The sequence below is a fragment of the Lolium rigidum genome, chromosome 4 (genome assembly GCF_022539505.1).
Source record: "Lolium rigidum isolate FL_2022 chromosome 4, APGP_CSIRO_Lrig_0.1, whole genome shotgun sequence".
NCBI lineage: Eukaryota > Viridiplantae > Streptophyta > Magnoliopsida > Poales > Poaceae > Lolium > Lolium rigidum.
Genome location: NC_061511.1, coordinates 197726021 through 197798109, shown reverse-complemented (window position 1 = coordinate 197798109; position 72089 = coordinate 197726021).

Sequence of the window (72089 nt, the reverse complement as noted above, 5' to 3'; positions counted from 1 at the left end):
GCATATGCGTATCTGGAGGAGCCAATGGAGATGACGTTCGGGAGTTTCCACTTCCGCGTCGGGAAAGAGGGGTCGCATCGTCTCGCGGTACCGAATCCTTCGGGTCCGTCAGCGGTCGATTCCGATTTCTCGGGATCGTCATCATCGTTCGATTCAGGCGACGAAGAGATCTCGCTGCCAAGCTTCATCAAGCCCGCTTCAAGTGGAAAACTCGCCGACATCTTCGGCAGCATGTCCTTCGGGTTGTATGCAGACTCAGATCTAAGCAGCGACTCGGAGAGCATCGACAACTTCGACTTCATCGACAGATCTACTTCGGGTCTATGTTGATGGAGAATCAATCCATAGGTCACGTTGTCAACCATGTTGAATAGTAGTAGTACAAGGACACCATTTATCAGCTTAATCTCCTATTTGAGCTGTTTTGTTTTTCTCTTTTTACTATACCTCCTTTTGTGTTTTCAGATAGCAGAATCTGAGCTAATTGTCCTGAAAGGGTGTATTTTTCAACAAACGATATCTTTACCTAGCTTACTCAAGATTCAAGAGAAAGAACAGATGATTTTACCCATTTGCGGATGCCTGAACATCGAGTCTAGGACTGCTGTTTCCATCCTTTGCCATTTGAAGCAGAGCCTATCTTTAGGCACCGTCACGATCGGCAAAAAAGCAAATGGATGGGGATAGTGAAAGTGAAACGCATTGTTTGCTTTATTTGACATTTGAGGCAGGAGAGTTGACAGTTACACTCATCGACCATGTGCGATGTGGATAGCAATCGCAGTCGCTTTGAGGGGTCTTTCCATTTTTAAACGCCGATGTTGATTTTTGGAGGGACCTCCTTTTGGCTTTAGATTTTTTCCCTTTAGGTTGTTCCCTTTCTCTTTCAGGTTCAAACAGTGGCTGTGGAATTTGAAGCTCGGGCTGTCTGACCTGATCGCTGAGGGTTCATAGCTACGGTTTTGAGATCTAGCGGTTTCGGGCGAAACTATTTAAGAGATATTAGAGCATCTCCAGTCACGATCCCTCAAACGGTCTTCTAAAGGGATTTGAGGTGCGCTGGATAAAAAAACGTTCCAAGCCGCATCCTCCAAAGTCGTTTTTTGTCCGGTACGGTCCGATACGGTGTCCGGCGCCCCGAACCCGTTCTCGCCCCACAGGGGACGCTCCAGGGATATCGGACACACCGAAAAGCGAGGCGGGGAGTGGCGGGACCAGCGGCACATTGAATTTTAACCTAACCGTCGTCTACCTCACGACGGAAGTTATTGGCGCGCAGCGATGGTGCAGTTCAGCAGAGACGCAGCGAATCGTCTCGTCGCGCCTAGCTAAACGTGCCGACGTTAATGAGCGCCCCCGCTCCACCGCCGCCCTCCAGCCTATAAAAGAACTGCCTCTCATCGTCCCTCTCACACACAAACCCTAGCGCCTCTCTCCCCCAACCCTAGCCGCCACCATCTCAAGAATCGACGCCATGACTGGTAGAGGCGCAGGCTGAGCTCGCGGCCGTGGTTGTGGTCGTGGCCGCGGCAGAGCTGCACGCTCGCTGTCGCTTGCGACGCCGTTGTCTTCATTGTCGGACATGCAGGACGAGGAGGGGCCCGTGCTGATCGAGTTCGTCATCGTCCTCAAGGGCGACCCACACGCCATCCAGAGGCTGCCGGACACCTTCGCCGACCTCGTCGCCAGCAACGGGCGCTCGGGCTCGCTGCATCTACGGGAGGCTGCATGCGGCTACTACCGGTGGATCGTCAACGTGATCTAGGACGCGCGTGGTAAGATGTACCTCCACATCGGCTGGAAGAAGTTCACGCGCTGCCACCGCCTCCAAGCCGGCTTCGTGCTCGTGTTCTCCTACTTTGGCGAGAGGGACATGGGCGTCAAGATGTTCGACGAGACGCGTTGCCGCCGGCACTACCACGGCGACAACGCCGAGGAGGACGACGACTGACGAGTGTTGTTTCTTTGCAGCGAAAATATGCACGGAGGTTTCTGGTTATTCTTCCTCGGAAGAACCAACATGGGCACCCTCACCAGCTGGATTTTCCAGTTTGGGTGACTGGGTGTGCCCTCGAGTGTTCTTTCTTGGTAGCAAACACACGAAACCTTCAATGCCCGGCCTAGTTAGGTTTAGTTATTTTGCAATATTTTATATTTGTGTCAACCATGGTTCAAACTATGTATTAGTTTGTTGAAAACCATGTTCCAAATTATGTCTTCGTGTAAACCATGTTTCCAATTATGTATTAGTTTGTGGAATGTTTCTTCTCTTTATTGAAATACAAATGCAAAAAAAAGAGTATTTTAATGTTTGGGGGTGGCGTTTGGGGGACACGGCTGGGGAGCAATGTCCCCCAAACGCGGCACGAATAAAACACGTCCCCAAACGCTCGATTCGGCGCCGTTTGGGGGACGATTTGGAGACGCGGTTGGAGAGATGCTCTCAAGATTGGAAATAAATTTCATCAAGAGTGCAATGCTGAAAATTTACTTTGTTCCTTGTTACCTTGAGACAACCCTTGATAAATTCTGGACGTCCAAGAACTCATGTTGCATTTGAAAACTTGCTGCAGTAGGAACGCACCAACATCTGAACATGAAAGGGGGACTATATGTATTATGTTGCAAATACAAACAGCAGAATTTGAAAAGGATTATGTTGATCTCTTTTCCCTGGTGTCAAAGATGCTGTACTGCTGTAGGAGAGGAGAGGAACCAAAAGAGGGAAAAAAAAATTCGAGAATGTAGAGGGAAAATTTATACAGTTGAGAATTCAGGAACTTGCAGGCTGACAGGCTCGCCGAGAAGATAACCGCGCCATTTAGGCCTAAGCCACAAGAGCTCTACCTTCTGGCTATTGTTCACTTGTTCTGTATTATTCCCTTGTGGGAAAGAGATTGAGAATCGGGTTAACTTTGACTTACCCAGGCAGGAAACCCTCAAATTTCTGGAAAGAAAACGTTCAGACACTGTCTTTTTCACCGTCAGAAACAGAAGGATGCCTGCCTATGGGCAAGAAGAGACCAGGAACTGGCAACTCAGTTCAAGTCTGAACTCTGAAGTTTGTTTTAGTGTTTACAGCTATATGGCATATTTTCTTGAGTTTCTCCACCGAGTGGAAAAGAGGCTAGAAGTTTTACCTGATCCCCGCAGGAAGTGGAAGAATGGCAATGCACAAAAACGGCGGGACTTTTGTTCAAGCGTTCCAACAAAGCAAAGGAAAACAGAGGCATGAACAGGTCGGAAAGCAAAAGCACACAGCAGCAAGCCAACCTTCCTTTGTTTCAGCTCACATCCTTTCACCTATGGGAGCATCGACCCACTTTCTCCTCTGCTTTGTCTCCTTCCTTTGCTCCCCTTAGCATTTGACACTGTTGATTTAAGGCAGAGATGGAGATAGATGGCAGAAGAAAGTACAAAAGAGAAGCACAAGTGTGGAGTTGATTACTGAATGGAATTGTCGAATCATGAGCGTGTGTGTGTACCTGAATCTTATGGGGCCTATGAATTCTGAACTTTCGTGGCTCCCTGCCGCCAGGGGCTTTCGAAAACCCTCGCTGCATGCATGCAGATATAGGCTTCTTCAGAAGTTCAGATCACGCCTGTCTTCCTGTCTCCCCGTTAGCCCCTACTCATCGTGCCGGCTTTGTTCCTCGCCGCACTCTCCCATGTTGCCACGGCTTTAAATTGCCCTCGTCTCCGTCGCGGCGAGCAGAGCATACACACATTGACAGCACCTCATTCCACAGGGTGACACGAGTAGTGGTAGCTAGCGAGAAGCCATGAGGTGGGGAAGCAGGAAGCAGCAGCCCGGAACGCCACCATGTGCACCGGAGCGAGTGACCGAGACCCCCGGGCGCAAGGGCAATGGCAAGGGGAGCAAGGCGTTCTCCTTCTCATTCTCGCCGCTCTCGTGGTTCGCCAAGCTCGGTGCGAAGCATAAGGCTGACACCAAGCGCACGCCGGCGTCCACGAACGAGGACGGCGGTGCCACCCCGGCCTTCCCGTCGCGCGTCCCCGAGCGCGCTTGCCGGGCAACGGAGGTGATCGCGCCGGCGGGGCGGCCAGGCTCGCCGCGTCGCTCTCCCGTCAAGTTCGTCGCGCGGCGGCTCTCCGTTGGCAACGACAATGCCGATGCCGTCGCCACACGCGGGAGTCATCGCTCTCCTGCTGACGCCGTTGAACATGTCGTCCAGCGCCGGGTGTCTGTCAGCAACGACAGTGCCGACGCCGTCGCCGCGCGCCGGCACTGCAGGCTCCGGCGCCACCACTCCATCGGCGGCGACCGCGACATCCTGGCGCCGCTCGGCAAACTCATTCCATTCTCCCTCGCCGGCTCCCCTGCCCCGCCTCCCCCGCCGCAGACGGCACCGTCGGACACGGACGCCGGGAGCGCACGGCTGAGGCGTCGCAGCCGTGGCCGCCGGCACCGCCGCAGCCTCAGCGGCGGACGGCGGTTGTCGTTCTCCGGGAGGACGATGCTTAGGGTGAAGGTGCGGTCGTCGCGGCGGGCCGGGGCGGACCTGGAGAGCCTCGCCATTGTGCGGCGAACGCGGGACCCGCAGCGGGCGTTCCGGGAGTCCATGTCGGAGATGATCGCGAGCAGCGGCGGGCGGCCGGAGGAGCTGGAGCGGCTGCTGGCGTGTTATCTCGCGCTTAACGCCGACGAGCACCACGGTTGCATCGTCAAGGTCTTCCGCCAGGTCTGGTTCGACTTCGACCACGTCAACGGTCGACCTGCCGCGGCCGACCCGGCCGGAACACTCAGGCCGACACGAGCGGGGGCGGCGGTGAATTAGGAACCACACTGTTTGTGTTATGTCAGTTGCTGTATATGTAAATAACGTTTCCCGTCAGAATTCGTAATATTTGGTACTGAAATCCTGCAATATTCAGAATCTTGAACTCCAGAAATTTCAGGCCTGACTGGGTAGCGGTAGAATAGAAAAAAAAAACAGGATTGAGATGCCATGTTTACAGGATTTCATAACACAAGAATTTTGTAACATCTGCTTCTGGGATGGTGCAGAGCACAGAGGCACATGAATTTTACAGGATTGAGAACAGAGAATAGAGAGATTGAGTGAGATGCCTTGGGCTTCTCAAATGAAAAGTAAAATGAGGTTTGAGCACATTTTGAGCTTGGCACCGATCTTCGTGTGGGTGCTCGTGGCCCTTGACTTGTGGGCTTTGTTGGCGGTCGCTTGTGGTGAAGTATGAGTTGCTTTTGTGGGAAGTGAGCCTAGCTCAACTGGTTGAGGAGTGGATGTACAAACCCAACACCTGAGTTTAAATCCTCACGGACGCGAATTAAGGTTCCTATTTATACTTAAATCCTAGGCTAGTCTTGGTACTTATGCAATTTATCTTGAGGACTATGCTTTAATCTTAACCAAGATTAAAAATCTTAGTACTTATACCTAAGGATGGCAATAGGCAGGGTATGGGCAGGGTAGAGCAATACCATACCCATACCCGTATAGTCAATGGGTACAAACTTCAACCCATACCCGTACCCACGGGTATGAAACTTTACCCATACCCATACTCGGCGGGTACCCGTACCCATTGGGTACCCGGTGGGTAGGTTAAACTGTACACAAGTCAATCACAATTTTACATTTATCGATAACAAATTCGATTAAAAAATTAATTATCTCAACTCAATAACAAGTTGTTGAGTACATAATAATTAACATAATATAAAAATCACATTCTCATATTATAACTCATAAGTCAACAAAAATAGATGTGTTACGTATGAATTTGACAATAAATGAGCAGGGTATGGGTATACCCGCGGGTACGAGGCTATACCCGTGCCCTGCCCATGACTTAACGGGCAGGGTATGGGTACTACCCATGGGCATAAACGTGTACCCATACCCTGCCCATGCGGGTACGGTACCCACGGGTACCCGTGGGTAAAATTGCCATCCTTACTTATGCCAAATGGCTGGGCCTGAGGCTCTCCGTCGGTAGCCATTGAGGATTCGGTGGAGCGGTGGCGGCCTCCGCCCCCGGTAACGGTTCGGCGGCGGTACGCATGATCCGCGTCGTTGTCCTCTTCCTTGGTGATCCGACAGGAGGGATTGGCGGCGTGGGGCTGCTGATCTTGCTTTGTTTTTGGTGGAGGTCCTCGGGTTTCTCACATGCGAGGATGAAGATCTTCCGGAGATTAGTTTGCTTTGATCTGGCTGGAGAGATGAGTTCCAGAAAGCTCCGCTGGCGAATGGAACAATGCATCTTATGCCTGCAGTTTGCTGGATCAGGTGGTATTCGGTCGCGTGCACCCACGTTTTTATTCCGACCGTTTGGTTCCGGAGGGAGCAGCGTGAAGCTATATTCTGTGTTGACATCAGGTGACTTTTTGGTCCATGGTGAAGTCAGAAGAAGGAATATCATGAAGGCCGGATTGGTGGACTGGCTAAAGGAGGGTCGAGTCTCCGTGATGCTGAGGGATCTGCTTGGCGTTCCAGACTCTACAGCAGTGGTATGCATGTGGGGGCGGCAACACAGGGGAAGTTCAGATTCTTATCTCTCAGGGTGAAAACCCAAGGTCTGGCCTTAACTGGTTGTGCCTGACAATGTTCTTGTTGGAGGCATTGTTTTGAGAGTGGGGACTATCTTCAGGGTAAAAATCTAAGACCTTTGGTCGGGCGACGACGGCGGTGGTGCACTGTTCCCTTCTTGGAGGCGTCGCTTTTGGAGAGTCTGTACTTCAGGTGTTGTCATGGTGGTGGTTGTATTGCTGTTGCTAGGTCTAGAAGGCTGTAGCGGGACTTTTATTTCTTAGTTTTCTTTACACTTTTTTTGGCTGTGTGCATCCGTATTACCATTAGGGTGGAGCGTTGTTGTAGAGGTTGGGTGTAATCGATATCTTTTGATATTAATATATTCCCTTTATCGAAAAATGAGTTGCTTTGATCAGCAAGAACTGGTGACAACAGCAGCAACGTGCAATCTCATGATGTATTTTTTGTTTTGTTTCAAAAAAAATCAATAGATCAACGGTTACACACAGGCCATCAACAAAATATCAATTTTAATTTGATTTAGGTCTATGCATCATCGTGCACTGATTTTCCTTTTTCTCTAAAAGAAAGTTGATATTTACATTTTGTTGCAGTTGATACTTATGATGAGGGAGGTATTGCAATAGAACACGATAAAAAAGTTCTACCGTATTTTATGTTTTCACATACACCTCTATTACGATGTATTGCTAGGAAAGGAAATAAAAGGAACATTTTAGACCATTTCTCTCATGTGTCCAAAAAGGAGAAGGTGCTGAAGACAAGAATGACGGAACCCAACACGTACATAGCATTGCGACGGGTGATGAAACCTATGACCCGGAACAAGAACCAAAACACACACTATGAGCATCGCCGTCCTCCGAAGCCGGCCAGCCCTCCGTGCGCACAAAATAATCCTGCATATACATTGAATTTGCGCCCGGCGAGAGATATCTCCAAAATGGCCGTGGCGAGAGTTTCCACCAGCGGCTCGGCGGTGCCCGCGCTGCTTGTGGTGCTCTTGGTCTGCGCCGCGGCCGTCGCCGCCGGTGAGTTCTACCTCCGGCCTCTGTGCCTCCCTTGCAAGCTCAAGTCACACGGCCGGTGAGGCGGTTGCTGCACAGTGGTTTACGTTGTGGTCGGCTCTTGCAGGAGGCACGGCGTGCGACGGGGTGAGCTGCGGCGTCGGCACGTGCAGGGAGCTGCCGGCGACCCCGGTCCCGGTACCCCAAAGCATGGCGTACGTGTGCGACTGCGAAGCCGGCTGGGCACGGATCGTTCCCGCCCTGCTGTTCACTCCCTGCTTCATCCCCACCTGTAAGCTAGCTATGGATCACACCGTGCATTTTATGCTTCTTCTGCAGACCGATGTAGTATGGGATGCGTTTGATTAGCCTCTGCATGATGCGCGTGGAAAAACTGCTTTAATCTCCGCTCAATGGATTGTCTCGTTTCTTGAATTGAAGGCAAGTCGGATCTCAGCTGCTACAGCCCTAACTTCAAGCTGCCGCCATTTGGCAGCAATGTAACACTCCACCGTAAGCTCTCTGAACCTGCATGATCAGTGTTCGACTTGTTTATCTGGCAATGGCGCGCAATGGCCTGATTTCTCTCATGTTATTTTCTCCGTCTCAGCCTGCTTAGTCATGGACTGTGGCCGGGAAGGGACCTGCGTGGAGGAACAGGGCAAACCTTTTCATTGCCAGTGCAACCCGGGCGCAACCAATATGCTCAATAACCCTTCCCTCCCTTGCACCAAGAACTGTAAGATCCGCACCTGAAGAAATCCTTGTTGTATGGCTTTTAACCTGACACCTGCTGCTCCTGCGTCTAGGTGCCATCGGCAAGGACGGCTGCCCGGTTCCGAACCCTCCACCGCCACCACCGCCACCGCCGCCGCCGGTGTCGTTAACGGCTCCACCTGATAATGGCACAGATTCTTCTACTTCCTCCAGCTCCAAAGGGAGTCCAACGGTTCCAGCCTCACCAGGTTTTGCCCTGTTCCTGTCTCTCCCGTCGAGATCAACATTGCATATATACATACAGCTTTTACTTGCACCTTTCTTCCATCTCGAGCCAGCATAAACAAGCGTGGAACTAACTGCGATGTACATCTGCAGGCTCAGCTTGCTTGCAGAGTCTGCTGCTGCTGCTGGCCTCGCTCGCCGCGCTCTACATCGTGTGATGGCGTGACAGCTCGCTTTGATACGTGCACAGACCAACACTCGGTTTAATGGTTGTAAAACTGAGGGTTCTGCACCGTCCGTATTGTGTTCACTGCCTATGCTTATGCAGCGGCTGCTTCCGGTGTTCTATGCATGTATTCCTACGCACTGAAATACAGAGAACCTACACCAAATTTGTGGCACGACGTACAGATTGCCGACATATAGCCTAACTAACTGCTTTTTTAGAGTGTCCGTCTTTATTAATAAGCAATAACACTCGGAATACATAAATTCTCAGGCGGAGCTAAAAGCCAGATTTGGCGGCCAGGATCATCTACAACTACGCTCCTCGCTAAGCGCTGAGCTTACTTATTGGAGCTCCATCGTTCATGGCAGAAAACGACAGCTTGATGTTAGGTTGATCTCCACCACGTACGAGCCCAACGGCTCGACGTGACCTTTAACCGCGTCCTGATCGGGGGCGCCCAACCGTTCACTAGTTGGTGGGCCCCTGTCGCATGTGCTATATATAGAGTGGTGGGGGCGGTGGCACAGATCACGAGGTTGACTGGAGTGCCACTCGTCCTACCGACAGACCTACCGATCTAGGTTTTGCACAATGTCGACGGGAAGCTCCGCCGCCACACCACTCCCTCACCTACCCGCGCGCGCGGGCGGGAGGTGAAGCCTCCGCGCCGCCGCCGGATACAGAGAGGAAAGGATGGAGCTCGTAGGGTGGTTGTGGAAGTGGGGGAACCGGCCGTGGTGCGCTCGGCGTCGCCGGTGGGAGGCGCCGGCCGCTCTTCTCCAGCCGCCGGACACAGACAGAGAAGGGGCTCGGGGGGGGGGAAGTGGCTAGGGTTAGGGTTTGGGCCGTTGACCACGGTTTTATACCAAACGAAATAGAAGGCGGACCATCGGATTAAATCCGACGGCCAGAAAGATCCGCCGCGTGGAGGCAGTGGCCGGGCCGCGTCGGCAGCGCCAGCTGGGCCGCGTGGGCGTCGTGTCTGGGCCGCGTCTGCGGGCCGCGAGCAGGACGCAGCGTGTGCGCCGTGTTGCTGCATGCCGCACGTGGGCGCAGCCCTGGCCGAACAGCCCCCGTGGGCCGTGGGCCACGTGAGCACAGTAACAACAGTTTATTCCCTAGACCAAAGTTGCATTTTAATTTTGAAAAAAATGCAAAAGAGATAATCAAAATTTTAAAGAAATGATTAAAGTGATTATTGTGACAATTATGGTTATGTTATTTTTGGACCAACGTTATTAATGACATGATCATGTTTTGTTGCAATAAGGTGTGCATTTATCTCTATTTCTGCCTAACGGTGATATAGTTTTAATTGCACAAACAGTTGTATGTTCTAATTTTGACCAACGTTAGATTATTGCATGCAATTGTTGTTATGATCTCATTTTATTGTGGTTCAAAGGAGGGTACTACTTGATGAGCTACATCAAGGATGTTCCAACCCTCAGAGGTGACAACTACACTGAATGTAGAAATAAGATCGATTTGTGTTGAGGTGGACTGGGTTCCCACAGCCGGTCAGACCAAAAGATCCAGTCAGAAATGACAAGAAAGATGATGGTGCATGACAAATAAAAAGTGGCTAAGTGACATTTATAAAGAATACAATTGAGAACGGTATTGTGGGCTCAATTGCAGAGTGTACTTCCGTAGGGGAGTATCTTGAAAGAATAAAGAGCCAGTTCACTCGTTCTTGAAAGATATGTACGACCTAACTGTCTTAGCAACTGGTGATAGAAAAGTACACATGGATAGGAAGGACATGGCAAGTGTGCCATATGGTGTAATAATTCTTGTGTGGGTGTTGTCCGTGTGTAATGTGAGTGAAAAAGTGTTGTCTGCATCGGACAAAGAACAAAAAGAAATGAAAAGAACTAATGAATCATCGAAATTATGGCACTGTCGCTTAGGCCATATTTCGAGGGGGAGAATCGAAATACTTGTTAAAATGATATTCTTCCGCCATTAGAATTCTCAGACATAGAACAGTGCATCGATTGCATTAAAGAAAAATTTGTAAAGCAAATTAGAAAGGGTGCAAATCGAAGCACATCAACACTAGAAATAATTCACACCGATATATGTGGACCATTTCCTGTGGAAAGTGTTGATGGCTATGATTCGTTCATAACATTCACGGATGATTACTCCCGATATGGTTATATTTATCCAATCAAAGAAAGAACATAAGCGTTGGATAAATTTAAAATATTCAAAGCTGAAGTTGAAAATCAACATGATAAAAGAATAAAGATAGTCAGATCTGATCGTGGAGGGGAATACTACGGTCGACATACTCCATATGGCCAAGTCCCTGGACCTTTTGCAAGGTTCTTACAGGAGACTGGAATAGTTTCCTAGTACTCGATGTAGGGTGAACCTCAATAGAATGGGTGCTTGTGACGGTAAAGCACACGTCCGTTGGGAACCCCAAGAGGAAGGTATGATGAGTACAGCAACGAGTTTTTCCTCAGTAAGAAACCAAGGTTATCGAACCAGTAGGAGATGAAGATCACGTGAAGGTTGTTGGTGAAGGAGTGTAGTGCGGCGCAACACCAGGGATTCCAGTGCCAACGTGGAACCTGCACAACACAATCAAACTACTTTGCCCCAACTTAACAGTGAGGTTGTCAATCTCACCGGCTTGCTGAAAACAAAGGATTAAACGTATGGTGTGGAAAATGATGTTTGCTTGCAGAAAATAAAAGAGAACAATGATTGCAGTAGGTTGTATTTCAGATGTAAAAGAATGGACCGGGGTCCACAGTTCACTAGTGGTGTCTCTCCAATAAGATAAATAACATGTTGGGTAAACAAATTACAGTTGGGCAATTGACAAATGGAGAGGGCATAACAATGCACATACATATCATGATGGCTACTATGAGATTTACTTAGGGCATTACGACAAAGAACATAGACCGCCATCCAGCATGCATCTATGCCTAAAAAGTCCACCTTCGGGTTAGCATCCGCACCCCTTCCAGTATTAAGTTGCAAGCAACATACAATTGCATTAAGTACTGTGTGTAATGTAAACAATACAAATATCCTTAGACAAAGCATTGATGTTTTATCTCTAGTGGCAACAGCACATCCACAACCTTAGGGGTTGCTGTCACTCCCCCACATTCAATGGAGACATGAACCCACTATCTAGCATAAATACCCTCTCTTGGAGTTACAAGTATCAACTTGGCCAGAGCCTCTACTAGCAATGGAGAGCATGCAAGATCATAAACAACACATATATGATAGATCAATAATCAACTTGACATAATATTCCATATTCATCGGATCCCAACAAACACAACATGTAGCATTACAAATAGATGATCTTGATCATGATAGGCAGCTCACAAGATCTAAACATGATGGCACAAAAGGAGAAGACAACCATCTAGCTACTGATATGGACCCGTAGTCCAAGGATGAACTACTCACGCATCAGTCCGGAGGCGGGCATGGTGATGTAGAGCCCTCCGGTGATGATTCCCCTCTCCGCAGGGTGCCAGAGGAGATCTTCTGAACCCCCCCCCCCCGGAGTTAGGGTTGACGGCGGCGGCGTCTCTGGAACTGTTCTGGTATTTTGGCTCCCGGCACTAGGGTTTTTGGGAACGAAGGAATAAATAGGTGAAGGGGCAGCGTCGGGGGAGCCAGGGGCTCCCTCCCCACGTCACGGCGCGGCTGTGCCCCCCCCCCCCCGCGCCGCCATATGGGGAGGGCCCCTTGCTGGCCTTCCTCGACTCCTCTTCGGTCTTCTGGAACACTCCGTGGAAAATAGGGCCGTGGGCTTTTGTTTCGTCCAATTCCGAGAATATTTGTAAAACAACTTTTCTGAAATCAAAAACAGCAGAAAACAGGAACTGACACTATGGCATCTTGTTAATAGGTTAATCCCAGAAAATGCATAAAAACATTATAATGTGTGAATAAAACATGTAGGTATTGTCATAAAACTAGCATGGAACATAAGAAATTATAGATACGTTGGAGACGTATCAAGCATCCCCAAGCTTAGTTCCTACTCGCCCTCGAGTAGGTAAACGATAAAAAGAATAATTTCTGAAGTGACATGCTACCAATATAATCTTGATCAATACTATTGTAAAGCATATGAGATGAATGAAGTGACTCAAAGCAATGGTCTATAGTTTGCTAACAAAAAGATAATGACTAAACAACTGAATCATATAACAAAAACTTTTCATGAATAGTAATTTCAAGACAAGCATCAAAAAGTCTTGCATAAGAGTTAACTCATAAAGCAATAGATTCTTAATACAAGGTTTTGAAGCAACACAAAGGAAGATTTAAGTTTTAGCAATTGCTTTCAACTTTCAACATGCATATCTCATGGATAATTGTCAACACAAAGTAATATAATAAGTGCAATAAGCAAGCATGTAAGAATCAATGCACATAGTTGACACAAGTGTTTGCTTCTAAGATAGAAAGAAGTAGGTAAACTGACTCAACATAAAGTAAAAGAAATGCCCTTCGCAGAGGGAAGCAGGGATTAAATCATGTGCTAGAGCTTTTGAAGTTTTGAAATCATAAAGAGAGCATAAAATAAAGTTTTGAGAGGTGTTTGTTGTTGTCAACGAATGGTAGTGGGCACTCTAACCCCCTTGTCAAACAGACTTTCAAAGATCGGCTCCCATGAAGTACGTTATCTCTACCAGCAAGGTAGATCATCCCTCTTCTCGTTTGTTTACACATGTATTTTAGTTTTATTTATAGATGACACTCCACCCAACCTTTTGCTTTCACAAGCCATGACTAACCGAATCCTCGGGTGCCTTCCAACATTTCACATACCATGGAGGAGTGTCTATTGCAAAATTAAGTTGCTTACTCGATAAATCGGGGCAAAACATGTGAAGAGAATTATTAATGAAAGTTAATTAATTGGGGCTGGGCACCCCGTTGCCGACTCTTTTTGCAAAATTATTGGATAAGCGGATGTATATGCCACTAGTCCATTGGTGAAAGTCTGCCCAACAAGATTGAAAGATAAAACACCACATACTTCCTCATGAGCTATAAAACATTGACACAAATAAGGAGTAATAAAGTTTTGAATTGTTTAAAGATAGCACATGAAATATTTACTTGGAATGGCAGAAAAATACCACATAGTAGGTAGTTATGGTGGACACAAATGGCATAGGTTTTGGCTCAAGGTTTTGGATGCACGAGAAGCATTCCCTCTCAGTACAAGGCTTTGGCTAGCAAGGTTGTTTGAAACAAACACAAGTATAAACCGGTACAGCAAAAATTACATAAGAACATATTGCAAGCATTATAAGAATATACACTGTCTTCCTTGTTGCTCAAACACTTTTACGAGAAAATATCTAGACCTTAGAGAGACCAATCATGCAAACCAAATTTCAACAAGCTCTACGGTAGTTCTCCACTAATAGGTTTAAACTACATGATGCAAGAGCTTAAACATGATCTACTTAAGAGCTCAAAACAATTGCCAAGTATCAAATTATTCAAGACAATATACCAATTACCACATGAAGCATTTTACTGTTTCCAACCAAATAACAATAAGTGTCTGCGGCTTTCGACTTTCGCCACAAACATGAAAAATAAAACGAAGAACACAAGTGTTCAAATGAAAAAGCGGAGCGTGTCTCTCTCCCACACAAGCATGTTAGGATCCGATTTATTCAGAAAACTAAAATAACAAACAAGAATAAAAGCACACGGACGCTCCAAATAAGCACATAAGATGTGACAGAATTAAAATATAGTTTCACTAGAGGTGACCTGATAAGTTTGATGAAGAAGGGGATGCCTTGGGCATCCCCAAGCTTAGACGCTTGAGTCTTCTTGAAATATGCAGGGATGAACCACGGGGCATCCCCAAGCTTAGACTTTTCACTCTTCTTGATCATATTATATCATCCTCCTCTCTTGATCCTTGAAAACTTCCTTCACACCAAACTCAAAGCAATCTCATTAGAGGGTTAGTGCATAATCAAAAATTCACATGTTCAGTAAGGACACAATCATTCCCAACACTTCTGGACATTACCCAAGGCTACTAAAATTTAATGGAGCAAAGAAATCCACTCAAACACAGTAAAAGAGGCGATACGAAATAAAAGGCAGAATCTGTCAAAAACAGAACAGTCCGTAAAGACGAATTTTTTCGAGGCACTTAACATCCTCAGATGGAAAAGCTCCAGTTGAATTAAAGTTGCGTACATATCTGAGGATTACTCATGATTTTTTTCAGAATTTTACGATTTTTCTACAGAGAGAAAAGCTCAAATTCGTGACAGCTAAAAATCTGTTTCTGCGCAGAAATCCAAATCTAGTATCAACTTTCTATCAAAGACTTTACTTGGCACAACAATGCAAGAAAATAAATATACAGAGGTATTGCTATAGTAGTAACAAGCATCTTGACTCAAATATAAAACAAAAATTGCAGAAATAAAATAATGGGTTTTCTCCCATAAGCGCTTTTCTTTAACGCCTTACAGTTAGGCGCAGAAAGTGAAAATCAAGTAACATCAAGAGAAGAAGCATTAACATTATTACCAAGGGCTTTACTCCTACCCCTCTTACTCTTATTCTTACTCTTTGGTCTAGGGAATACATGACCGCATCCGGGTGTAGAGGTAAAATTTAGAGTGCCTTTTCCCACATCTACGGTTGCTCCCAAGAGTTTCAGCGAGGATCTTCCAAGTGTGATTTGTCCTGTCCCTACACATTCAATAACGAGATAATCAGTGGATACCGTTCTTCCAAGAAAGGTTGTGAACACACCTTCAGCTACCCCCTTAGGAATTATACAAGAATTATCAGCAAGAGTTATTTCTTCTCCACCTTCAGTAAGTCCCCAAAGTTTCAAAGATTCATAAATACTTTTAGGCATAAGGCAAAACTCAGACATAATATCACAACGGGCATAAAAAAATTCACCACAAATAGCAACCTTAATAGTAGGGACCCACATTAAAGGTTCAAAGTTTATTGGAACATAATCATAATATTCACGAATCTGATTATACCCTTCTTTTAAACAAGATATATTTGTCTCGAGAGTGTTTAATCTATCATGAATGCTAGCAAGAGATGAATCAAATTTATTAGCTGAGCTAGATGATGCAACCAATTTTTTTATGGCATTAAAAGCTTGATCCCCATCGCAGTGAAGGAAATCTCCTCCCACTACAACATCCAAAGCATATTTATAGCGAAGAATAAGCCCAAAATAAAAGTTACTAAGAAGCAGGCTTAGAGTCATTTTAGGTTCAGTTTTACCATAAGAATAAAAAATTCTAGACCAAGCTTCTTTAAAACTCTCCTCATCCCCTTGTTTAAAAGTAAAGATCAATTCCTCAGGTGACAGAGTAACAAGTACAGGACTAGACATGATAACAAAATAAATTAAATGCAAGTAACTAATTTTTGTGTGTTTTTGATATAAAGAAAGCAAACAATACAAAAAATAAAATAAAGCAAGACAATAAACAAAGTAAAGAGATTGGGTGTGAGAGACTCCCCTTGCAGCGTGTCTTGATCTCCCCGGCAACAGCGCCAGAAAAGTAGCTGCTTGTGACGGTAAAGCACATGTCCGTTGGGAACCCCAAGAGGAAGGTATGATGAGTACAGCAGCGAGTTTTCCCTCATTAAGAAACCAAGGTTATCGAACCAGTAGGCGATGAAGATCACGTGAAGGTTGTTGGTGAAGGAGTGTAGTGCGGCGCAACACTAGGGATTCCGGTGCCAACGTGGAACCTGCACAACACAATCAAACTACTTTGCCCCAACTTAACGAGTGAGGTTGTCAATCTCACCGGCTTGCTGAAAACAAAGGATTAAACGTATGGTGTGGAAAATGATGTTTGCTTGCAGAAAACAAAAGAGAACAATGATTGCGAGTAGGTTGTATTTCAGATGTAAAAGAATGGACCAGGGTCCACAGTTCACTAGTGGTGTCTCTCCAATAAGATAAATAACATGTTGGGTAAACAAATTACAGTTGGGAAATTGACAAATAGAGAGGGCATAACAATGCACATACATATCATGATGACTACTATGAGATTTACTTAGGGCATTGCGACAAAGAACATAGACCGCCATCCAGCATGCATCTATGCCTAAAAAGTCCACCTTCGGGTTAGCATCCTCACCCCTTCCAGTATTAAGTTGCAAGCAACAGATAATTGCATTAAGTACTATGCGTAATGTAAACAATACAAATATCCTTAGACAAAGCATTGATGTTTTATCCCTAGTGGCAACATCACATCCACAACCTTAGGGGTTGCTGTCACTCCCCAGATTCAATGGAGACATGAACCCACTATCTAGCATAAATGCCCCCTCTTGGAGTTACAAGTATCAACTTGGCCAGAGCCTCTACTAGCAACGGAGAGCATGCAAGATCATAAACAACACATATATGATAGATCAATAATCAACTTGACATAGTATTCCATATTCATCGGATCCCAACAAACACAACATGTAGCATTACAAATAGATGATCTTGATCATGATAGGCAGCTCACAAGATCTAAACATGATGGCACAATAGGAGAAGACAACCATCTAGCTACTGCTATGGACCCGTAGTCCAAGGATGAACTACTCACGCATCAGTCCGGAGGCGGGCATGGTGATGTAGAGCCCTCCGGTGATGATTCCCCTCTCCGGCAGGGTGCCGGAGGAGATCTTCTGAAGCCCCCCGAGTTAGGGTTGACGGCGGTGGCGTCTCTGGAACTGTTCTGGTATTTTGGCTCCCGGTAATAGGGTTTTCGGGAACGAAGGAATAAATAGGCGAAGGGGCAGCGTCGGGGGAGCCAGGGGGCTCCCTCCCCACGTCACGGCGCGGCTGTGGGGCCCCCTGCGCCACCATATGGGGAGGGCCCCCTGCTGGCCTTCCTCGAATCCTCTTCGGTCTTCTGGAACACTCCATGGAAAACAGGGCCGTGGGCTTTTGTTTCGTCCAATTCCGAGAATATTTGTAAAAACAACTTTTCTGAAATAAAAAACAGCAGAAAATAGGAACTGGCACTCTGGCATCTTGTTAATAGGTTAGTACCAGAAAATGCATAAAACCATTATAAAGTGTGAATAAAACATGTAGGTATTGTCATAAAACTAGCATGGAACATAAGAAATTATAGATACGTTGGAGACGTATCAATGGGGTAGCTGAAAGGCGCAACCGTACCCTTATGGATATGGTGTGTAGTATGATGGGATAATCCACCCTACCATTGGGATTGTGGATTGAGGTGTTAAAAACCGCTATTCATATTTTTAATAGAGTACGAAGCAAATCGATGCCCAAAACACCGTATGAGCTATGGACAGCGAGAGTGCCTTCTCTAAACCACCTGAAAGTGTGGGGGAGTGATGCGTGCAAGACACACGTCCGTTGGGAACCCCAAGAGGAAGGTGTGATGCGTACAGTAGCAAGTTTTCCCTCAGTAAGAAACCAAGGTTATCGAACCAGTAGGAGTCAAGGAACACGTGAAGGTTGTGGGTGACGAGTGTAGTGCGGCGCAACACCAGGGATTCCGGCGCCAACGTGGAACCTGCACAACACAATCAAACTACTTTGCCCCAACGTAACAGTGAGGTTGTCAATCTCACCGGCTTGCTGTAAACAAAGGATTAAACGTATGGTGTGGAAGATGATGTTTGTTTGCGAAGAACAGTAAAGAACAATTGCAGTAGATTGTATTTCAGATGTAAAGAATGGACCGGGGTCCACAGTTCACTAGTGGTGTCTCTCCCATAAGATAAAAAGCATGTTGGGTGAACAAATTACAGTTGGGCAATTGACAAATAAAGAAGGCATAACAATGCACATACATATATCATGATGAGTACTATGAGATTTAATCGGGGCATTACGACAAAGTACATAGACCGCTATCCAGCATGCATCTATGCCTAAAAAGTCCACCTTCAGGTTATCATCCTAACCCCTTCCAGTATTAAGTTGCAAACAATAGACAATTTCATTAAGTATGGTGCGTAATATAATCAACACAAATATCCTTAGACAAAGCATTGATGTTTTATCCCTAGTGGCAACAGCACATCCACAACCTTAGAACTTTCGTCACCTGTCCCAGATTCAATGGAGGCATGAACCCACTATCGAGCATAAATACTCCCTCTTGGAGTTACAAGTATCAACTTGGCCAGAGCATCTACTAGCAACGGAGAGCATGCAAGAACATAAACAACATATATGATAGATTGATAATCAACTTGACATAGTATTCAATATTCATCGGATCCCAACAAACACAACATGTAGCATTACAAATAGATGATCTTGATCATGATAGGCAGCTCACAAGATCTAACATGATAGCACAATGAGGAGAAGACAACCATCTAGCTACTGCTATGGACCCATAGTCCAGGGATGAACTACTCACACATCGATCCGGAGGCGATCCGGGTGCCGGAGGCGATCTCCTGAATCCCCAGAGATGGGATTGGCGGCGGCTGCGTCTCTGGAAGGTTTTCCGTATCGTGGCTCTCGGTACAGAGGGTTTCGTGACGAAGGCTTTAAGTAGGCGGAAGGGCGGAGTCGGAGGGCTGACAGGGGCCCCACACGCTAGGGCGGCGCGAGCCCCCCTTAGGCCGCGCGGCCCTAGTGTGGCGGCGCCTCGTCGCCCCACTTTGTGATCCTTTCGGTCTTCTGGAAGCTTCGTGGAAAAATAAGACCCTGGGCGTTGATTTCGTTCAATTCCGAGAATATTTCCTTTGTAGGATTTCTGAAACCAAAAACAACAGAAAACAAGAATCGGCTCTTCGGCATCTCGTCAATAGGTTAGTGCCGGTAAATGCATAATAATGACATATAATGTGTATAAAACATGTGAGTATCATCATAAAAGTAGCATGGAGCATAAGAAATTATAGATACGTTTGAGACGTATCAAGCATCCCCAAGCTTAGTTCCTACTCGCCCTCGAGTAGGTAAACGATAACAAGGATAATTTCTGAAGTGACATGCTATCATAATCTTGATCAATACTATTGTAAAGCACATGAGATGAATGCAGTGATTCGAAGCAATGATGAAGACAATGAGTAAACAAATGAATCATTTAGCAAAGACTTTTCATGAATAGCAGTTTCAAGACAAGCATCAATAAGACTTGCATAAGAGTTACTCATAAAGCAATAAATTCTTAGTAGAAAGTTTTGAAACAACACAAAGGAAGATATAAGTTTCAGCGGTTGCTTTCAACTTCAACATGTTTATCTCATGGATAATTGTCAACACAAAGTAATATAACAAGTGCAATAGGTAAACATGTAAGAATCAATGCACACAGTTTACACAAGTGTTTGCTTCTAAGATAGAAAGAGGTAGGTAAACTGACTCAACAATAAAGTAGAAGAATGGCCCTTCACAGAGGGAAGCATAGATTACTATTTTTGTGCTAGAGCTTTTCATTTTGAAAACATAGAAACAATTTTGTCAACGGTAGTAATAAATCATATGTGTTATGTATGAGATATCCTATAAGTTGCAAGCCTCATGCATAGTATACCAATAGTGCTCGCACCTTGTCCTAATTAGCTTGGATTAACATGGATTATCATTGCATAGCATATGTTTCAACTAAGTGTCACAAAGGGGTACCTCTATGCCGCCTGTACAGAGGTCTAAGGAGAAAGTTCGCATTGGATTTCTCGCTTTTGATTATTCTCAACTTAGACATCCATACTGGGACAACATAGACAACAGATAATGGACTCCTCTTTTAATGCTTAAGCATTCAACAACAGATAATATTCTCATAAGAGATTGAGGATTTGTGTCCAAACTGAAACTTCCACCATGATTCATGGCTTTAGTTAGCGGCCCAATGTTCTTCTCTAACAATATGCATACTCAAACCATTTGATCATGAAAATCGCCCTTACTTCGAGACAAGACGAACATGCATAGAAACTCACATGATATTCAACAAAGGTGTAAAAGTTGATGGCGCCCCAGAAACATGGTTACCGCTCAACAAGCAACTTATTAAGAAATAAGATACATAAGTACATATTCTTCACCACAATAGTTTTTAAGGCTATTTTCCCATGAGCTATGTATTGTAAAGGCAAAGAATAGAATTTTAAAGGTGGCACTCAAGTAATGTACTTTGGAATGGCAGAGAAATACCATGTAGTAGGTAGGTATGGTGGACACTAATGGCATAGTTTTTGGCTCAAGGATTTGGATGCACGAGAAGAATTCCCTCTCAATACAAGGCTAGGCTAGCAAGGTTGTTTGAAGCAAACTCAAGTATAAATGGTACAGCAAGACTCACATATGAACATATTGTAAGCATTATAAGACTTTACATCGTCTCCTTGTTGTTCAAACACCTTAACCAGAAAATATCTAGACCCTAGAGACCAATCATGCAAACCAAATTTTAACAAGCTCTATGTAGTTCTTCATTAATAGGTGCAAAGTACATGATGCAAGAGCTTAAACATGATCTATATGAGCACAACAATTGCCAAGTATCAATTTATTCAAGACATTATACCAATTACCACATGCGGCATTTTCCGTTTCCAACCATATAACAATGAACGAAGTAGTTCAACCTTCGCAATGAACATTAAGAATAAAGCTAAGAACATATGTGTTCATATGCAACAGCGGAGCGTGTCTCTCTCCCAAACAAGGAATGCTAGGATTCAATTTTATTCAAACAAAACAAAAATAAAAACAAACAGATGCTCCAAGTAAAGTACATAAGATGTGACTGAATAAAAATATAGTTTCACTAGAGGTGACCTGATAAGTTGTCGATGAAGAAGGGGATGCCTTGGACATCCCCAAGCTTAGATGCTTGAGTCTTCTTGAAATATGCAGGGATGAACCACGGGGGCATCCCCAAGCTTAGACTTTTCACTCTTCTTGATCATATTGTATCATCCTCCTCTCTTGACCCTTGAAAACTTCCTCCACACCAAACTCGAAACAAACTCATTAGAGGGTTAGTGCATAATTGAAAATTCATATATTCAGAGGTGACATAATCATTCTTAACACTTATGGACATTGCACAATGCTACTGAAAGTTAATGGAGCAAAGAAATCCATCAAACATAGCAAAACAGGCAATGCGAAATAAAAGGCAGAATCTGTCAAAACAGAACAGTCCGTAAAGACGAATTTTCTGGGGCACTTAACTTGCTCAGATGAAAAAGCTCAAATTGAATGAAAGTTGCGTACATATCTGAGGATCACGCACGTAAATTAGCAGATTTTTCTGAGTTACCTACAAAGAATTCTACTCAAATTCGTGACAGTAAGAAATCTGTTTCTGCGCAGTAATCCAAATCTAGTATCAACATTACTATCAAAGACTTTACTTGGCACAACAATGCAATAAAATAAAGATAAGGAGAGGTTGCTACAGTAGTAACAACTTACAAGACTCAAATATAAAACAAAAGTGTTGTAGTAAAACAATGGGTTGTCTCCCATAAGCGCTTTTCTTTAACGCCTTTCAGCTAGGCGCAGAAAGTGTAAATCAAGTGTTATCAAGAGATGAAGCATCGACATCATAATTTGTTCTAATAATAGAATCATAAGGTAACTTCATTCTCTTTCTAGGGAAGTGTTCCATACCTTTCTTGAGAGGAAATTGATATTTAATGTTACCTACCTTCATATCAATAGTAGCACCAACAGTTCTAAGAAAAGGTCTTCCCAATATAATGGGACAAGATGCATTACATTCAATATCCAAGACAACAAAATCAACGGGGACAAGGTTATTGTTAACCATAATACGAACATTATCAATCCTCCCCAAAGGTTTCTTTATAGCATTATCAGCAAGATTAACATCCAAATAACAATTTTTCAATGGTGGCAAGTCAAACATATCATAGATTTTCTTAGGCATAACGAAATACTTGCACCAAGATCACATAAAGCATTACAATCAAAATCATTGACCCTCATCTTAATGATGGGCTCCCAACCATCTTCTAACTTCCTAGGAATAGAAGTTTCAAGTTTTAATTTCTCTTCTCTAGCTTTTATGAGAGCATTTGTAATATGTTTTATAAATGCCAAATTTATAGCACTAGCATTGGGACTTTTAGCAAGTTTTTCGTTTTCTTCTCTTTCCCACCTAGCATGCAATTCAGCCATCAATCTAATATTTTCATTAATTCGAACTTGTATGGCGTTTGCTGTAGTTACAATTTTATTATCATTATCCTTATTAGGCATAACTTTCAATTTTAAAAGATCAACATCAGAGGCAGGACTATCAACCTTAGAAGCAAGAATATCAATTTTACCAAGCTTTTCTTCAACAGATTTGTTAAAAGCAGTTTGTGTACTAATAAATTCTTTAAGCATGGCTTCAAGACCAGAGGGTACATTCCTATTATTGTTGTAAGAATTCCCATAAGAATTACCATAACCATTACTATTATTAGAAGGATATGGCCTATAGTTGTTACCATAATTATTCCTATAAGCATTGTTGTTGAAATTATTACTTTTAATGAAGTTCACATCAACATGTTCTTCTTGGGCAACCAATGAAGCTAAAGGAACATTATTTGGATCAACATTAGATCTACCATTCACAAGCATAGACATAATCACATCAATCTTATCACTCAAGGAAGAGGTTTCTTCAACAGAATTTACCTTCTTACCTTGTGGAGCCCTTTCAGTGTGCCATTCAGAGTAATTTATCATCATATTATCAAGAAGCTTTGTTGCCGCCCCCAAAGTGATGGACATAAAGGTACCTCCAGCAGACTGAATCCAATAGGTTCCGCGAAGAAAAATTTAATCCTCGCATAGAAGGTTTGGATGATCATCCAAGTAGTTAGTCCATGGGTTGGGCAATTCTTTACCAAAGATTTCATTCTTTCCCATGCTTGAGCAACATGTTCATTATCCAATTGCTTAAAATTCATTATGCTACTTCTCAAGGATATAATTTTAGCGGGAGGATAATATCTACCAATAAAAGCATCCTTACATTTAGTCCATGAATCAATACTATTCTTAGGCAAAGATAGCAACCAATCTTTAGCTCTTCCTCTTAAGGAGAAAGGAAACAATTTCAATTTTATAATATCACCATCTACATCCTTATACTTTTGCATTTCACAAAGTTCAACAAAATTATTAAGATGGGCAGCAACATCATCGAACTAACACCGTAAAACTGCTCTCTCATGACAAGATTTAGTAAAGCGGGGTTAATTTCAAAGAATTCTGCTGCAGTAGCAGGTGGAGCAATAGGTGTGCATAGGAAATCGTTATTATTTGTGCTAGTGAAGTCACACAACTTAGTGTTTTCAGGAGTATTCATTTTAACAGTAGTAAATAAAGTAAACTAAATAAAGTAAATGCAAGTAACTATTTTTTTTTGTGTTTTTTAATATAGAGAACGCAAACAAGACAGTAAATAAAGTAAAACTAGCAACTAATTTTTTTGTGTTTTTGATATAAGAGCAAACAAAGCAGTAAATAAAGTAAAGTAAAGCAAGACAAAAACAAAGTAAAGAGATTGGAAGTAGGAGACTCCCCTTGCAGCGTGTCTTGATCTCCCCGGCAACGGCGCCAGAAAAAGAGCTGTTGCCGTGGGAGTTGGAAATCCCTGTGGTGTAACTTTTCTTCAGATCCCCGGCAAAGGCGCCAGAAAAAGAGCTTGATGCATGCAAGACACACGTCCGTTGGGAACCCCAAGAGGAAGGTGTGATGCGTACAGTAGCAAGTTTTCCCTCAGTAAGAAACCAAGGTTATCGAACCAGTAGGAGTCAAGGAACACGTGAAGGTTGTTGGTGACGGAGTGTAGTGCGGCGCAACACCGGGGATTCCGGCGCCAACGTGGAACCCGCACAACACAATCAAAGTACTTTGCCCCAACGTAACAGATGAGGTTGTCAATCTCACCGGCTTGTCGTAAACAAATGATTAATTGTATAGTGTGGAAGATGATGTTTGTTTGCGAAGAACAAGTAAAGAACAATTGCGATGAGATTGTATTTCAGATGTAAAGAATGGACCGGGGTGCACAATTCACTAGTGGTGTCTCTCCCATAAGATAAATAGCATGTTGGGTGAACAAATTACGGCTTGGGCAATTGACAAATAAAGAAGGCATAACAATGCACATACATATATCATGATGAGTACTATGAGATTTAATCAGGGCATTACGACAAAGTACATAGACCGCTATCCAACATGCATCTATGCCTAAAAGTCCACCTTCAGAGTTATCATCCGAACCCCTTCGAGTATTAAGTTGCAAACAACAGGACAATTGCATTAAGTATGGTGCGTAATGTAATCAACACAAATATCCTTAGACAAAGCATTGATGTTTTATCCCTAGTGGCAACAACACATCCACAACCTTAGAACTTTCCGTCACCGTCCTGCATTCAATGGAGGCATGAACCCACTATCGAGCATAAATACTCCCTCTTGGAGTTACAAGTATCAACTTGGCCAGAGCCTCTACTAGCAACGAGAGAGCATGCAAGAACATAAACAACATATATGATAGATTGATAATCAACTTGACATAGTATTCAATATTCATCGGATCCCAACAAACACAACATGTAGCATTACAAATAGATGATCTTGATCATGATAGGCAGCTCACAAGATCTAACATGATAGCACAATGAGGAGAAGACAACCATCTAGCTACTTCTATGGACCCATAGTCCAGGGGTGAACTACTCACACATCGATCCGGAGGCGATCATGGCGATGAAGAGTCCTCCGGGAGATGATTCCCCTCTCCGGCAGGGTGTCGGAGGCGATCTCCTGAATCCCCCGAGATGGGATTGGCGGCGGCTGCGTCTCTGGAAGGTTTTCCGTATCGTGGCTCTCGGTACAGAGAGTTTCGCGACGAAGGCTTTAAGTAGGCGGAAGGGCGGAGTCGGAGGGCTGACAGGGGCCCCACACGCTAGGGCGGCGCGGGCCCCCCTTAGGCCGCTCGGCCCTAGTGTGGCGGCGTCTCGTCGCCCCACTTCGTGATCCTTTCGGTCTTCTGGAAGCTTCGTGGAAAAATAAGACCCTGGGCGTTGATTTCGTCCAATTCCGAGAATATTTCCTTTGTAGGATTTCTGAAACCAAAAACAGCGTAAAACAAGCAACTTGCTCTTCGGCATCTCGTCAATAGGTTAGTGCCGGAAAATGCATAATAATGACATATAATGTGTATAAAACATGTGAGTATCATCATAAAAGTAGCATGGAACATAAGAAATTATAGATACGTTTGAGACGTACCAGGGAGCCCTGCTGAGGCCAAAGTATTCAATCCAAATATCGCAAAGTTAGATACCAAAATAGTCAGCTGCCATTTTATTGGTTGTCCTGAAAAGTCAAAAGGTTACCGTTTCTACTGCCCAGAGAAATACACAGAGTTTGTGGAAACGAGACATGCTGTCTTCCTAGAGGACGAAATGATGAGGGGGAGCATGGTAGCTCGGAAAATTGATCTTGAGGAGAAGATGGTGCATGCACCTAATCCGATGACTTAGGAGCCATTTTTTGTGCTACCATGTGCACCTGCACCGATAATTGATACGTCTCAAACGTATCTATAATTTCTTATGTTCCATGCTAGTTTTATGACAATACTCACATGTTTTACTCACACTTTATATCATTTTGATGCATTTTCTGGCACTAACCTATTAACAAGATGCCGAAGCGCTAGTTCCTGTTTTCTGCTGTTTTTGCTTTCAGAAATCTTACACAGGAAATATTCTCGGAATTGGACGAAACAAAAGGCCACGTTCTTATTTTTCCAGGGGCTTCACGGAGTCCGAAGGAGAGACGAAGGCCGGGGGGCCATGAGGTGCCCACACCCTTAGGGGGCGCGGGCCCAGCCCTGGCCGCGCCGCCAGGTGGGGACCCCACCTCGGGACTCCACCGACATCGCCCCTTCGCCTATATATTCTCCCCGTCGTAAACAAGTCATATCCCACGAAGAGTTCCGTAGCCGCCGCCATCGCGAAGCCAAGTTCGGGGGACAGAAGTCTCTGTTCCGGCACGCCGCCGGGACGGAGAATTGCCCTAGGAGTCATCTCCATCGACACCACCGCCATCTTCATCGCCGTTGCTGTCTCCCATGATGAGGAGGGAGTAGTTCTCCCCCGAGGCTGAGGGCTCTACCGGTAGCTATGTGGTTCATCTCTCTCTCCCATGGTGTGATCTTTATGTGATCATGAGCTTTGTATCACTATTAATCTATGTGCTACTCTAGTGATGTTATTAAAGTAGTCTATTCCTCCTCCATGATGTAAAGTTGACGAGTGTATGCATCATGTAGTACTTGGCGTAGGTTATGATTGTAATCTCTTGTAGATTATGAAGTTAACTATTACTATGATAGTATTGATGTGATCTATTCCCCCTTTCATAGCTATCGTTGACAGTGTGTATGCTATGTTAGTACTCGGTCTAAATTGCAACGGTCTATTATGCACTCTAGAGGTTACTTTAATATGAACTCCGGATTCACTTTCCACGGTGTGACGGTGACAGTGTGCGTATCGTGTGTGATTCCTTTATGAAGTTGTGGAGCTTGTTTACTCCGGCTTGAGGGTGCTCTTGTAGCCCTACACAATGAATGGTGTTTGTTATCCAACAAGAGAGTGTTTGAGATTAGCATTTATTTATTCAATTATGTGATCATTGTTGAGAGTGTCCACTAGTGAAAGTATGATCCCTAGGCCTTGTTTGTAAGCATTGAAACACCGTTTCCAACAAGTTCTCGCTACATGTTTGCTTGCTGCCATTTTTATTTCAGATTGCAATTACTACCTACAATCATCCATATTACTTGTATTTCACTATCTCTTCGCCGAACTAGTGCACCTATACATCTGACAAATGTATTAGGTGTGTTGGGGACACAAGAGACTTCTTGTATCTTAATTGCAGGGTTGCTTGAGAGGGATATCTCTGACCTCTACCTCCTTGAGTTCGATAAACCTTGGGTGATTCACTTAAGGGAAACTTGCTGATGTTCTACAAACCTCTTCTCTTGGAGGCCCAACACTGTCTACAGGAATAGAAGCGTGCGTAGACATCAATAATCCCTACGCTTGCTCTTGTTGTGACTCCACCCATGACAACAATGAGTGAAAATTCGGAACCTGTCCGTCAGGAGCCAAAGAAACCATTTGTTGAGCATGAAAGGGAGCAACAACAGCCACCTCCAGAAGCTGAGCCACAAGTTGAGGAACAGAATGCTCCAGAGATTGAGGCCCCAAGAAGTTCTACAAGAGCTAGAAAATCAGCCATTTCGACTGATTAAAAAGTTTACAACACATAAACAGTTCGTATGGAAGGTGATCCCACTTCATATGAAAAATCCTTGAGAAGCCCAGATTCATCAAAGTGGGTGGAGGCCATGGAAGACGAAATGAGATCGATGAGTGCCAACAATGTTTGTGACTTAGAGAACATTCCTAAAGGAGCCAAAACAGTGGGCTGCAAATGGGTCTACAAAATAAAATATGACTCCAATGAGAATGTCGAAAAGTATAAAGCACGACTTGTGGCAAAAGGTTTTACACAAAGAGAAGGGATAGATTACAATGAGACATTTTCTCCGGTCTCATGTAAGGATTCCTTCAGAATCATAATGGCACTAGTTGCACATTTTGATTTAGAGTTGCATCAAATGGATGTAAAGATGGTATTTTTAATCGGGGATTTACAAGAAAATGTCTACATGAAACAACCCAAGGGTTTTATCATGGAAGGCAAGGAAGAAATGGGGTGCCGCCTAAAGAAATCCATTTATGGATTAAAGCAAGCCTCCAGACAGTGGTATCTAAAGTTTAATGAGACAATTAAGAGATTTGGATTTAAAGAAAATATTGAGGACAACTGCGTTTATGCAAAGTTTAAAAGTGGGACATATATTTCCTAATCTTGTATGTGGATGATATTCTGCTTGCCAGCAGTGACGTTAGTCTACTGCAAGAGACAAAGAAGTTCTTGTCCTCAAATTGTGATATGAAAGATCTTGGTGAAGCGTCATATGTTTTGGGCATAGAAATTCACCGAGATAGGAATAATGTAGTATTAGGACTATCGCAAAAGGCTTATTTAGAAAAGATTCTAAGTAAGTATAATATGCATAAGTGCAGTGCCACACCTGCCCCTATAGTCAAGGGCGACAGTTTTGGGAAATATCAAAGTCCCCAAAATCAATACGAGCTCGATCAAATGAAAGCGGTTCCATATGCTTCGGCATGAGTTTAAGGGAAAGTCTTACCTATCCTGGATCATAAGAGGCCAAAAAGTAAAAGAATTTGTTTCAAAACAGAGAAGTGTATAGTGGCTGTCTGATTCTATCGGCAATAGAGCTGTGACGATGAAACATGCCCTATGGACTGATCAAAAATGAAACAAATAAAATAAAAATATAAAGTTAAAAGTAAATTTGATATCAAAGGGGAGAATGTTAGGTTGATCTCCACCACGTACGTGCCCAACGGCTCGACGTGCCCTTTGACCGCGCCTTGATCGGGGGCGCCCAACAGTTCACTGGTTGGTGAGCCCCTGTCACATGTGCTATATATAGAGTGGTGGGGGCGGTGGCACAGATCACGAGGTTGACTGGAGTGCCACTCGCGACACCGACAGACCTACCGATCTAGGTTTTGCACAGTGCCACTCGCCAATCCTGTCTTATTTTTGGATTCCTTTTGGTGATATGTTGGATGGCACCCGGATTTTAATACCAAAACTTCCTGACCCACAGGTTGCCGACGCGGCCGCACCTATGATTACTGCCCACTGCCCCAACACATATCGCCAGACGCCCAATGTATCACGGTAGCCAGTGCCCGACCCTCAATCAATCGACCACAAATCCCCAATTGTACAATTTCACCTCTCACGTGGCTAATTTCTCCAAAAAATATCTATGAAAATAAGTTTCTTCAGGGTGTCCTATAATTACTAGTTAATACACTCTATCCTCTTTGGAAAACTTTGAAGTCTCGCGTGAAATATTCATTAATCAAACATGTAAATAATGTAGAAAAAATTATTCTCAAATGAAAATCAGCATAAACAAATGTTTATTAATCAAACACTGTAAAATGATGAGTTCACTAAAGACACATCCTTATCGATGGCAATATCGTGTGTGTGTGTGCTGTGTGTGGTGTGCGCATGCTAGCATGCTAGCCACTTTTGGGAGCGTGTCATTAGGCGACGCACAACCACCCGCACAACGCTGCCACGAACTATGGCCGCCACCGCACCGGCTTGGAGCTTTCTCCGCCAGGTCTGCCGGGGTGCAGCAGAGCAGCCACCGCCACTATGGTCGAGCTGTTCACTTGCTCGCCCGCCAGCATCCTCCACTAGAGATGGCTAGGATAGGTGGGAGGAGGGAGAAGTATGTTGTGGGGAGCGGGTGCCACCAGTCCGCGCATGGCCCGATCTGCAGGCCACCGCCTCCGCGGCGACATCTCGTCTCGACCTCCCGCACATGCAGAAAGCTAGGCTGCAGCTCCATCACATGTCCCCACTGCGCCGACGCATCAAGATCCAATGTGCCAGCCATCCGAACGTCCCTGGTCCGCCCGGCATCCTCCGGTGACGGAGAAGCGAGGAAGGGGCTTGGGCGGCTAGGGTTTGGTCGCCCGGTGGAGCCAGCGTACACGAAGGCGGCGGGGGGGGGGGGTCTCGTAATAAAACTTATATTTCAAGGGTTAAACATGGGGCCAATCACTAATGATCCGGGAATATAACCACACCTGCAAAAGACCGATTTTAATCGGATGATGTAAATGACTGCGTATATATGCTGGAATAGTTGACTGAACACTGCTGGTAGACAAAAGAACCACTAAAACATTTGCACTCAATTTGGTCTCATGATATATTTAAATCAACATTTTTTATGTATTGAATTACAACGATGATTCATATGTTGCATCTTTTCTTTGTTCACTTATGGCAGCAGCAAGCACCTGCTTTGCATTCGCTTTTAGCCGGGTCATAACCTCCTGCATCTTTGCAGTCGAGCTGGCAAGCGAGCAGGGTTAAGTGGGTCGGTTTTGGGTCCTGGCAGCCTGGAAGACGAAGACAAAACATATCCCATTCATTTCTTACACCTACGCACACCGAAGTACAGCAGACAAATTAGTATACAAACGAGGCACACAAAGGTCATCTGCAACTACAGGAATATCCAAAAGTCTGTAAACGCAAAAGTGGATTAAGAAAGGAAACGTACCTATGTGCATCGATCTTGATGCATCACAGGAGTAGAAAGTACTCCCTCCGTCTCTAGGCTTAAGGCGTAAAAATATGGGCGCTACAATTAAGGTGAGCCGTGCATGCAGTTTAGTTTCCACGCTTACCCCTCATAAATTGCTAGCAACGTCCTTTTATTCCGCTCTCTTTCCTAACGTTGCTGCAGCAGACCCCTCGGTAACTTCCATATGATGCATGCACGACCAATCAAGGACCCTATGTTCATCGACCTTGATGCATCACAGGAATAGAAAGCAGTAGACATCACCAAAAGAGCTACCAAGCACATCACCCTTGCGTTTTTCTTGGTAGGTGCCATATGGAGATGTTTTGCCGTTCCTCTTCTTTTGCTGTTGTGGTTCTGGTCGATGTACTGATCTAGGAGTGTGTGTACGTCTCTCGCGTGGTTTCTTATATAGGAGTACTCCAATTCTCTAGGGATAAATATTTATTGGCTTATTGCCTTATTCCAATTCTCTAGGGAGTAGCAAAAATTCTGTTCATAAATGCTTCCTTAAATTGGAGTATCAAAATTAATTTCATGCTTAAATAAAATAGTAAATGCTTCCTTAAATTGGAGTACTAGATTGTATATACTGTATTAATGTCGGAAATTTGGAGAATTAACTACGGAGTACTAGTAGTACAGTACTCTACTACAGCTCGAAAATATCCCCGCAAAAAAAAAAAAGTACAGCTCGAAAATAATCCTGGAGTTATATCCCCTCTCTGTTTCAAAATAGCTATCACTATCTCTCTGGAGTAGTATCAAAAGAATCATGTTCAATAAATGCTCCCGTAGATTTGGTACTCCCTCCATACTGGATTAATAGGCAAATCTTTCCCTGCTACCGAAGATTTGCCTATTAATCTACTATGGAGGAAGTACATTTCGTGATGCAGCTCATTAGGAGCCTAATAAATTATCACTATACTAAACCTGAACAACTTCCTTTTTTCTCACATTTTTGGATTATTTTTTTGCCTATTTACCATGCTGACACGTGTTTTATTGTGCTACATAGATGTTTCGTGTGTATTTCTGGGGACGTCTTGCAGTTTCTGTTTGGTTTGACCTAGTGTGGGTTTTACGTGGTGTTCACTTCTGTGTGGACGTGGTCATAAAAATCCCAACTCCACCGCTTCGGTCTGATTTGATTGTAGATACATCCGGCAGTAGGTCAAAGCGGTGCAAAGAACGGTACAGCAGCGCAACACGCGTCCTGCGTGGGCCCTCCTTGCCTACCCCTCCGCCCACTAATGTCTCTTGGGCCATGGGAGAGCGAGACGGCGGACGCGACCACGGGGTCGGCGGCGAGATTGGAGCAGCACTGGGAGAACTCGGAGGGAAACGGAGGTGGCTGGCGCTAACCGCGGGAATCAGGCGTGGTCGTCGCTGGAGGCGGCGGCATGGTTCGTCGCGCGTCCGCACTGCCAAGTGAGTTCCTCCAGCCTCCAGGGCGGGGTCCATCCAGCAAGGTCACTGCGCGGAGCGTGCAGACGCGACGTCGTCCTCCTGTGTGGTGGATGTGCTCGATGGTCAAATCATGAGGGAGATCCTCCGTGGTAGCATGATGGTATGTACAGTTTCCTTCCATGCTGGTTTTTCATTCCGTCTCTCCTAGATTGCTCTGCTTCTTGTTTGTATTTCTTCTCTGGCTAACAAGGACCAGATCTTTGCAGCGAGTCAACGAACGTCGATTCGTTCCTGGTGAAGCCCGCAGGCGCAGCAGCAGCTGCAAATCCAGGTGCATCAGCCGCCGCAGGAGGAGGATGGAGCTGGTGAGAAGGAGGTGCAGGTGGCGGAGGACGAGAGCATGCTGACCCAGGCGGAGCTCCAACAACGACTGCAACACCAAGACGGACGGCAGGGGCGGCGGATCCGGATGCCAGCGCTCTGCCTATCCCGAATCTTCTAGCGAGCTCGCGAGCTTGGTGGCGTCCCATGGCTGCTGCAGCTGCTGCAGCCAGCCATCGTCGCCGCCACGGGAACGGGCACCATCCCAGCGTGCCCGCTCTCATCCGTAGCGCCCTCGCTCCCGTCGCCCACTTCTGCGCTGGCGGAGCGGCCTCACAACCACCACCAGGTGTGGGGGGCACCGCCGTGGTCGGCAGGCTTCTCGCACGCCGAAATCATGAACGCGTCTGGGCCCGACGCTTACGGCGGGGTTATCGGCGGATCGTGCAGCTGATGGCAGTGCCCGCCGGGATCCACATGCCGGCCCGCCCTGCAGGGGGCAGAGTGCCAGAGTCACATCGGATTTGCGCCTATGTTCGCTAGCCACGCCGCGGCCAGGCCATAACTGAAACTCGGGTTGTCGCAGGAAGGCCACGTTTGCCCCTGCATAGTCCGATGTTGCCCCTGCATCTGCTGTTGGTTTGTTTGCTCTTTTTGCTTGGTCGCCCTCCGTTCTATGATTATCGATTGCTGGTGATGACGATTCGAGGTGCACAATTTGGTTTGGTAAACGACCGATCAAACCTGCTGATAGTAATGCCTCCCCTTTTTCCCTTTGTTTTTCCTTTCGTCCGACTGTTCATCTGTTCGATTATCGTATTATATGTAGCTGCAACCATCTGATGAATTAAAGTTGTACTGCAGGTTGTTCATGAGTGGCCTGGTTTGCCATAATGTATTAAGTTTGATCCATCTAACCAGAAATAGCTTTGGAATTTGCTGGCAGAACATGATAAACAAGGTACTTACGGGTGAATTTATTCCAACTGTTGAGGAAGATTACAGTATCAGGTTCACCTTCAATTTGAACTTGAAAGTACCCAAATATCTCTGGGAAACAATAAATATCTTGCATACAGTAAAAGAGCACATGTTTCCTTTATCACTCATGCATCTACATTTTGTAGCTTCTGTCAAATGCCTGCATGTGTTAATTTGCTTTTCTATCTGGTCGTTTAGTCCAACCCAATGGCTGCCATTCATGAAGTCTAGCATCAATACACATATTTTTTTACTTCTATATATTTCCTTAATACTGTGGTGCCCAGGAACCTTATATACGTTGCTTGCTTATATCTCTGAACTGGTTCAATTATATTCTGAAAAAGAGATCATCTTCTTTTGTATAGCGTTCTTATATATATATCCCTTAATATTGCACACTCCTTATTTTGAAAGAATGACTTCACTTTCTTCCTTTTTTAAATGGCGTTTTTTGAAACATATGTCAAAGGGAGCATCGTTCTATTAATAAATTTCTGGGGTCTTAGGTATATACTAGGGATTATCAGTTGGAAACTAATTTTATTATATTCCTTTCAAGATATGTTGCCCTAACTATTCTTTAACTCATCTAAGCATCTTCCAGAAAAGTACACCAGTCAAATATAAAGGCACCTACCTACAAGACATTACTGAGACCGGTGTATGCTTCCAAGTACTTTAGACGAGCAGTTCAGTACTAAAAAAAACTACCGGCTATTTACAGATAACAAATGTGTCGTTGGTTACTTGTGCTATTGGTTTAAGGTGTCCCTGTATTCGACATATATGTTTTAGTTTTAGAAAGGCAGTGTCGATTATGGTCCCTCAAATTCTAGGTGTTATTGAATAAAAAACTGAAATAGGTGTAAATATTAAAAAGTGGTTGTTACAGGAAAATTCCATTATATGGAAAAGGGATTGACATGGATGGATATTATTTAGTTCTTTGCTCTAATACATCTTTGCGGCTTTCCTGAATTTATGTAGTACATGTCAACTCTGTCTGCTAAGACCTCTGCTAAGACCTCAGGGTGCAGACCAAAGTCACACCTTTTGAGCTGATTTTGTTCCAACCTGTAGCTACATTTACACATGCTACCATACTGTAATCATACCATAAAGTATAAAACATTTTATTTATTTTCCCAACCCCAAATATTCTTTTTCTGGGCCTGAATGCAGGTGGGGAAATTGCAAGGACGAAAGAAAAAAAGTGTAGGCCCTCCCACAGAGTAAGCAGGAATGGAAATCGGTGAAAAGGCAAAGAGGTGGAGTTGAGCTAGAATGATCACAGACCCTACACTTGCTGGATGATCACCAGAGAAAGATGGTGTTATGGTCGGTCTGACCTATACACGCAAGAAGCCCACTAGTGGCTAGTTGTGGGCTTAGACCAAATAAATTAGGGGCTTAGCCCAAGTAAATTAGGGTTTAGAGGAGGCCGTCCTCCTATATAAACACGTGTACCCTTCGTGATTAATCAGACAAATATTCAGTATCATACTGTCTCATCTCCTGAAGGGAGACGGGAGAACCCCTGCGCCCAGCCGCGCCCAACCCTAGCCGCCGCCTCCTTCCTCCGCGACGGCGCCCAGCCGCCGGCGCCGAGCCCTCCAGCCTCTCCGCCCTCACTTCCACCCTTACAACCTCCGCCCTAGACCCGGTAGAACCCTAGCCTCTACCAGATGGTTCTCTGTAAATTCCATGTAGGTAGTTTTTGTACTTAACAAAAAACATTATTTCTTGGAAAATTTCCAATGCTTATTAGATTCCCACCATCTGTTATTGTGATTCATTCTAATCTTTCTTAGTACTATGATGAACTTCAACAGTTGGTGCAATGTGTGCCATAGGCGGTTGAGGTTGTTTTCAATATAAGGTTATCACTTGTGTACCAATTTTGATACATAGAAATCTTTGAACCCCCGACTGTAACCACACAGGTAGCTACTAAGTTGTGTACTTCAAATTGACGCCAATCAGTTATGTTGAGAGTTGAGATCTGGTTAATTCGTTTGTTAATACACACATAGCCTACAACTATTATTGCGTACATGTTTTTTTTGAGATAGATATGAATCATTCCAAATAAATATCCATACTACCATCACATTGTCGATGTCCATTTCTTTGTGTACGCCTCATCATGAAGCGACGGACTAGCAATCGTGCGGGAGGGGTACAGAGAGACATACCATCTAGGAGAGAAAGACCCCACTGCATCTACCCAAGTAACATCTAGGAGAGAAAGACCCAACTGCATCTGATGGTTTCCTACAAATGACAGAGTGTTGCCATGTAGAAATATTGTGCATCAGTTGGAGGTGAACGATGGTTTGACCTTACCCATTACTTGCACAATTTCAGTGGCAAATTTGATTAGCATTATGTAGGTTTACTACTGCATGTGCATGTGTGCACGTGTATATGAGCATATCTACCACTTCATTCAAAATACTGCTTGATGTTCCTCCAAAATTATAAATCTAACAATACAATTGGTAAGGAGAACAAGGGATGCATACATATTGAGCAAAGAACATTGTTTAGTTGATTACCCATACATAGTGATATGTTACCCTTCACACGTTTTGCATATTCGTATTCAAAGGAGGCGAATGCACCATTCCTTTTGTTATTTTCGGCAAATTGGTCTCCAACTATTATATGCAACCAGGTAGAAGGATGAAGGCAACATTTGGTCCCAAAAGCCTGCTGTCATGATCAAATCAACTCATTTGCATCTTCCACAAGATCACCATTGGAATCAAGTGATCTTTCTCATGTATTTCTTTAAATTTATGTTGTACTAAATATTAGCTTGGCCCAACATCGTTTTGTTGGCCACAATCAATACTGCATTGTGTGACAAAATCCATTCTTGAGGTTTATGTATTGTTCTGAAGAACTGCTTTCTGCGATAGAAAATCCCTCACCAGTAAAACACGCACCACACGTTGACCTCTTTTTTAGCTTACCGTTACATCAATCTTTATTTTCTTTACATAATTAAGTCCATCGATTATACATTTTTCCGTACTTAAGACACAATCCAGCTCTCTGTAATAAAATTGTGTTCCCTCCTCTATAATGCATAAGCAGATCCCTCGTCGTTCATCGTCAAAAAACTTTGTTTCTTTTGATGACTATACCCGTGACATGACCTGAAGATAAGTGCCCAACACCGATGTTTCTAAATGATTAACATTGCTTAGGCGGGGGATAAAATGGGTATATTGATTTGGCTGACCATGAGAAAGACAAGTGCTTGCCACCTATTTCCTTGCCTTTTCAATTCTCAAAAGATAAACGAGTTCGTTTAATAACTAATACACCAATGCTTTGACTGTATTGCATTAGAGGCTCTATTTAAAGCAGGGCGAGTAGAGACCTCTAACTGCTACAAATAAGAAGTTAACAATTCCAATGCATAATGTCCTGTTTAAAGTAGCATGTTCTATTCTGCAGATGGAGGAGGCCACATTTGGAGAGAGAATTGTTCAAGGGGAAATGAATCCCCGCTGGCGCTTAAGCAATCTTCCCGCCATACTCATTTCATGATGCGTCAATTGAAGCTGCTTCCAATGATATTGCTAAGAGCGTGCAAGCCATCATAATAACCAAGTTTGTAACAGTATGTAAGCTGCTCATAATAGTTCTAAGAGCATGCAAGCCATCATAGTGCATTTTAAGATGATTGGTAATGTATATTTATAAGGTGCTCCTTTTTGAATGGTTTAAACAAGAAAATATTTATCAATTCAAGTAAGAGTACACAATCGGCGCGGCGTGCCGCCGCGCCCTTCCATGCTAGTAGATATTAAGGGAGTATAAAAAATAATTGTGTGCTTACATATGACGCATTTTGACTGTACAAATATGATCTTTGACCATAATATATTTGTAAAATGTTTTGTCAACCATAACAAAATTAAGCACAACCATAAGAAAATAATTATAAAACGAGGGTGCGACTAATTCTCAGCCAATTGAGACTTAACTTAGTTTTTAGTGAAGTGATGACATCGAATCTCAGATGCAACCTACATTACAACTTACAACTCATGATAAGAATAAAAACCACAGAGAAAATCTAATGGTATGAGTCATTTTCCTTGTTGAAATCTCAATTGCAACTGAAAAAATCTCATTTGCAACCCAAGTTGTAATGAATGTAAAAACTCGAAGTTAGTGTTTCCAAAATATGCCCTGTTTTTGCAATGAAGGATTAGCTAACTGCTTCTGATGCTGGCTAAGATCAAAGTGTAGAACATAATTTACACTTACAGCCAGAACAAATTAGTATATATACTTCTCCTTTTGATTACTTCATCACCATTGTATTTGTTTTCATTATGATATATAAAAAATTATATCTTATTAGTTATTTTGTTGTAAAACTAGCTGAACCATAGAGACAGCCTTTCCCGTGTGGTACTGATATGATTGTGCTGCAAGCTTGCTGCAGCCTTTCCCTGTGTGGTGCTGATGGAGTCTTCAATGATGAATCATACATGCTCTTGATTTGCAAAATAACACGAGCTTTTCATCTCCTTAACCATCCCGCAGCTAGAAGTTTTTCTAATGCCATTATTTTGGATGGACATGATGTTTCTTCATGCTTGGGATTGTTTTTGTCTTACAGAAGGAACTCATTTGTTAGCGCATATTTTCTTGATCCTAATAGCCGTTATAATTACTTTGTGTGTCAAATCACCACTTAAATTTCACTGAACAATACATATTACTAATTTAGCACTTACTAATGTTTTCAAAGCTGTGGCCTTCTTACCGCAGTCGAAAATCATGTTGTCGGAGAATCATAGAGATCCTGGATACTGAGGTAGAGAAGATGTTCTGCCTGGTTAGGAATTGCTACCTTCATCATCACGTTGTCATGATGCTCGATTGCACCTCTTCATATATCCTGTAGTTTGCTAAAGCATGAGCTTTTTGTGCTGAAAATTTTGAAATTTGTAATGAATGTGGCTAGGCGGGCTTGCTCTTTTGTGGGAACTTACGTTATTTGCTGTCTAATTGATCTGGAAGGCTTCAAGTTGTGTTTATAACGTTTAAATTACAGATTTGCCAGAATGCAATGCTAATTTTCTGTTTCAAGTTTTTCTGTTTGAAATGCTATCCTGTTTTGTTCTTCGCCTCATAATCACCTAATGGACGTGGCAATTGTGGCATGGTGTCGTGCCATAGTTCCATTCTCCCCTGCATGTCCCTGACAACAACTGATCTTTCCAATCAGTTATTAGAAGTCAAGCGGATTATGGACGAATGCTTGCCTCAACAAGCTGAGCTGCTGCTACTTGAATTATGTTTACAACTGATGGTGTGCAATAGATAGCAGGCTACAAATAACACTGTAGACAACTCTTCTCCATTTCTGGCATAATTTGCTACACCAAGCGATAACACAACAGCAAAACAATTCAGTCAACTTTACGTAATGTTCAAATACGGTCTTTGTTTGCACTCCTACCACATATGCCTTGGACAGCCCTAAAAGAACTCAATGTACTAGGCTTTGTATATACATGAACAGCTAACTGCATATTTTGTACAACATGCAGATATGAAGTGGAAATTAAATAATTTCATTGCATAACAGAGTTCGAAAGCAGAACAAACGAAAGATATGATTTCTCAAGACAATCGGCTACGAAAAAACTAAGTTCAAGGTTATGGTGAAGCAAAATATTTCTGCAATATCTAGAGTATGTACGATCAAATTAAATTACTCCCTTCTGCCTGCCTTTTTCAAACAATCGACAAAAGAGGTATGACCACAGGCGTGGCGTGCCAGCCTTGTTGATGCTTGCACTTCCAGCTATCTCTTATTTTAAAGGGATTTCTATTTTCGTGCCCTCGGGTCGTTAGTTGTACTCAGTTTTCCCCAGCCCCTTAGTTTTTCCTCAGTTTTCCCCAACCTATGTCTGAAACCCGCAGAAGGAGCTCAGACGGAAGGAATCCGTTTATTTGGACATTCTGTGCTGGCGTGTTACGCCGCGTCGTCTGTGGGGCCGCGTCGTGTGGGGCCGCGTCGCGTGGGGCCGCGTCGCGTGGGGCTGGTAGAAAGGGACCGCGTGGGACAGGACGAGAAGCGTTTGGTTGCACGTGAGCAGGAGCTGGGTTTTGTCTCTCTCGGCCCAAATTGGCATTTTTAAGAGCACCTTTTCCCCTCTTTCTCTCTCTGTCTTTTTCACCAAATTAGTATCAAATCTAGAGAAGCTTCTATTTCTGTCTTTCTTCAATATGGCAGCAAATCTAGTAGCAAATCTATGGGGTTATTTATGCCTTTTGGCCCTCGTTTTTTGCCCAATATGGCAGCAAATCTAGTAGCAAATGTAGAAGCTAGTATATGATAAATTGACAACTGCATAATCAGAAAACTAAGTATAATACATAGGGAAACTGCATACGGCAGCCAAAAGCAGCCAATAACGTTGTAATATACAAGACGCACGCAATGTATGGACAACAAGAAGATTAGGATGAATGAATTTGTTCTTCATTCCTCCTCATATATTTCGTCGTTGCTCCAATCGTGCATTACCCGAAGGAAATATTCATTGAACTCCTCTCGTCATGCAGTGTGCGGCCAATACATCCTCCAAACGGTATGGCTTGTGTTCATTTCTCATACCGTAGTTTCCTATTCTATCCACACGTTCGCCCACTCATCCCGGGCCTTTGTATCATGAGAGTACTCTCCGATATAACCCAAATCCGTGTAGTAGATGCAGCCAGGTCGAAGTGTCGGGTACACTCCGGTGTCGACGGAGATACACCGGATATAATTCACGAAGAAGGCATTATCGCCAATGTTACGACCGGATGGAGAGAGCGGCTCGAGTGTCCACACGGTACACCAATGGTCTGCCCGGCAAAGCCACGCCGACCAACAACACAAGCAGCAGATCACCATCCGACTTCACGAGGTAGAACTTCGATGTCCAAGTTCTGGAAATGAAATTAGTGTCTCCATCTTGACAAGGTGCTCGCGCGCTGCTGCAACCGTACATTGGTGCACACTATTCTTCCGTGCTCTAAATTGTCCACTGACTAGTGCATACAGTTCACCATTGAACGGTGTAATGCAACGCAGACAATGGTTCTTGATCGAAAATCTTTTTTCCCAATCTTTATCTATATCCTTAGTTGGAGTGCTCTCATCGACCCAACCAATTTCCGACGGGTAATGTGCGGTAACGAAGACCATAGTCGGGGATTTGATCACAGCGACTGATTTCAGGAAAACAGATGGCATCTGCGCCTCAAATATAGTGTTCGATTTCTTTGTGAGTGGGTTCAGAAGCCGTATCTTGTGCGGCGGGTTCTTCTGGGCAAGCACGATGACGCCACGGCAAAATCCGACGAAGTAGTATCTGGGCAAGCACGATAACATTCAACACTAAGATGTTTAAGATTGAAAATAAAGAGGTAGATATGGAGGAAGTTGAACCTTGTATGAACTTCCGATAGATCTATGGTGACGTAGCGTGATGTGCCGAGTTGGAGGAAGGTGAACTCAGCGACGTGTGGAAGGGCGTGGTGTAGCATGATCCATTCGTCCAGGTGCACGTCGGGCTCAAGCAAACCTGAGCGCCAATTTCTACAGACTTGCCTCATGGCAGAGTAGGTGTCGGCGTACTCCTCGTTCGCCAGCAAGCATTCGCCGATCTTGTGAAGTGGTCCATCAGCCGAGAGAGAGGCCCAGTTCACGGAGGAGCCGCGCTTGGATGCGCCGCCCTCGGAGGCGACGCGCTCGGCGGCGACTGGCTCGGCGGCGACGGGCTCGGCGGCGACTGGCTCGGCGGCGACGGGCTCGGCGGCGACGGGCGCGGAGGCGACGGGCTCGGAGGCGACGGCCGCCGGCGCATTCTTCTTCTCCATCGCCGGCAGGGTAGCGTGCGTACGGCGGTTGGGGTTTTTTCGATTTGGAGAAGTTGATGGGACGTGAGAGGGGTGGTTTCGTGTGTGAGCGAGAATGAGACGACCGAGTGCGAGAGGAGGGAGGGAGGGGCTTACGCGTCCTAAATGCGACCCGCGTCCTACGCGTCCACTATTTGCACGTCTGCACCGCGACACGCGTCAACAATGGCACGTCTTCCACTTCTGCACCGTGATACGTCTCCAACGTATCGATAATTTCTTATGTTCCATGCTACTTTATTGATGATACCTACATGTTTTATGCACATTATATGCCATATTTATGCATTTTCTGGAACTAACCTATTAACAAGATGCCGAAGAGCCGATTGTCGTTTCTCGCTGTTTTTGGTTTCAGAAATCCTAGTAAAGAAATATTCTCGGAATTGGACGAAACTTTCGCCCGGGGTCCTATTTTTGCACGAAGCTTCCGGAAGACCGAAGACCTAACGAAGTGGGGCCACGAGGCGGCCAGGAGGGAGGCCGGCGCGGCCCGGGCCCCGGCCGCGCCGACCTACCCCCGGGCCCCTCGTGTGGCCCCCCGCGTTGACCCTCCGCCTACTTAAAGCTTCCGTCGCGAAACCCCCGCACCGAGAGCCACGATACGGAAAACCTTACGAGACGCCGCCGCCGCGAATCCCATCTCGGGGATTCTGGAGATCGCCTCCGGCACCCCGCCGGAGAGGGGATTCATCTCCCGGAGGACTCTACACCGCCATGGTCGCCTCCGGAGTGATGAGTGAGTAGTTCACCCCTGGACCATGGGTCCATAGCAGTAGCTAGATGGTCGTCTTCTCCTTGTTGTGCTTCATTGTTGGATCTTGTGAGCTGCCTAACATGATCAAGATCATCTATATGTAATACTATATGTTGTGTTTGTCGGGATCCGATGGATAGAGAGTACTATGATTATGGTGATTATCAATCTATTGTTCATGTGTTGTTTATGATCTTGCATGCTCTCCGTTATTAGTAGAGGCTCTGGCCAAGTTTTTACTCTTAATTCCAAGAGGGAGTATTTATGCTCGATAGTGGGTTCATGCCTCCATTGATATCTGGGACAGTGACAGAAAGTTCTAAGGTTGTGGATGTGCTGTTGCCACTAGGGATAAAACATTGATGCTATGTCTAAGGATGTAGTTGTTGATTACATTACGCACCATACTTAATGCAATTGTCTGTTGCTTTGCAACTTAATACTGGAGGGGGTTCGGATGATAACCCGAAGGTGGACTTTTTAGGCATAGATGCAGCTTGGATGGCGGTCTATGTACTTTGTCGTAATGCCCAATTAAATCTCACTATATTTATCATATCATGTATATGCATTGTTATGCCTTTCTCTATTTGTCAATTGCCCGACTATAATTTGTTCACCCAACATGCTTTTATCTTATGGGAGAGACACCTCTAGTGAACTGTGGACCCCGGTCCTATTCTTTACATAGCATACAATTTACTGTAATACTTGTGTTTTATTATTTTCTTGCAAACATCTTCCACTCGATACGTTTAATCCTTTGTTACAGCAAGCCGGTGAGATTGACAACCTCACTGTTTCGTTGGGGCAAAGTACTTGGGTTGTGTTGTGCAGGTTCCGCGTTGGCGCCGGAATCCTTGGTGTTGCGCCGCATCACATTTCGCGACCATCAACCTTCAACGTGCTTCTTGGCTCCTACTGGTTCGATTAAACTTTGGTTTCATACTGAGGGAAAACTTGCCACTGTGCGCATCATACCTTCCTCTTGGGGTTCCCAACGGACGTGTACATCTACGCGCATCACACCGCAACACGCGTCCTCGAGTCTAACCCTGGAAATTTAGATATACTCAGGTATACCCTCGAGTCATATACTAGCATTTTTTGTGTGCTCAGTTTTCTCCTTGAGTGCTAATACTGGCTAGTGCAATATACTCATTTTTACCCTCAAGTGGCTGGTCAACAGAGAGTCAACAAATGGGATTAACTAGTTAAATGAGTTATTTAATGTGCAAAAAATCCGAAAAAGAGTGGCACTTACTCATGGAGTCTTTACCACAAATTGCCACTTCTCAAATCATAGATAAATCATAGATAAATCAAGTTTCACCATAAATTGCCACTTCTCAAATCACCTAGTAGCTATGAAGGTGCATGGTTTTCCATAATAAGCCCTACCCAAAACCGCTTTCCCCAAAACATACTTTGTCTAAATGAGGCCACAATTCTCACTTATTGGTATTGCAAATAGTTTGAGGTAGGCCAAGATGGGTTTCATTGTACAAAACACGCATTTTCCATTTTTTAAATCTCATATTTGAATCCCTTAGTCTGTTTACTACTCACTTGCCCTTTGTTTCTTCATACTACTCAGTTTTGCCCTCTCCCTTCACAAACTCTCACGGACGCCCAACATTGCCCCGATTGGTCTAGCCCATGTCACGCGGATCTTGCCCGCCGACCGTTGATCGTATGATCTAACGGGCGGGATAACCCCTATCTCTCTCTGGTCGGGGCCACCACCCTCTCTCTCTCTGTCGTCGGTTAGCTTCCACACTCTATGTATGCGAAAGGGCGGTTACCTAGTACGCTAAAGTTTGGTTTTCTGCATTATTTTTCACGAGCTAAATTATAAACTCTTTTTAGGCATTACTTTTCACGCAAAAAATGATAAACCATCACCGATTTGTTGTAGCCATTACTTTTCACGCAAAAAATGATACACCATCACCCATTTCTTGTAGCCATTACTTTTCACGCAAAAAATGATAACCATCACCGATTTTGTTGTAGCCATTACTTTTCACGCAAAAAAGATACACCATCACCCATTTCTTGTAGCCATTACTTTTCACGCAAAAAATGATAACCATCACCGATTTTGTTGTAGCCATTACTTTTCACGCAAAAAATGATACACCATCACCCATTTCTTGTAGCCATTACTTTTCACGCAAAAAATGATAACCATCACCGATTTTGTTGTAGCCATTACTTTTCACGCAAAAAATGATACACCATCACCCATTTCTTGTAGCCATTACTTTCAACGCAAAAAACGATAAACCATCACCGATTTTGTTGTAGCCATTACTTATCACGCAAAAAAATGATACACCATCACCCATTTCTTGTAGCCATTACTTTCCACGCAAAAAACGATAAACCATCACCGATTTTGTTGTAGCCATTACTTTTCACGCAAAAAATGATACACCATCACCCATTTCTTGTACCCATTACTTTTCACGCAAAAAAGATAAACCATCACCGATTTCTTGTAGCCATTACTTTTCTTTTAGGCATTACTTTTCACGGTAAAATGATAAACTAGTCAACATAGTCCGCATTCCTTTTTTTTGTTGAGATATATACCCCCACAACGGTCGTCTCCTCCTTAATTTATTGTGTATAAACCCCCACAACGGTCATCTCCTCCTTATTTTATTGTGTAAACCCCTACAACGGTCATCTCTCCCTTATAAACACCCACACGGCCATCCCTTGTGTCAATAGGTTCTGCCTCTCTCTTCTTCGTTCACATACACTTTATCCATTGCCATGGCTTCCACGTCTCGGACGCGGACCGGAAGGGGAAGGGGAAGGGGAAGGGGAAGGGGAAGGGGAAGTGGATCATTATCATTGCCACCACCACCGTCAACACTGCCATTGATCATAGAGGAGTTCTTCATCGTCGTCTATGAAGACCCTTTGGTCAAGAAGGTACGTACGCGTTCCCACATATATGATGCATGTGATTAATTATGTGCATGTTCTAAAAAACCTTTAATTTCAAGGGTTCCCTAATTTCAAACGATCGGCGCTCGATCTCTTTGCAGGAACTCCCAAAAAAATTTACGGACTATCTTGACGGCAAGGAGCCAGCTAAGGTGTATCTGCGAGCAGCTGACTGCGGTCCTCGTCTCTGGACCGTGGAGGTCCTATTTGACGGACAAGGCCGGATGTACCTCGACAAGGGCTGGGAGAAATTCGCCATCGCGCACGGTGTGGATTTCGGCTGGTTCGTACACTTCAAATATGAAGGCGATGATGTGCTCACAGTGAAGGTGTTCGACGGAACAATGTGCAGGAGGTACTACTACTCAGACGACGAAGATACTGATGATGAAAGCGACGACGACGTGAAGCCATGCATCCATCCCCTTTAGATAATTAAGGGGATCATGACCAAGAATATATATGTAGCTTCATATGCATCGATTTAGAGATCTAGCTATTTTCTATATATTATGCATGTAAAAAATAATATCGCATTTCCACTATTATTCGAGCACCACATCCTCCAAACGATGCCGATGCCGATGCCGATATCGGCATGGTCGGAACGGCTATGCTCGCCGCCACCGCTAGGTCAACGCCGGGATGCACAATGTTTAGCATAAGAGTCACTTTAGATTAAGCTGCGAAAATAGTCACCTGCCATGGGCTGAGGCGGCCCCTACAGAGCGGCTCTATATTATATTCTCTAAATAAAATAGACGACCACAGCGGTCATTGACTGCGGAGGCCCCACAGAGCGGCAATATATAATTTTCTATAAATAAATAGACGACCCACCGGTCATTGGCTGCGGCAGCCCCATAGAGCGGCCCCATTTGTCATTGGCAGCACCGCGTATACAATCAGGAAATAAAACGGCCCACGCGTCAGCGGTAGATGGATCCACCCGTCAGCACGAGACGGTCAGCGAGGAACCGACCTCACGGTAACGGTAAGGCCTCTGACCTGACGGCAACCCGCGTCTTCGATGGGTTTCAAACTAGAGGGAGGGGAAAACTGAGGAAAAACTAACGAGCTGGGGAAAACTGAGTACAACTAACGAAGCAGGGGCACGAAAATAGAAATCCCTATTTTAAATCCAAGTTTGGTGTGTAAGAAGTGATTGGCGTATGGATGATTCAAAAAATATGCACATTTACTCACAATCTTGGTTCTTGTGTGTCAATATCAACATGGCGCCTCAAGGACACCAGAGAGAGAAATAGCGATAGCTATTTTGAAACGGAGGGAGGATATAACACCAACACCATATGCACCAGGATGGCTGTGTCTGTGATAATCTTCAGTATTTGGTTCCACATAATGCCTAGGTGTTATTGCTTCTAGAAATCAACGAGGACTTGAACGATGAGTCTTTGAGTACAAACATTCAAGCCTGATGGAAGTAGTCCAAAGAGCAAAGGAAGAACTTGATATTTGCGATGCAGCGACTAAAGAAGTGGGACGGCGGGCGAAGAGCATTAGAATTTTTTTGTGTGGACGGCAAGGCCGTATACGAAACTTCTCTTCAATCTTAATGCGATGACAGCAACTTTTGGTTTCTTGTCCTTGGTGTTTTTTTGAAGCAATGGCAAGTTAAATTGATCGGGGGAAGAATATGAATTAATTTAGAGTAAAATACATCACAGGTTCTAAAAGTATTCGAGGGGTGTCAAGTTAGTCCCAATAGTAAGAATATGCATATTCAAATCCTAAAAGTTTGTTAATTGTGTCATCTAAGGTCATATTGAGGCTATATCAGCTTTGACTTGTACGCCGTGTCAGGTTGACCGCTGCCATGTGGCAATATTTTATACAAAAGTCCCCCAAAATTATTTTCTTCTAACATTGCGACCCTTCTCCTTCACATTTATTCCTCCCTGCCTTTCTTTCTCCTAGACCTGAAGTGTTGTTTGTTTCTACTAGCTTCGTAGCCCAACAAGCAAAGGCCCAACAAACCAGAGCCTAGAACTACAGGTATTATTCTTTTTTTTCGATAAAGGGAATATATTAATATCAAAAGATACCAATTACACCCAGCCTCTGCAACAACGCACCACCCTAATGGCACTACGGATGCACACAACCAAAAAATAGAAAAGAAAACTAAGAAACAAAAGTCCCGCTACAGTATCTCGAGCCTAACAACAGCAATACATCCACCACCAAGACAACATCTGAAATACAGACTCTCCAAATATGACGCCTTCAAGAAGGGAACAATGCTCTAACACCGTTGTCGCCCGATCAAAGATCTTAGGTTTTCACCCTGAAGATAGTCCCTGCTCTCAAAACAATGCCTCCAACAAGGTTATTGCCAGACACAACCAGTTAACGCCAGACCTTGGGTTTTCACCCTGAAAGGTAGGACTCTGAACTTCACATGTGTTGTCGTCCCCACTTTCATACCGCTGCTGTGAAGCCCGGAACACCAAGCAAGTCCCTCAACAGCGCGTAGACTTGAACCTGCCTTAGCTAGTCCTCTCATCCGGCCTTCATGAAATTCTCTTCTTCCAATTTTCATCATGGATCCATAGTCACTTGATGTCAACACAGAAAAAGAGCTTCGCGCCGCTCCCTCGAGAACCAAACAGTCGGAATAAAAGCATGGGTGCGCGCGACCGAATACCACCCGATCCAGCGAACTCCAGACATAAGATGCATTGTTCCATTCGCCGGCGGAGCCTTCCGGAACTCATCACTCCGGCTCGATGAAGAAGATCAACATCCAGAAGGTCTTCGTCTTGGCGCGTGAGGAACCCTAGGACCACCGCCTTTACACAGGCCGAGCCCCCACGCAAACGTCCATCCTCGCCGCCTATCACACCAAAGATCCGGTAAGACGACCGACCCTGGGGTGCGGGAACCAGCAGGCTACATAGCCGCGATCAGGCCCTGGTCGCGCCGCCACCGGCTGCACTGAGGCCGCCGCCGGTAGCAACCACCGAGGACCCCCGCTGCCATAGCGCCTTCTCCGCAACCCTCCACCGACCGATCCACCGCCCTACGCCCGCTCGCGCCGCCGGGAAGACGACCGGTCTAGGCGGGCAGCCTAGACCCACGGCAGACCTCCTCCACTTGCAGCCACGAAGGCCCGGTGAAGAGCGCCGCCACCGCCTGGCCGGGGAACGCCGCCCCGACCACCGCCCGCGTCCGTCTCCGACGGCCCAGCCCCAGCAGCATCGAGGAAATGGCCGCGACGTCCACCTCCCCTAGAAACGTTCGGTACCAGGGGCTGCCGCCACCGTGGCCGGCGGCAGCGACGGAGAGGAGGTGCACGATGATTATTACTCGGTAATTTTTGTGATATGGTTATGAATTGTGTTCAGTACTGAATAAATGTCTTTACTGGACTGGGTATACGAAAACCAGGAAATTCCGCTGATAAGGATCAATTTGTAATTAATATCCGATTAATTAGTCTTCCCTTAATTTGGATTGCATGCACTCTCGCGGGGAAGGGAACCATACGCAAATATCGTATTGCCTAATTTTCGGCATTAAACAAGGGGTTTCAGAAGAGGATAAACATCACTAATTTCCTTAAATAATCAGATTTCTTATGAAGAGGAAATCCCCGAAAAAGAGGGAGAAAAAAATCATCCGCGATGATAAGATAGTAATGAAGCCCAGAATTATAGGGATAGCTGATGTCCAGAGATCACAATGTAGAAGGTAAAATGGACAAACATTAGGGTGTGTCTTTTTTTTGAGAGAAACGTGTGCTTTATTGATACATAATCAAAATGTCATTACAAAGAGCCTCTCGGATACTATCCGGAGAGACACCACGCCACACAGAATTAACAGAGGAAACACACCCTCTAGCTAATTGATGAGCAGCAACGTTGAGCACACCTGACACATGCTGAAATTCACAAGAAGAAAAACTCTTGGAGTAGAACTTGATGTCTTCAACCACCGATCCTGTTAGGGAGCGATCGGTCGTCACTGAAGAATTTATGCGTTGTATCGCTGATAAGCAGTCTGATGCAAGAATGATGTCCGAGAAACCTTCCTCCCGAGCGAAGACAATAGCACGACGGATGGCCAGCGCCTCCGCCATTTCTGGCATTGTAATATTGTCAGAACGCTCACCACAAGCGGCAAGACAGAAACCCATGTGATCACGAATGACAATGCCAGCCCCAATTTGCTTAGAAGAGGTGAAGATAGCGGCATCAACGTTCACCAAAACCTTGCCTTCCGGCGGCGGAATCCATTTAGGAACAGAGGAGGATTCACGACTGTGGTTGGCTTGCGGTTTATACAGATGAACAAGAATCATATCAATATAAGAATTCACCTTTGCAGCAACTGACTTGGGGTGCATCAGGACGCCTTCCTCTCGAGCCTTGTTGCGAGCATCCCAAATATGCCAAAGTGTGACAATAGCAGTAGTGATCTGAACATCAGAGGAACGATTCAAAAAATCGAGCACCCAGGTCCTTGGTGAAAGGAACGTGCTTCTCTTGATATGAACCTCATTCTCCGATTTAACATCTTGCCACACTTCTCTGGCAAATTGGCAGAATAACAAAGCATGTTCAACGGTCTCATGCTGGTTGCAGAATGGCCAAGTTGTCGACACCGGGATATGCCGTTTTTGAAGCTGCCGGCAAATTAGGGTGTGTCTGTGTCTCAATCAACTGAGTTTTTCTCAAGTCTCAGTCATTTCAGAAAAATGCAACTGCTGTTCAAAAAAATGTGCAACTCGGATCAGTTGCACAATTGCACTTTTTTGACAGAAAAGTGCAACTTATGTGCATTTCTTGGGTGACTGAAACTTAAGGAATTCTCAGTGTTGACTGAGATATAGCAAAACCGCAAACTTTATATGTGGTAGAATTATAAAACGGGAGCCTAACATGTTTTTCTAACTAACATGCATGACACATGGGACACAAAACGGTAGCCTAACAATGTAGAAGCTTGCATTGTTGAAGACGTGACATGCTGTGATGGCGGGGGTGTGACCTACACGATGATGCCAAAGAGCGACGATGAAGTGGCGGCGGTGAGGGATTCAGATGGTGTGGGTCATGGGGTAGAGAGTTCAGAACTACTGCAACAAAATGATCAAATTCAAAATTATCAGTAGTAAATTGATGAAAGGAAAATATATCTTTGATGAAATAAGGAACAATGTGAATAGTACGAAGAGCTTAGAGCATGGGCGAAAGAAGACATTGTAGTGGAGTTGACATTGGTGACAATAATTGTTTGGCAGTTGCCGATCGTGATAGTTTGAGGGTAGAGTTTTAGGAAGGATATATTACTATCATGGGATTTCTATTTTCGTGCCCTCGGGTCGTTAGTTGTACTCAGTTTTCCCTAGCCCCTTAGTTTTTTCTCAGTTTTCCCCAACCTATGTCTGAAACCCGCAGAAGGAGCTCAGACGGAAGGAATCCGTTTATTTGGACGTTCTGTGCTGGCGTGTTGCGCCGCGTCGTCTGTGGGGCCGCGTCGTGTGGGGCCGCGTCGCGTGGGGCCGCGTCGCGTGGGGCTGGTAGAAAGGGACCGCGTGGGACAGGACGAGAAGCGTTTGGTTGCACGTGAGCAGGAGCTGGGTTTTGTCTCTCTCGGCCCAAATTGGCATTTTTAAGAGCACCTTTTCCCCTCTTTCTCTCTCTCGTCTTTTTCACCAAATTAGTATCAAATCTAGAGAAGCTTCTATTTCTGTCTTTCTTCAATATGGCAGCAAATCTAGTAGCAAATCTCTCGGGGTTATTTATGCCTTTTGGCCCTCGTTTTTTGCCCAATATGGCAGCAAATCTAGTAGCAAATGTAGAAGCTAGTATATGATAAATTGACAACTGCATAATCAGAAAACTAAGTATAATACATAGGGAAACTGCATATAGCAGCCAAAAGCAGCCAATAACGTTGTAATATACAAGACGCATGCAATGTATGGACAACAAGAAGATTATGATGAATGAATTTCTTCTTCATTCCTCCTCATATATTTCGTCGTTGCTCCAATCGTGCATTACCCGAAGGAAATATTCATTGAACTCCCTCCGTCTGCAGTGTGCGGCCAATACATCCTCCAAACGGTATGGCTTGTGTTCATTTCTCATACCGTAGTTTCCTATTCTATCCACACGTTCTGGCCACTCATCCCAGGCCTTTGTATCATGAGAGTACTCTCTGATATAACCCAAATCCGTGTAGTAGATGCAGCCAGGTCGAAGTGTCGGGTACACTCGGTGTCGACGGAGATACACCGGATATAATTCACGAAGAAGGCATTACCGCCAATGTTACCGACCGGATGGAGAGAGCGGCTCCGAGTGTCCACACGGTACACCAATGGTCTGCCCGCCAAAGCCACGCTGACCAACAACACAAGCAGCAGATCACCATCCGACTTCACGAGGTAGAACTTCGATGTCCAAGTTCTGGAAATGAAATTAGTGTCTCCATCTTGACAAGGTGCTCGCGCGCTGCTGCAACCGTACATTGGTGCACACTATTCTTCCGTGCTCTAAATTGTCCACGGCTAGTGCATACAGCTCACCATTGAACGGTGTAATGCAACGCAGACAATGGTTCTTGATCGAAAATCTGTTTTCCCAATCTTTATCTATATCCTTAGTTGGAGTGCTCTCATCGACCCAACCAATTTCCGACGGGTAATGTGCGGTAACGAAGACCATAGTCGGGGATTTGATCACATCACCTGATTTCAGGAAAACAGATGGCATCTGCGCCTCAAACATAGTGTTCGATTTCTTTGTGAGTGGGTTCAGAAGCCGTATCTTGTGCGGCGGGTTCTTCTGGGCAAGCACGATGACGCCACGGCAAAATCCGACGAAGTAGTATCTGGGCAAGCACGATAACATTCAGCACTAAGATGTTTAAGATTGAAAATAAAGAGGTAGATATGGAGGAAGTTGAACCTTGTATGAACTTCCGATAGATCTATGGTGACGTAGCGTGATGTGCCGAGTTGGAGGAAGGTGAACTCAGCGACGTGTGGAAGGACGTGGTGTAGCATGATCCATTCGTCCAGGTGCACGTCGGGCTCAGGCAAACCTGAGCACCAATTTCTACAGACTTGCCTCATGGCAGAGTAGGTGTCGGCGTACTCCTCGTTCGCCAGCAAGCATTCGCCGATCTTGTGAAGTGGTCCATCAGCCGAGAGAGAGGCTCAGTTCACGGAGGAGCCGCGCTTGGATGCGCCGCCCTCGGAGGCGACGCGCTCGACGGCGACTGGCTCGGCGGCGACGGGCTCGGCGGCGACTGGCTCGGCGGCGACGGGCTCGGCGGCGACTGGCTCGGCGGCGACGGGCGTAGAGGCGACGGGCTCGGAGGCGACGGCCGCCGGCGCATTCTTCTTCTCCATCGCCGGCAGGGTAGCGTGCGTACGGCGGTTGGGGTTTTTTCGATTTGGAGAAGTTGATGGGACGTGAGAGGGGTGGTTTCGTGCGTGAGCGAGAATGAGACGACCGTGTGCGAGAGGGAGGGAGGGAGGGGCTTACGCGTCCTAAATGCGACCCGCGTCCTACGCGTCCACTATTTGCACGTCTGCACCGCGACACGCGTCAACAATGGCACGTCTTCCACTTCTGCAGCGCAACACGCGTCCTCGAGTCTAACCCTGGAAATTTAGATATACTCAGGTATACCCTCGAGTCATATACTAGCATTTTTTGTGTGCTCAGTTTTCTCCTTGGCTAGTGCAATATACTCAGTTTTACCCTCAAGTGGCTGGTCAACAGAGAGTCAACAAATGGGATTAACTAGTTAAATGAGTTATTTAATGTGCAAAAAAATCCGAAAAAGAGTGGCACTTACTCATGAAGTCTTTACCACAAATTGCCACTTCTCAAATCATAGATAAATCATAGATAAATCAAGTTTCACCACAAATTGCCACTTCTCAAATCACCTAGTAGCTATGAAGGCGCATGGTTTTCCATAATAAGCCCTACCCAAAACAGCTTTCTGATGGCGTGTATTTCACACGTTCGTTGGGCAACCCCAAGAGGAAGGTATGATGAGCACAGCAGCAAGTTTTCCCTCAGAAAGAAACCAAGGTTTATCGAACCAGGAGGAGCCAAGAAGCACGTTGAAGGTTGATGGCGGCGAGATGTAGTGCGGCGCAACACCGGAGATTCCGGCGCCAACGTGGAACCTGCACAACACAACCAAGCTACTTTGCCCCAACGAAACGAGTGAGGTTGTCAATCTCACCGGCTTGCCGTAACAAAGGATTAACCGTATTGTGTGGAATATGATTGTTTGCGGAGAAAACAAGTAGAACAAGTATTGCAGTAGATTGTATTTCAAGTAAAGAGAATTGGACCGGGGTCCACAGCTCACTAGAGGTGTCTCTCCCATAAGACGAACAGACATGTTGGGTGAACAAATTACAGCTTGGGCAATTGACAAATAAAGAGAGCATGACCATGCACATACATATCATGATGAGTATAGTGAGATTTAATTGGGCATTACGACAAAGTACATAGACCGCCATCCAACCGCATCTATGCCTAAAAAGTCCACCTTCGAGTTATCATCCGAACCCCTCCAGTATTAAGTTGCAAAGCAACAGACAATTGCATTAAGTATGGTGCGTAATGTAATCAACAACTACATCCTTAGACATAGCATCAATGTTTTATCCCTAGTGGCAACAGCACAACACAACCTTAGAACTTTCTCATCATCGTCCGTGTGTCAATGCAGGCATGAACCCACTATCGAGCATAAGTACTCCCTCTTGGAGTTAAAAGCATCTACTTGGCCGGAGCATCTACTAATAACGGAGAGCATGCAAGATCATAAACAACACATAAGCATAACTTTGATAATCAACATAACAAGTATTCTCTATTCATCGGATCCCAACAAACGCAACATATAGAATTACATATAGATGATCTTGATCATGATAGGCAGCTCACAAGATCCGACAATGATAGCACAATGGGGAGAAGACAACCATCTAGCTACTGCTATGGACCCATAGTCCAGGGGTAGACTACTCACTCATCACTCCGGAGGCGACCATGGCGGTGTAGAGTCCTCCGGGAGATGAATCCCCTCTCCGGCAGGGTGCCGGAGGCGATCTCCAGGATCCCCCGAGATGGGATCGGCGGCGACGGCGTCTCAGTAATGTTTTCCGTATCGTGGCTCTCGGTACTGGGGGTTTCGTCACGGAGGCTATTTGTAGGCGGAAGGGCAGGTCAAGAGGCGGCACGGGGGCCCACACCACAGGCCGGCGCGGCCAAGGGGGCCGCGCCGCCCTAGGGTTTGGCGCCCCCGTGGCCCCTCTTCGTCTCTCCTTCGGACTTCCGGAAGCTTCGTGAGAAAATAGGCCTCCGGGCTTTTATTTCGTCCAATTCCGAGAATATTTCTTTACTAGGATTTCTGAAACCAAAAACAGCAGTAAAACAAGCAATCGGCACTTCGGCATCTTGTTAATAGGTTAGTTCCGGAAAATGCACGAATATGACATAAAGTGTGCATAAAACATGTAGATAACATCAATAATGTGGCATGGAACACAAGAAATTATCGATACGTTGGAGACGTATCAGCATCCCCAAGCTTAGTTCTCGCTCGTCCCGAGCAGTGTAAAACGATAACAAAGATAATTTCTGGAGTGACATGCCATCATAAACTTGATCATACTATTTGTAAAGCATATGTAGTGAATGCAGCGATCAAAACAATGTGTATGACATGAGTAAACAAGTGAATCATAAAGCAAAGACTTTTCATGAATAGCATTTCAAGACAAGCATCAATAAGTCTTGCATAAGAGTTAACTCATAAAGCAATAATTCAAAGTAAAGGTATTGAAGCAACACAAAAGAAGATTAAGTTTCAGCGGTTGCTTTCAACTTGTAACATGTATATCTCATGGATATTGTCAACATAGAGTAATATAATAAGTGCAATAAGCAAGTATGTAAGAATCAATGCACAGTTCACACAAGTGTTTGCTTCTTGAGGTGGAGAGAAATAGGTGAACCGACTCAACATAAAAGTAAAAAGAATGGTCCTCATAGAGGAAAAGCATCGATTGCTATATTTGTGCTAGAGCTTTGATTTTGAAAACATGAAACAATTTTGTCAACGGTAGTAATAAAGCATATGCATCATGTAAATTATATCTTATAAGTTGCAAGCCTCATGCATAGTGTACTAATAGTGCTCGCACCTTGTCCTAATTAGCTTGGACTACCTGGATTATCACCGCAATACATATGCTTTAACCAAGTATCACAAAGGGGTACCTCTATGCCACCCGTACAAAGGTCTAAGGAGAAAGCTCGCATTTGGATTTCTCGCTTTTGATTATTCTCAACTTAGACATCCATACCGGGACAACATAGACAACAGATAATGGACTCCTCTTTTAATGCTTTAAGCATTCAACAACAATTAATTCTTTTCTCATTAGAGATTTGAGGATGTTTGTCCAAAACTGAAACTTCCACCATGGAACATGGCTTTAGTTAGCGGCCCAATGTTCTTCTCTCACAATATGCATGCTCAAACCATTCAACTCGGTGTAGATCGCCCTTACTTCGGACAAGACGAACATGCATAGCAACTCACATGAAATTCAACAACGAGTTGATGGCGTTCCCAAGCAAACATGGTTATCGCACAACAAGCAACTTAATAAGAGATAAAGTGCATAATTACATATTCAATATCACAATAGTTTTTAAGCTATTTGTCCCATGAGCTATATATTGCAAAGGTGAATGATGGAATTTTAAAGGTAGCACTCAAGCAATTTACTTTGGAATGGCTGGAAAATACCATGTAGTAGGTAGGTATGGTGGACACAAATGGCATAGTGGTTGGCTCAAGTATTTTGGATGCATGAGAAGTATTCCCTCTCGATACAAGGTTTAGGCTAGCAAGGTTATTTGAGGCAAACACAAGGATGAACTAGTACAGCAAAACTCACATAAAAGACATATTGAAAGCATTATAATACTCTATACCGTCTTCCTTGTTGTTCAAACTCAAAACTAGAAATTATCTAGACCTTAGAGAAACCAAATATGCAAACCAAATTTTAGCGTGCTCTATGTATTTCTTCATTAATGGGTGCAAAACATATGATGCAAGAGCTTAAACATGAGCACAACAATTGCCAAGTATCACATTACCCAAAACATTTATAGCAATTACTACATGTATCATTTTCCAATTCCAACCATATAACAATTTAACGAAGGAGAAACTTCGCCATGAATACTATGAGTAGAAACCAAGGACATATTTGTCCATATGCTACAGCGGAGTGTGTATCTCTCCCATAAAGTGAATGCTAGGATCCATTTTATTCAAACAAAACAAAAACAAAAACAAAACGACGCTCCAAGAAAAAGCACATAAGATGTGGCCGAATAAAAATGTAGTTTCAGGGGAGGAACCCGATAATTTGTTGATGAAGAAGGGGATGCCTTGGGCATCCCCAAGCTTAGACGCTTGAGTCTTCTTGATATATGCAGGGGTGAACCACCGGGTGCATCCCCAAGCTTAGAGCTTTCACTCTACTTGATCATGTTGCATCATACTCCTCTCTTGATCCTTGAAAACTTCCTCCACACCAAACTCGAAACAACTCATTAGAGGGTTAGTGCACAATATAGATTGACATATTCAGAGGTGACACACTCATTCTTAACACTTCTGGACATTGCATAATGCTACTGGACATTAGTGGATCAAAGAAATTCATCCAACATAGCGAAAGAGGCAATGCGAAATAAAAGGCAGAATCTGTCAAAACAGAACAGTTCGTATTGACGAATTTTAAAATGGCACCAGACTTACTCAAATGAAAATGCTCAAATTGAATGAAAGTTGCGTACATATCTGAGGATCATGCACGTAAATTGGCATAATTTTCTGAGCTTCCTGCAGGGCAGTGGGCTCAGATTCGTGACAGCAAAGAAATCTGGAACTGCGCAGTAATCCAAATCTAGTACTTACTTTTCTATCAACGGCTTAACTTGGCACAACAAAACTCAAAACTAAGATAAGGAGAGGTTGCTACAGTAGTAAACAACTTCCAAGACACAAAATAAAAACAAAGTACTGTAGCAAAATAACACATGGGTTATCTCCCAAGAAGTTCTTTCTTTATAGCCATTAAGATGGGCTCAGCAGTTTTAATGATGCACTCGCAAGAAATAGTATTTGAAGCAAAAGAGAGAATCAAGAGGAAAATTCAAAACACATTTAAGTCTAACATGCTTCCTATGAAGAGGCATCTTGTACACAAATGAATTCATGAAGAACAAAGTGACAAGCATAGGAAGATAAAACAAGTGTAGCTTCAAAAATTTCAGCACATAGAGAGGCATTTTAGTAACATGAAAATTTCTACAACCATATTTTCCTCTCTCATAATAACTTTCAGTAGCAACATGAGCAAACTCAACAATATAACTATCACATAAAGCATTCTTATCATGAGTCTCATGCATAAAATTATTACTCTCCACATAGGCATAATCAATTTTATTAGTTGTAGTGGGAGCAAATTCAACAAAGTAGCTATCATTATTATTCTCATCAAGTGTAAGAGGCATATTGTAATCATAAAAGAAAATTTCCTCCTCAATGCTTGGGGGACTAAAAAGATCATGCTCATCAGAGCCAGCTTCCCCAAGCTTAGAATTTTCCATAGCATTAGAAACAATGGTGTTCAAAGCATCCATAGTAATAACATTCCCATTAGCATGCATATAAAGTTCCATGGGTTTTTTAATTCTCTCTTCAAACACATCATGTCCTAATTCAAGATAAAGTTCATAAAGATCTCTCATATTTTTGTTGTTTTCCATTATGCTTAACTAGTGATATAAAAACATGCATGATATTAAGTAAAGTAAAAGAAGTAACTAATTTTTTTTTGTGTTTTTGATATAGCAAACAAGATAGCAAATAAAGTAAAACTAGCAACTAATTTTTTTGTATTTTGATTTAGTGCAGCAAACAAAGTAGTAAATAAAATAAAGCAAGACAAAAACAAAGTAAAGAGATTGAGAAGTGGAGACTCCCCTTGCAGCGTGTCTTGATCTCCCCGGCAACGGCGCCGAGAAAATATGCTTGATGGCGTGTATTTCACACGTTCGTTGGGCAACCCCAAGAGGAAGGTATGATGAGCACAGCAGCAAGTTTTCCCTCCGAAAGAAACCAAGGTTTATCGAACCAGGAGGAGCCAAGAAGCACGTTGAAGGTTGATGGCGGCGAGATGTAGTGCGGCGCAACACCAGAGATTCCGGCGCCAACGTGGAACCTGCACAACACAACCAAGCTACTTTGCCCCAACGAAACAGTGAGGTTGTCAATCTCACCGGCTTGCTGTAACAAAGGATTAACCGTATTGTGTGGAATATGATTGTTTGCAGAGAAAACGAGTAGAACAAGTATTGCAGTAGATTGTATTTCGAGTAAAGAGAATTGGACCGGGGTCCACAGCTCACTAGAGGTGTCTCTCCCATAAGACGAACAGCATGTTGGGTGAACAAATTACAGCTTGGGCAATTGACAAATAAAGAGAGCATGACCATGCACATACATATCATGATGAGTATAGTGAGATTTAATTGGGCATTACGACAAAGTACATAGACCGCCATCCAACCGCATCTATGCCTAAAAAGTCCACCTTCAGGTTATCATCCGAACCCCTCCAGTATTAAGTTGCAAAGCAACGAGACAATTGCATTAAGTATGGTGCGTAATGTAATCAACAACTACATCCTTAGACATAGCATCAATGTTTTATCCCTAGTGGCAACAGCACAACACAACCTTAGAACTTTTCGTCATCTGTCCCGTGTGTCAATGCGAGCATGAACCCACTATCGAGCATAAGTACTCCCTCTTGGAGTTAAAAGCATCTACTTGGCCAGAGCATCTACTAATAACGGAGAGCATGCAAGATCATAAACAACACATAAGCATAACTTTGATAATCAACATAACAAGTATTCTCTATTCATCGGATCCCAACAAACGCAACATATAGAATTACATATAGATGATCTTGATCATGATAGGCAGCTCACAAGATCCGACAATGATAGCACAATGGGGAGAAGACAACCATCTAGCTACCGCTATGGACCCATAGTCCAGGGGTAGACTACTCACTCATCACTCCGGAGGCGACCATGGCGGTGTAGAGTCCTCCGGGAGATGAATCCCCTCTCCGGCAGGGTGCCGGAGGCGATCTCCAGGATCCCCCGAGATGGGATCGGCGGCGACGGCGTCTCGGTAATGTTTTCCGTATCGTGGCCCTCGGTGCGGGGGTTTCGTCACGGAGGCTATTTGTAGGCGGAAGGGCAGGTCAAGAGGCGGCACAGGGGGCCCACACCACAGGCCGGCGCGGCCAAGGGGGGCCGCGCCGCCCTAGGGTTTGGCGCCCCGTGGCCCCTCTTCGTCTCTCCTTCGGACTTCCGGAAGCTTCGTGAGAAAATAGGCCTCTGGGCTTTTATTTCGTCCAATTCCGAGAATATTTCTTTACTAGGATTTCTGAAACCAAAAACAGCGAGAAAACAGCAATCGGCACTTCGGCATCTTGTTAATAGGTTAGTTCCAGAAAATGCACGAATATGACATAAAGTGTGCATAAAACATGTAGATAACATCAATAATGTGGCATGGAACACAAGAAATTATCGATACGTTGGAGACGTATCACTTTCCCCAAAACATACTTTGTCTAAATGAGGCCACAATTCTCACACTGATGTATATTGGTATTGCAAATAGTTTGAGGTAGGCCAAGATGGGTTTCATTGTACAAAACACGCATTTTCCATTTTTAAAATCTCATATTTGAATCCCTTAGTCTGTTTACTACTCACTTGCCCTTGGTTTCTTGATACTACTCAGTTTTGCCCTCTCCCTTCACAAACTCTCACAGACGCCCAACATTGCCCTGATTGGTCTAGCCCATGTCACGCGGATCTTGCCCGCCGACCGTTGATCGTATGATCTAACGGGCAGGATAACCCCTATCTCTCTCTCTGGTCGGGGCCACCACCCTCTCTCTCTGTCGTCGGTTAGCTTCCACACTCTATGTATGCGAAAGGGCGGTTACCTAGTACGCTAAAGTTTGGTTTTCTGCATTATTTTTCACGAGCTAAATTATAAACTCTTTTTAGGCATTACTTTTCACGCAAAAAATGATAAACCATCACCGATTTGTTGTAGCCATTACTTTTCACGCAAAAAATGATACACCATCACCCATTTCTTGTAGCCATTACTTTTCACGCAAAAAATGATAACCATCACCGATTTTGTTGTAGCCATTACTTTTCACGCAAAAATGATACACCATCACCCATTTCTTGTAGCCATTACTTTTCACGCAAAAAATGATAACCATCACCGATTTTGTTGTAGCCATTACTTTTCACGCAAAAAATGATACACCATCACCCATTTCTTGTAGTCATTACTTTCAACGCAAAAAACGATAAACCATCACCGATTTTGTTGTAGCCATTACTTATCACGCAAAAATATGATACACCATCACCCATTTCTTGTACCCATTACTTTCCACGCAAAAAACGATAAACCATCACCGATTTTGTTGTAGCCATTACTTTTCACGCAAAAAATGATACACCATCACCCATTTCTTGTACCCATTACTTTTCACGCAAAAAACGATAAACCATCACCGATTTCTTGTAGCCATTACTTTTCTTTTAGGCATTACTTTTCACGGTAAAATGATAAACTAGTCAACATAGTCCGCATTACTTTTTTTGTTGAGATATATACCCCCACAACGGTCGTCTCCTCCTTAATTTATTGTGTATAAACCCCCACAACGGTCATCTCCTCCTTATTTTATTGTGTAAACCCCTACAACGGTCATCTCTCCCTTATAAACACCCACACGGCCATCCCTTGTGTCAATAGGTTCCGCCTCTCTCTTCTTCGTTCACATACACTTTATCCATTGCCATGGCTTCCACGTCTCGGACGCGGACCGGAAGGGGAAGGGGAAGGGGAAGGGGAAGGGGAAGGGGAAGGGGAAGTGGATCATCATCATTGCCACCACCACCGTCAACACTGTCATTGATCATAGAGGAGTTCTTCATCGTCGTCTATGAAGACCCTTTGGTCAAGAAGGTACGTACGCGTTCCCACATATATGATGCATGTGATTAATTATGTGCATGTTCTAAAAAACCTTTAATTTCAAGGGTTCCCTAATTTCAAACGATCGGCGCTCGATCTCTTTGCAGGAACTCCCAAAAAAAATTGCGGACTATCTTGACGGCAAGGAGCCAGCTAAGGTGTATCTCGCGAGCGGTTGATCGCGGTCCTCGTCTCTGGACCGTGGAGGTCCTATTTGACGGACAAGGCCGGATGTACCTCGACAAGGGCTGGGAGAAATTCGCCATCGCGCACGGTGTGGATTTTGGCTGGTTCGTACACTTCAAATATGAAGGCGATGATGTGCTCACAGTGAAGGTGTTCGACGGAACAATGTGCAGGAGGTACTACTACTCAGACGACGAAGATACTGATGATGAAAGCGACGACGACGTGAAGCCATGCATCCATCCCCTTTAGATAATTAAGGGGATCATGACCAAGAATATATATGTAGCTTCATATGCATCGATTTAGAGATCTAGCTATTTTCTATATATTATGCATGTAAAAAATAATATCGCATTTCCACTATTATTCGAGCACCACATCCTCCAAACGATGCCGATCCCGATCCCGATATCGGCATGGTCAGAACGGCTATGCTCGCCGCCACTGCTAGGTCAACGCCGGGATGCACAATGTTTAGCATAAGAGTCATTTTAGATTAAGCTGCGAAAATAGTCACCTGCCATGGGCTGAGGCGGCCCCTACAGAGCGGCTCTATATTATATTCTCTAAATAAAATAGACGACCACAGCGGTCATTGACTGCGGAGGCCCCACAGAGCGGCAATATATAATTTTCTATAAATAAATAGACGACCCACTGGTCATTGGCTGCGGCAGCCCCATAGAGCGGCCCCATTTGTCATTGGCAGCACCGCGTATACAATCGGAAATAAAACGGCCCACGCGTCGGCGGTAGATGGATCCACCCGTCAGCACGAGACGGTCAGCGAGGAACCGACCTCACGGTAACGGTAAGGCCTCCGACCCGACGGCAACCCGCGTCTTCGATGGGTTTCAAACTAGAGGGAGGGGAAAACTGAGGAAAAACTAACGAGCTGGGGAAAACTGAGTACAACTAACGAAGCAGGGGCACGAAAATAGAAATCCCTACTATCATCATATGCCGTATGTGAGGATGCGCGGGTGTCCAAATAATGGTGTTTTATTTGTTTTTGTGCTCACAATAAAAAATTGTCCATCGGAAATTCAATTCGGTTCCCTGGTGCGTATGTTCCCTCTACCAAAAAATTATTTTGAAATGTTGAAAAATTTTGACAAAAAATTCTACATGTACATCTCCATAATATATGTACGTTCGTCAAGTTTTCCGAGAACCCAATATTATTTTGTGGTCTATGTGAAAAAGAAAAAAATTATCTTATGAAAAGCCTTATTTCTAGCATTGATTTTTGTATTTTTTACACATGTCACACGACAAATCGATTTTTCATGAAACAATTTTGTGAGCATGTAGCACGTGACGATGTACGTGTACATTTTTCGTTTCAATTTTTTTGAAATTTTAAAATATGTGTAGCATGCATTTCAAAATAAAGGAAGCATATGCTCCCATGTGCCAAAACATTACTCCCATACTATTGTCTTTTTTTTTTTTGGATCCCTTAGGTATGTTGGATGGCACCTGAATTTTCATCTATGTATACTCTTTCCTTGGTTTATTCTACAGAATGTAAATTTTTTTCCCAATGTTGTGTGTGTGGTTGTGTGTCTCTGAAAGAAAGAAAGAAAGAAAGAAAGAAAGAAAGAAAGAAAGAGTGAGTATTAGGGTTTGGAAGAGAACTCCATTGGATATTGAAGTTTGACTTCGACATAACATCAATAATCCGAAAGTTACTGGTGTGGCAACAACATGATATCCAAAATATATAGTTCATTGTTGGAAATTTTGATGGCTGGAAAGTCTGCTTAAGTAATTGTAGAGTTTTAAAAATGAAGAATTCTCTAAACACGCCTTGATATGACGGTGGTAATATAGTGTCTACGGCTTAAAAAGATGGGTCTTAATAGATGGCATATAAAGCGTTAAACCTGGGAAAAATCACTAATAATCTAGGAGTATAACCACTCATGTGAAAGACTAGTTCTGATCGTATGACGAAGATGTTGACTGCATATATGCTGTAATAGTTGACTTTGCGAACTTTTCTTTTCGAAATGGGGGTATACCCCGGCTTCTGCATTATGACGATGCACGCAGCCATTTATTAAAAAAGGTTTCACAAAAGTATCGTTTACAACTCATGCATCACCGAGGATTGATACAAAAATCAACCATAAAAAAAGACACATACTATGACTACACATTAACATAGCCTTCTAGTATGTCACCAACCAGCCTGGCACAAGATATCCTGAGCGACCATCAGGAGCCATGTGCATCCAGAAGCCATGGCATCCCGCTGTCCCTCCGGAGAAAGGAGTGCCCAAAGCTGAACTCAATGTGAGACCACATAGATAACCTGCAAGAAATGAAAAGAGACCTTTTTATTAAAAATAATATCATTTCCGACCCTCCAAATAGACCAACATAAAGCAGAAACCCCAATCCGGATAAAAGCCTTAGATTGTCTATCTACTCCATTCAACCAATTACCAAACATATTAGTAATATTGGTTGAAGGCGGAAGATCATAAGTGAAATTCACCGTACGCCATAATAACTTAGCTAAAGGGCACTCAATAAAAATGTGTTGAATAGTCTCCTGTTCCCCACAGAAAACACATTTTGTACACCCATTTCAATGGCGTTTAGCTAAGTTATCCTTAGTCAACAAAACCTTATTACTCAGAAACCACATAATTTTTTTATCTTAAGTGGAATTTTAACCTTCCATAGATACTTTCTCAAAAAAGGGGTATGATCACACATAAGATCTTCATACATCGAATTCACTGTAAACAAACCATTAACTGTCAAGTTCCAAACAAAACGATCATCCTCTTCATTTAAGTTTACCCTCATGAGTTTACGACATAGTTGTACCCATGAAGTCCATTTATTACCACTCAACATCCTTCGGAAAGTAATATTCAGCGGGGTTTGATTTAATACGCGTGCAACTGTGACAGTCTTATGGTGTACAATATTATATTGGGACGGATACTGCTGAGCCAACGGAGCATTCCCTAACCAGGTATCTTCCGAGAAGAGGGTACTCAAACCATTACCTACCTTGAAAAAACCCCTAGAAATGAACTCCCGCTTGACCTCCAACAATCCTTTCCAGAATGGAGAATCGATGGGCCTAACCTGCACCTCCGATAATGTCTTCTGTCTTAGGTATTTATTCTGTAGCAATTCTTGCCACACCCCATCTTCATTAAGAAGTTTAAAGAGCCATTTGCTCAATAAACATCTGTTTTTGATTTCGGGTACCTCAATACCTAAGCCCCCTTGATCTTTGGGTCCGCAGACGATGTTCCATTTAGTTAGCCGATATTTTCTTTTGTTTTCGTCGGACTGGCAAAAGAATCTAGATCTATAGAAGTCCAAACATTTCCTTACCCCAACAGGTATTTGCAGGAAAGACAACATAAACATCGGTAAGCTAGTTAACACTGAATTAATAAGGACTAACCTATCACCATAGGATAATAATTTCCCTTTCCAGCATCCTAATTTACTCTCAAACCGTGTTTCTACCGGATACCAATCAGAATTCCTAAGTTTTCTGTAATGTATCGGAATACCCCAAGTATCTAAAGGGTAGTGAACCAGCATCATATCCAAAGATCTGCTTATACTGGTCTTCCCCTCCTTTGCCGTTCCAAAACAAAAAAATCTCACTTTTATGGAAGTTAATCTTAAGCCCCGATAGCTCTTCAAAGAGACATAAAATTAATTTCATATTAACTGCTTTGTGGAGATCATGTTCCCAAAAAATAATCGTATCATCAACATACTGTAGTATGGAGAGTCCTCCCTCAACTAAATGTGGGAATAACCCTCCAACCTGACCATCCTCTTTTGCTCGTTCAATTAAAATGGCAAGCATATCTACTACAATATTAAAAAGCATTGGAGACAGAGGGTCCCCTTACCTTAGACCTTTTTTGTCTGAAAATAATGACCAATGTCATCATTCACTTTGACCCCACCACTGCCCCCTTGAACAAACTGTTGCACTAACCTTCCCCATTCTGGAGCAAAGCCCTTCATTCGCAAAGTTTGTTGTAAAAAGGGTCATTTCACCTTATCGTACGCTTTTTCGAAGTCGATCTTAAATAACACCCCATCCATTTTCTTAGTATGTAACTCGTGGATAGTTTCGTGAAGGATGACCATCCCTTCCAAAATATTTATTCCTGGCATAAAGGCTGATTGTGTTGGCTTTATAACTCTTGCGGCAATCCCCGAAATGCGATTCGTACCAGCTTTAGTGAAAATCTTAAAACATACATTTAACAAGCAAATAGGTCTATATTGTTGTATTTGGACCGCATCTTGTTTCTTGGGTAGTAATGTGATGACACCAGAAATTAGTTTATAGAGAGGCAAATCCCCTCCGCTAAACTATCGAAACAAAGCCATCAATTCGTCTTTTATTACTTTCCAATTTTTTTGACAAAACTCAGCTGGAAAACCATCTGGCCCAGGAGCTTTATTTAGTTTCATCTGAGAAATTGTCTAAAAAAACTCCTCTTCCGTAAAAGGGGTTGTTAAGATCTCATTCTCCATTGGTGAAATTTGCGTAATATCATGAATCTCCTCTTCAACTAAAAAAATATTACTTGATGCTGGTGCCCCAAACAATTTCTTATAGAATTCAGTAATATAGACCTTCAAGTTATCTTCTCCAACAATAGTTCCCTCTTGTTGCTCTAATTGGAAGATTTTCTTTTTTCGATATTTACTATTTACTATTAAGTGGAAATACCTCGTATTATTCCCCCCTTTTTTGAATATGTTTAACTTTCGTTCTTTGAGCCATTTAGACTCCTCTTCAGACTCTTATTTGCCTTCTTGAATATGTTGACTCTGCGAACTGGGCGTTGGACAAAACAAACCATTGGAAATTTGCAATCAAGTAATTGTTGTCGTGATACATAAAAATCCAGCAGCAGAATTCGTCAATCTATTGAACTAGAGCGCGACGGGTACGTCCGTACACGCAACAACTTTCTAGCACATGCACGCACGATTATTCATAGATAGATTACATCATTTCTTTGTTCACTTGTGGCAGCAGCAAGCACCTGGTCTGCATTCGCTTTTATCCGGGTTGTAACCTTCACTTTTGCACTGGATATGGCATTGGAGCAAGGTTAAGTGGGTCGGGTCTGGATCCTTGCAGCCTTCAAGAGGAAGACAAAATATATCATATTCATTTCTTACACCTACACACACCGAAATACAACAGAGCCAGATTAGTACACATATATAAATGGCACAAAAAAATCATCTGTAACTTAAGGAGTATCCAAAAGCCTGTATACGGAAAAGTGGATGATTAAGAAAGAAAACGTACCTATGTTCATCGACCTTGATGCATCACAGGAATAGAAAGCAGTAGACATCACCATGAGAGCTACCAAGCACATCGCCCTTGCGTTGTTCTTCATCTGCGACATCTTGAGAGGTTTCGTCTTTCCTTTTCTTCTCTGCTGCGGTTCTGGTCGATGTCTTGTGTACGTCTCTCTCGTGGTTTCTTATATAGAGGCATGGTCAACTCTCTGGAGGTGAATATTTATTGCTCTATTTTTCCATTTCTGTAATTTTGGGAATTAAATAGTAGCAAATAATCATGTTCATAAATGCTTCCTAAAATTTGAAACTACTACCGTATCAAAAGTAATTTCATGCTATATATTAAAATGAACTAGCCCATTACTGGATCCTAGTATATTCATGTGCGCTAATTTGCTGAATTAACTAGTATCAAAAGAATCATTTTCATAAATGCTTCCACAAAATAGGAGTACTATCAAAATTAATTGCATCTTAAAAAGATTAAAATGATATATATATAACATTAGGCCTTTCATTATGGGTTGTGTCTTAGCGCGCTATCTTTTGGTAGTATAATATGTTAAAACAAATGATATAATACATTGTATTTTAAGGGTTGTATCTATAGTTAATGATTGTATCTCATGTTAAAATTCTCAGTTGTCTCATCCACTTTTGCAGATTCTCTATGGTCAACCCTGCTCCATCTACTGGTGTTGTTACCATCGTGAACATGTTACTCATCAAAACTTCTCAACCTCCACACATAATTAATTGACCACATGTCTAACCATCGGTATCCTAGTTTGTCGCCAAGTTCATCTACAGTCCCGCAGATTCTTATGGGTCGTGAATCGACACAGAGCAGCCTCCACTGTAGAACACCACCGGTCATACCACAACCGATGAAGGGTCTGTTTGTTTGGGCTGCAGCTTTTGAGAAGCAGCTGTAGCTGTTGAGCTGTGGAAAAGCAGCTGTGGGAAGCAGCTGTGAGAAACAGAAATTTGATGTTTGGCAGGAGTGCTGTTAATGGCTGCTGTAGCTGTTATGAAGAATGAAATCTCTGAAATGCCCCTGAATGATGAAAAGTTGTATAAATACTAATTTGACACGAATCAACTAATTTTAACTGTTTTATGAGACTTATCTATATTAAATATAAACTGAAGACAGGGCAAGATGGCGCAAAAAATACCCAAATTATTTGTAAACCAAATATGTTTTTAACAAACTAACCGTTACAAACTTTGTATACTCAAATATTCTTTTATGCACGACAAATATTTTGCCTTCACCGGATCGCATCAAAATCTAGTTAATGTAAATGCTCCCTTCGCACCCGAATAGGATATATTTGGAGTGCATGGTTAAATATAGAAGATCATTATCATCTATGAGCAGACATGCACAGACATTGGCACGATATCTTACAACAAATCTCCACATAAATTAGATGACAAATTGGAGGCATCAAAGACAGGAGTAAACTTATTTTTTACAACTGCTAGCATCAATTGAGAGATCCAGGTAAAGTAAATCTGGAGGCAGCGTCCAGAGAACTGCGTCTAGCCAGGGGCATCCATGGCGCGCGGCGGCAGTTCCCGGGAATTTCTGCCGGCGGAGATCCTGTCACCGGGGGCCGATGGAGACGAGATCGACCCACGGGCGCCTGCTTGAATCGGTGACGGCGAGAGTTGAATCAGAGGAGCAGACCACGGACGGGGCCGGTGGGGAACGGCGGCTCGCAGAGCTCCTGCCACCGGCGGCCGACGGGGTCAAGCTCGACCCGTGGGGATGGCGGCCGGAAACGGGGGCGGGAGGGCGTCGTCCGGCAGGGAGGTGGCCGCCGCGGGCGAGGTGCTGCGGCTGGTCATGGAGGCGCCCTCCTCGCTCGCGCGGATTTGGGGATGGAGGCGCGGGCTGCGGCGGCGGGTCGCTCCTGGTCCCTCCTCGCTCGCCTGGGTTCGGGGATGGAGGCGCGGGCTGCGGCGGCGGTCAAGTCCGGCCGCCTGGATTTGGGAAGGGCGCCGCCGCCGATTTTGTCTGGGCGGAGAGGAGGAAAATGGGGAGAGGGGCGTCGGTTTGGGAGGCTATGGAGCACATATATACGATGGCAGTTTTGGGGTCAATAATGTGAAGGGTAGGGGATAGCTCGGTCATTTGCCACTCGGGAAGCGGGGCGCAGCTCGGGAAGCAGGTCTCGACCTGCTTCGCGGCTCGCAGTGCATTTCGTGGCAGCGCTTCTCACAAGTGCTTTGCAATTTTTTGCTGTTTGTTTGGGCTGCTGCTTTTTGGACCCCAAAAGCAGCAAAAGCAGAAGCAGAAGCCCAAACAAACAGGGCCGAAGAGTTCACATAACCTTTGCACCACTATGCGCTATCCCGAACAACGTCTCACTCGCTTTTTCGCTGAACTAGGCTTCTTTCGTTGTCATCTATCGAATCTTTGCCTAGTCTCAATGATTCTTCTTCCGCCTCAACATGCACTATTTTACACTATTCAGCCGTATAGGTGCTCCTCTCACATCGACATGTTCCTAACGAGAATTTCTGAGGCCTTAATCAACGATCTCAGCCACGGTGATGTAGACACTTTAGATGTACAATTCCACGTGGGTCCAGCGCTCCTACCAAGGACGCCAGACCGTCCCCAAAAACTCGACCTTGTGCCTAACCTATCTTGCGTTTAATCTATTTTGGTTGCTCCCGGTGCCTTTATATGTTAGGCTAGGTTATAAGTGTTCAACTTCAACAAATAACCTTCCGTCCATTACAAGTACAACTATAGCAATGCTCGTACATACTGACCACAAATTAAAATAGGGTAAATAGGATATAAGAGTGTCAAAAATTGTTAAATAAGGTAAAATGAAAAAAGGGAAATATATCCAATTTGTGCAATCTTCAAACTTTGGCACAAATACGATGTAAAACTTAAAGTTAACATTTTCACAAGCGGTGACACAGTAGGATGAACTTCAGCACAAATAAGATGTAAAACGCAAAGTTAACCTTTTCATAAGCGGTGAAACAGTAGGATGAAACACAAATAAAGTGTTATACTAGTGTTGCTTCACGAAAATTTTCTTACACAAACTCGTTGTATGTTATTTTGTGTGTTCTTCCGTCAAATGGTTGTCATTTCATTAATTTAGTGGTATTCTAAGGTGGACGAGATTTTCTTAAGTCTCTGTCAACCATGAGAGGTGCTACCATAATTTAGAAAATGCAACTTTTTTTCATACACAAAAAAACAAAGCCTTCCATCATACCTTGCAGAGATGCCAGGGGTGTAAACCTCGCGTGCCCAGGAGCCTCCTAGCCGCCGGCTCCCCTCGCCGCTGCTGTCGCCAGCCCTCGTCATGGTGGTGGCGCACTGAGCCACCGAAGGTGACCTGGGGGGATAGTTGTAACATCCCAGAACTTAGTACAAACACGGGGTAGATTTAGAAAATGGTTGTGAATTGCATCGCAAAACGGGGAAAAAATTCATGCTTAATTTCATAACACTTAAGAATGATCGAGGTTTCTCTCTCATTGCCATTAGGGTTAGGGTGATGAGAGTGCTATGAATTTCGACATGATCTCTTTTGAAATTAGGGTATGGAGAGGAGTTTCAATTTGCATTTAAAATTTGAATTTCAAACCATATAGAAATATAAGAAAACTATAATTCAATTGAATTCATATCTAATAACTCAAATAATTCAAAGATTTATACAACTTATTCCAAGAAATGCATTCTAAAAATATTACAAATAGCTCATAAGGAAAACTTGAGCTTTATTGATAAATCATACATACATTTTCATTACACAATTCTTGGATATTACAACAAATATGCTCATATACAAATAAGAAATGAGTAATAGAAAAATAGAGATTACAACATGAAGTTATTTTCCTAGACTAAGTTCTTCTCGATTCTTCACTTGATCATTATAAACTCTTGATCAATTTGAAACCTGCGAAAATCACAACAAAAGAACCAAGAGTGTCCAGGAACAAGTGGCAATGCCACTTGGACAGTAAAAAAAAAGTGAAAATAGAGGGATAATCTCAGGCAGGGGGATCAAGTCCCAACCAAAGCCAATGCACATGTCAAAGATCTTTCCAATGGCTCACCACCATGGTGAAACAGGGAGAGGACACCACAGCACAAGGCCAGGCTTGTGATGTCGACCAAGCAAGCCATCTTGGCATGCTATAAAAGGAACAATAAATAGTAGATAGGGATGAATCATGCAGGAACATTATTTCACCAGCAACCACACAGCCAAAACCTCACAGTTCATCCATCACAACCAACACCCAGCAAGAAACCATGGTGACTTAAGTCAAGAACAACCAGGAGCTAGGAGGAGAAGGCCAGTTTATCAAGATCAACCAGCAAAGCCTCTACACCAACAAAAGATTTCATCTAGGAGCTGGAGCAAGGTATACTTAATACATGGAAAGAATCCAGAGGATCCAATCCATCACAAGCATTCTCAAACACACACATGGTGTGGAGCAGATGCTCCATAAGGATTTATCAGCACTTAGTATAGACCAAGTGATGCTGGCAAGAGAGAGGCCAAACCCAAAACTATATAATCCAGTAAATGGATATGCATAAGTAAGCCAGTATACATAGCATATCCAAAGTAACCAGATAAAATAAGCCTTAGTAGCCAACGAAATAACCTAGCATCACCTAGCTTTCAAAACCATCAGAAAATATCAATTTTCTTCAAAGGATACCACAGGGTATTCATTTACATGATTCCCTACTGTTGATATCTCTATTTTCATAAAAACCAACCAGATAGCCTACTTTGATATGCAACCAGTGACAGTAGCAAGCTACTGGGGTCACAACACAAGCAAGCAAGCAACACCAAGTGAGCAAGCCATCATAACCTTGTTTAGGTTCAGAAATTATTTTATTTCCAATACAAAATGGAAATCAAATGAATATCATTGAATCAAATTGAA